The 72,089-nt window shown below is 41.4% G+C and overlaps 1 protein-coding gene and 1 long non-coding RNA gene across 3 annotated transcripts; both read right to left on the bottom strand.

The window, feature by feature from the left end:
* Positions 1-17,868: 17,868 nt before the first annotated feature.
* Positions 17,869-21,981, bottom strand: RGS1 (regulator of G protein signaling 1). Its single transcript, XM_020894178.2, has 5 exons — positions 21,794-21,981; positions 21,348-21,428; positions 20,880-20,941; positions 19,389-19,552; positions 17,869-18,699 (listed from the first exon to the last, which is right to left on the bottom strand). Exons 1-5 carry the CDS (start codon positions 21,928-21,930, stop codon positions 18,514-18,516), a joined length of 630 nt encoding a protein of 209 aa, XP_020749837.1. The 5' UTR covers positions 21,931-21,981; the 3' UTR covers positions 17,869-18,513.
* A 17,830-nt stretch (positions 21,982-39,811) lies between these two features.
* LOC139037534 (uncharacterized) lies at positions 39,812-62,035 on the bottom strand. Of its 2 annotated transcripts, none has more exons than XR_011490413.1 (5): positions 61,715-62,035; positions 56,419-56,496; positions 47,557-47,662; positions 42,296-42,450; positions 39,812-41,955 (listed from the first exon to the last, which is right to left on the bottom strand). It is a non-coding gene; the product is annotated as an uncharacterized lncRNA (long non-coding RNA). The 2 variants fall into 2 exon arrangements; XR_011490412.1 differs by lacking the exon at positions 61,715-62,035 and adding an exon at positions 56,946-57,119.
* Between the last annotated feature and the right edge of the window lie 10,054 nt (positions 62,036-72,089).

The raw sequence follows: 72,089 nt of genomic DNA, 5'->3' as shown, positions 1-72,089 counted from the left end.
GAAAGGAAGGGCCTGAGTTTTGCCCACAGGAGGAGTCACAAACCCTTCCTTTGTGGTTGCCGAGGAGCTCCTCTGAAAGGGAAATGGGTAGTGGAGGGTCTTTCAGTTTCCAATTTTAGTCAAAAGGAGAATCTGTCCTGCTGCATGTGGCTCATGCAGAAAAGAGGGAAAATGAAGGATGAGGAAGCTATTTAAAAGCAGCAAGTAGCTTTTAGCTAGTGTTTTGTCTGTTTTAATGTACAACGTCTGGCATGAGGCCACAGGCATGTCAGTGAGGAGGGTAAATGATATAAGAATATAAAGTGTAAAAATGGAAACAGTCATTTTAAAGAAGCAGCTTAAGAACTGGGGGGACATGTTTAGAAAACTAAATTAATACTTTCCTAATCTTTTCACAAAGTGGCATACCTGTTAGGAAATGATAAGATGTGTCCATACCACTGTGGTTACTGCTTGAAGACTTCAGCTGCTGAGGTGACAGACCAGCTCTGGGACTTTGTTCACTCCAGGCCCAACCTAACCAGACCCGAGGGCCAAGGAGGTGAATATCCTTGTTCAACTGAAACTGACATAGTGAATAAATATGTTAGTGTGTTAGCTAAGGTACCAGTTATAAACAGACTCCAAAGGCAATGGTGAAACTTGCAGAAAAGAAGCCAGTTCTGATTCCATGTTGGAAACTTTCTTTGATTTGATTTTCATTGCTTTTGTACACTCATGCATGATGGCCTGCTTCAGAGAACCCCGCCTCTCTCCATCTGTCTGACTGTTAAACTAAAGTGCTTTTGTTCAGAACCCTGTCCACCTGTAGATAGCAGGAAGGAAGAAATGAACACATCCCCCTGCAGGAGGCTTGGCATTCTAGAAGGTGTCTGTCAGATTCATGGCCTTTTTACTTTTGTTCCTTACCAGCCCCCCATCTCTGATCTATAAAAGAACCTGGCATCCAGACCCACATAAGATGGTTATTTCATGACATTAGTCTGCCCTCTTCTTGGTCAGCCAGCTTCCTGAATACAGTCATGTTCCTTGCCTCAACACCTCGTCTCTGGGATTCATTGGCCTGTTGTGTGGCAAGTAGAGCGAGCTTGGACCCAGTAACAAAATGTCTCCCTCAAGAATCAGGGCAGGTGAATCTCAGCTACCTCTCAGTGTCATCCAGGGACCCAGGCTGGAAGTATTGTGGCCTCCTCTGGGACATGGTCACCATCTGCAGACTGAAAGCTGGGTGGGTGCAGGTGTGGGTCCCAGCCAGCAGGAGTGGCATGACGAAGCAGGATCATCTCTGCTCTGTGGCCTGGGCATCGGGGGGCATGTCAGCTCACTCACAGCCCACTGCAGAGAGCTGAACTTCACAGCAGTACCTGCACATGAGGAAGGGAGGACAGGTTCTGCCAAACAGCCAGCGTTCTCTACCATGAACCTCATTCCATCCTGGCTTAGAGAAGTTTAGGGTCTACAGAGCACTTTTCATATAGTATTCCTTATTTTTACCCTACAAGGTTGGGTATGCTGCTGGCTGCTGCCAAGTCGCTTCAGTCGTGTCCGACTCTGTGCGACCCCATGGACTGTAGCCCACCAGGCTCCTCTGTCCATGGGATTTTCCAGGCAACAGTACTGGAGTGGGTTGCCATTGCCTTCTCCGGCCAACTTCCTGAACTTGCTCAGATTCATGTCCATTGAATTGATGATGCCATCCAATCATCTCATCTCTGTTGTCCCCTTCTCCTTCCACCTTCAATCTTTCCAGCATCACGGTCTTTTCAAATGAATCAGCTCTTCACATCAAGTGGCCAAAGTACTGGTTGGGTATACCAATCAAATTACTAGAGTTCCTCACAAAAATTTTTGAAGTATAACATATTTATAAGAAGTTAATATTGAAAACTCTATGGTACATGCGTAAAAGATTAAAAACGTAATTTAACACATGGACCCTTCTCTTTGGGACCTTCCATAGGAGATAGAAACTCAGAAAAAAAACACCGATTTAAGCTAAAATAGAAGAGACACAAAGTCCCTATTGCCTAGGGCAGGATGGAGATAGAAAGTAGTATAGAAATTCAGAATACAACAAATTGACTGAAATCATGTTCGTTTCAAGAGGGCTTGATGGAAAGAATGAAATGAACTGGATTTTGGAGGAATGGTGAGATCTTGGTGGCAAAAAAAATGTGAAATTATTCTATAAAGGGGTAAGGCTACCATCAATCCCCTTACAATATGTGGAATTTGGCTCATTAATAAAGTATATTAAAGGAATGAAAGCACTTGGTGGCTCAAAAGGTAAAGAATCTGCCTGCAGTCCTGGAGACCCAGGTTTGATCCTAGGGTTGGGAGGATCCCCTGGAGACGGAAATGGCAACTCACTCCAGTATTCTTGCCTGGAGAATTCCATGGACAGAGGAGTCTAGCGGGCTACAATCCATGGGGTTGCAGAGTTGGACACGACTGAGTGACTTAACTTTCACTTTTATTGTCAGCCTTATTGATGAGATATTTAGTTGCTTTCTTGGATTGGAATGAAATGTTTTAAATACTTAGGTGACTTGCAGATGGGGTATGTTGCAAATAGAATGGCTTTTATAAGAAAAATATTGGGTAAACTGAGTTAAACAGTTGCTGTTATTAGCAGCAGTTACTGAAAATAGTGGCATAGATATAAGTACACTTTTATTTCTTACATGGAAGGGCCTCTTGGAGACTTTGCCCATTGGTAGGATTCTGTATTGAAATGTCTGTTTATGGGTCACATGCCTCTCTATACTTTAAAATTTTTGAGACCGAAACAGTTGGCTGTCTGCTATATATTCATGTTTCACTTTTAATAGAATACATTTATCACTAGGAAATGGCTGTCCTTCCAGGGACTGTATTTCCTAACCCCGTCCTGAGGCTGTGTGATTAGTTCTAGTCAACAGATTCTGGACTAAAATTCTCATACTGCTTCTTGGCCCCACCCTAAACAAACAAAAGTGGACTTCTGATGGCTGAGAAATGAAATTCTATAATGTTAACCCCCCTGAGATCTTGTCTTTTCCCTCTGATAATGCAGGTAGAATTTACCTCACCTAAAGATATTTTTGATTCTAGAAACATTTGTCCTATGATTTTCTTTTAATATGCTTAATAAATTGCCCTGCTTATGACACATGTTTAGTAATTTCTTGTGGAAAGATTGCATTGAGGTCTTCAAAAGAAAATGTCAAGAATCCATTTTGAGGCTTTCTTATTATTTCAAGTAAAGCAAGATTTTTTGTATGTGTGTGATAAATACAAATATAGCAAGTTAACAAAAGGAAATAACAATAAAAATCAAGTTACTTTAAACACACGCCCACTTACAAGTGGTTTCTAGGTCCTGGGGCCTAGGCATTCAGAGAAATAGAAGAAAGCAGAGAAAAAGGAAAATCGTCTGCACATGCTGTTTGGTCCATGTTGGTCCACCTTTCGTCCGTTCATGATGTGGGGGGTGGGCAGAGGGAAGGTCATTGGACTTTCTCTTTTCTTGTTTTTGGTCTGCATTTTCCTGCCTTACTTGATTCCGTTACTCTGTTTCTATCCTCTTTCCTGGCTCCTAGGTCAGAACCAGAAGGTTCTCATCAGCTTTGAGATAAGGCAGTTATAGAATTCGACAAACCTGACCACAAAGCTTTGACCAGTAAGGCAAAATGATGCTCTAGGTTTTCTGTGTTTGCGGCTTTACATCTCAGGGTGGCGCCTCCGTGGAAAGTGCACTTCACAAAACTCATCGCGTGTCCTCTCTCTGGGGTTTCTCACCGTCCTGCCCAGTTCTCTGTCCTGTTCAGCAGTTGTGTTAACAGCGTCTCTCTTTTGCCTCATTGCATTGTCTCTCCTGTTCCAGATGCTTAGCTGGTTTTCCTGGTGAGCACCCTCAGTCATTCAATGCAGGAGACCCTGGTCCAATTCCTGGGTTGGGAAGATCTGCTGGAAAAGGGATAGGCTACCCACTCCGTTATTCTTGGGCTTCCCTTGTGGCTCAGGTGGTGAGGAATCCACCTGCAATGCAGGAGACCCTGGTTGAATTCCTGGGTTGGGAAGATCCCTTGGAGAAGGAAAAGGCTACCCACTCCAGTATTCTGGCCTGGAGAATTCCATGGACTGTACACTCCATGGGGTCGCAAAGAGTTGGACACGACTGAGCTACTTTCAGTCATTCAAGGGAAGGCACCTCAACTTCTGGCCAACAAAGACCCTCTGGTCAGCTCTCCCTCCATCTCTCCTTGCCTCAAGTCAGCCTCAGTTACACTTCTCCACTGCCCAGTCCAGAGGAAGCAGGCCTCTTGCTGTTCCTTTTCTTCCTTGTCCTTTTTTCCCTCCTTCCTTGTCATTTTCTACTCTATTTCCTTCTCTTACGAAGTCAGGCCAGCCTTTCCCATCTGATGATTCATCTTTCTCTGCAGGGTCCTTGGCTAAAAGCCTAACCTTAGAATCTAATCTTTTGAAAATAAAATCTGTACTCTTTATTTTACAGTTTCTATTACTATTATGCAAGCACCCTTCCGTGAAGTAGCAATTTCATAATAGTGGAAATACCTAGGGTGTGAATCAGCAGACAGCCAAGCCATCTTTCTAATCTTATGAAGCTCGAAAGATTCACTTAGCAGATAGTACCCAATGTTATGCCATTGAATATTTTTTGAAATACTTTAAAAAAGAGTGCAGGATACTAAGCAAGATGAAACAAATTCTCAAGATGGTTAAAATTGTAAAATGGATGTCTTTTTGAGGCTTTTCGATGATGACTGAGAAAATGTATTATCTTTTTGGATACTACCATCATCCACACAAACGTTTATCATAATGTGGTGAAAGGACAATTGGATTTAAAGTAAAAAGTAATTCTGTCATCTTTGGGATATCACTTCCCCTGCTAAACTTTGGTTTGCGGTCTGCAAAGTAAGAACAGTATCAGCTCTTTCTCATGGTGCTGTTCTAGAGCCAAAGAAACGGTGCATGTTAGGGCTGGGAATACTGAAAGGTCCTTATTTGCCTATCTTGCACTCTTTCATGAAGATGCCATCTCTAGATCAAGCTGTGAACATACTTGATGGCACAGCATGCTCCTGTCGGGCACAGAACCTCCCCCAGTACCTTATTTGCAGAATAGCCTTAATAAATATTTGCTATAAACGATGAAATGATATTCCTTTTAAATAGTTGGCCTTATTTCAATTTGGAGTTTCCAATTAATTTGGAATTTATATTAAATTAAATTTCCAATTTAATTTGGAATTTAATACAATTATATAACATGTGAATTGTATAACTCGATTCAGTTCCTTTTTAAAAGGAGATGGATTATAAATCTTAAATGTCTGATATAGATGCAAAAGAGGTCTCAGGTGATCCTTGCAGGAGTTTTGGAGGTAGAGTAGCTCTTCTTGTGTGACCCAGTTGAAGCAAGACATTTGGATCCTGCACTGACCAGTCCTTGACTGCAGGTTGCGTCCAAAAGTGGCCATAAATCTGGCCAGGCTGCCTCCGGTGGATGAGGGCAGTTCCTGGAGAGGAAGCATCAGTAAGCTGTCAGCCACCCTAACTCCCAGCACTAGGAGAGAGCGCCTCAGGTCTGAAGGGAGTTTGCCCTTACAGTATCCTCTACCATCCACCCCTTGCACCACCCACTTATAATTGCTTCACATGGAGTGTTCACCCACATCCAGGAATAGCTGCCCAGGTTCTGGAAGTTTTCTTGGGGAAGACTTCTCAGAGGCAAATCAGTGGAATGGATAACTTCACCGACACCATCACTGCGCTTGGTCTAGAGACCACACTTGTTCCTTTCTCTTCTATTACTCATCCTAGATTCCTCGATTCCTCTCACCTTGGGTCAGATCGTCTGCTGGTGTTGGTGGTGAGGTGTCCAGGGGTCTGATTTCCATGTCACCACACCTCTCCCAGGCCTGCCTGCTGCACTGGTAGCAAATGTGGACACTCCTATTCTGGCCCTTTGGTTCCCAGACCCATGGAATCCACAGCACCGTGTAATGGTCATGAGGAAGGGTGTAATTTTTTATTCTAGGGGATGACACACCTTCCTTGAAGGCTATCATCTCACAGTGGAGCCTCAGCTGTGCCATAGTAAGACCATTCCCTGAGACCTTCTGGCGGGAAAGGCAGGCCTGTACCCCAATATATGTTGATTCAGGTCAAGATGAGTCATACTGCTTCTTAAGGGTGGGAGGGATCCAGTGTAATCAACTTGCCATGAAGTAGTCAGTTGTTCTCTTTGAGGTTTCATTTGTTGAGCATTGATTTCTTTTCCTTTTTTGAAAAATTATTTGGGATATGCTCTCATTTAAAAAAAAAATATTTTTGGCTGTACTGGGTTTTTGTTTCTGAGCGGGCTTTCTCTAGTTGTGGCGAGAGGGGCTACTTTCCAGCTGTGGTGCCTGGGCTTCTCATTACAGTGGCGTCTCTTGTGCAGAGCATGGGCTCTGGGCCCACAGGCTTCAGTAGTTGTGGCACATGGGTTTAGCTGTCCCGTGACATGTGTCTTCTTGGAACAGGGGTTGAACCTTTTCCCTTGCATTGGCAGTTGGATTCTCAACTGCTGAGCTACCAGGGAAGTCTTGATTTATTTTTCTTGATGCTTGAACTTTGGCAAAGGCAGTAGCCAGAGTGGCTTTCAGAGCCATTCTCTTGGGCCAGACATCTCTACCACCATGGCTATTCTGCTCATGAACCCCAAAGGGCTGGCTGATGACCGAGAGACTGTCTGGGGTCAGCTGGCATGGTTATTCTGTCTACTTGGTTGTTCTAGTCTTTTGTGTGGTGGATGCTGCCGGGTAATATAAAGACTGCCCTACTTTTGAATTCTTTGATAGGTCCACCCACGTGCATCTTCTCAAGACCTTTTTATTCCCAACTATCTAATCACTCACCTTCCAGGCCCCAGTTCACCAGCCAAGCCGTTCACCCCTGCCCATGAGTCAATATTGATCCTAACCTCAGGTCACTTTTCTTTTTGTATGAAGTGGATGAGCGGGTGTGTTGTCCCTGATTCTGTGCCTGGGGAGGGTTTCCACTTGCTGCTCCCTTTTGAGTCTACCACTTAGCAGAACTATATTGCAGAATCAGTCCATTTTCGGCTAGCACCTACAAATGTAGGTTTCTCCATTGCTGCCCTGTAAATAAATTCTTCAGTACCATTTTTCTAGATTCAGTATATGTGCCTTAGAATATGGTATTTATCTTTCTCTTTCTGACTCACTTCACTCTGTATAATAGGTTCTAGTTTCATCTATCTCATCAGAACTGACTCAAATGCATTCCTTTTTATGGCTGAGTAATATTCCATTGTGGATATGTACCACTACTTCTTTATCCATTCACCTGTCAATGGGCATCTAGGTTGCTTCCATGTTCTAGCTATTGTAAGTAGTGCTGCAATGAACAATGGGTACATGTGTCTTTTTCAACCCTGGTTTCCTCAGGGTATATGCCTAGGAGTGGGATTGCTGGGTCATGTGGTGGTTTTATTTCTAGTTTCTTAAGGAATCTCCATACCATCTTCCATAGTGGCTGTATCAATTGACATTCCCACCAACAGTGCAAGAGCATTCCCTTTCTTCCATACCCTCTCCAGCATTTATTGTTTGTAGACTTTCTGATGATGGCCATTTTGACTGGTGTGAGGTGATATCTCATTGTGGTTTTGATTTGCATTTCTCTAATGGGACAGTGTCAGACTTTATTTTTTGGAGTTCCAAAAAAATACAGATGGTGATTGCAGCCCTGAAATTAAAAGAAGCTTACTCCTTGGAAGGAAAGTTATGATCAACCTAGATAGCATTTTAAAAAGCAGAGACATTACTTTGCCAACAAAGGTCCGTCTAGTCAAGGCTATGGTTTTTCCAGTGGTCATGTATGGATGTGAGAGTTGGACTGTGAAGAAAGCTGAGCGCTGAAGAATTGATGCTTTTGAACGGTGGTGTTGGAGAAGAGTCTTGAGAGTCCCTTGGACTTCAAGGGGATCCAACCAGTCCATCCTGAAGGAGATCAGTCTGGGTGTTTATTGGAAAGACTGATGCTGAAGCTGAAACTCCAATACTTTGGCCACCTCATGCGAAGAGCTGACTCACTGGAAAAGACCCTGATGCTGGGAGGGGTTGGGGCAGGAGGAGAAGGGGACGACAGAGGATGAGATGGCTGGATGGCATCATCGATTCGATGGACATGAGTTTGAGTAAACTCCGGGAGTTGTTGATGGACAGGGAGGCCTGGCATGCTGCTGTTCATGGGGTCGCAAAGAGTCGGACACGACTGAGTGACTGAACTGAACTGAACTGAACTGAATAATGAGTATTGACCATCTTTTCATGTGTTTGTTAGCCATCTGTATGTCTTCTTTGGAGAAATGTCTGCTTAGTTCTTTTCCACACTTTTTGATTGGGTTGTTTGTTTTCCTGGTATTGGGTTGTATGAGCTACTTGTATATTTTGGAAATTTATCCCTTTGTCAGTTGTTTCATTTGCTATTATTTTCTCCCATTCTGAGGGTTGTCTTTTCACCTTGCTTATAGTTTCCTTTGCTGTGCAAAAGCTTTTAAGTTTAATCAGGTTCCACTTGTTTACTTCTGTTTTTATTTCCATTACTCTAGGAGGTGAATCATAGAGGATCTTGCTTTGATTTATGTCATCAAATATTCTGCCGATGTTGTGCTCTAAGAGTTTTATAGTTTCTGGTCTTACATTTAGGTCTTTAATCCATTTTGAGTTTATCTTTGTGTGTGGTGTTAGGAAATGTTCCAATTTCATTCTTTAACATGTAGCTGTGCAGTTTTCCCAGCACCATTTGTTGAACAGGCTGTCTTTGCCCCATTCTATATTCTTGCCTCCTTTAGGTGCATGGGTTTATTTCTGGGCTTTCTATCTTGTTCTGTCCCACTGTTTTTAAGCCAGATTTGTGCATCATGAAACTCTCTCCTTTTAGGGTGAACAGCTTCATAGGTGTTTCTCTGGTCTCTCAGAGAAACTGGCCTGGTGCGTTCACTGCCCTAGTCCTCCTCGTTTCTATGGGATTCACACTTCCTACCTGATGTCCCGCTTAACTACTGCTCTGCTTTCCAGAGCCCCACACTACATTTGCTTGGAATCCTGACTTTTCCTGGTGATTGGCTCTGATTATAAACCTCAGAGGATTTACATCCATCATATGTAGCCCTAAACGGAGTCAGAGTGAGTGAACTGAAAGTACACGTGGCCTGGTCAACTTGTTTCCACTTCATGTTTTTGTCAGCTGCAGAAATTTCCATCACTAATCCTTTTCCTGCTTCTTAGTCGTCACCTCCCATTTTTTTTGTGTTGTTTTTGGCATTTTCTGTTCTCGGTTGCGTCCGAAATAAGCTTTTCACATATTGTTCTCATCCACGGCTTACATCCTCTCTTCCAGGCAGCTCTATCTTAAAGAACATCACAGGGTCAGAGAGATAATCTTTGCCTCATGTGGGAACTGAGAAACACTGCACTGTGGGGGAAGCGTCACCCTGGTTTTTCCCAGGATGGTGCCATGTAGCTTTCTAAATGGAAAAGAAATTGCTTACACTTAAACATATATCAGTGTCTTTATATTTATCAGGATAAAACTCTCTAGTTACTCTAACAAATCACTGCCAGGTCTTAAGAGGCTTTTAGTTTTCACTCACACAAATGCCAAAGCATTTTGCTTGACTGTTTCAAGTGTGACAGTTCGTCCATGTGACTTTGCAATATCAGCATTCTTCGCTTCTGGCAGTACATGTGGGGAAGAAAGAGACAACCGGCGTGTCTTCTTGACAGCTCTGGAAATGGTATCTATTCCTTCTGCTCACCCCACAAAACTCAGGTTTTTGGCCCTAATAATTCATGGTAAAATATCAAATTGCAGTTGAAGAGGAAAAAAAAGGCCAAATTCAAATAAAAGAGCTACTAAGAAGTATATATCCAAATACTGACTATATAGAGATATTCATGGTGGTAATGGTTTAGTTGCTAAGCCATGTCCAACTCTTTGTGACCTCTATGGATTTTAGCCCGTCAGGCTCCTCTGTCCATGGGATTTTCCAGGCAAAAATACTGGAGTGGGTTGTCATCTCCTTTAGGGGATCGTCCTAACCTAGGGATCACATCACACATCTCCTGTGTCTCCTGCATTGCAGGCAGATTCTTTACCACTGCACCACCTGGGAGACCTGCATAGAAGGTTCTATATTTGCCTTTCACTTTAAGGGGGCTGGGAAATATGGTTTTCCTGGCGTCCATGGAGAAAGCATCAAACTGGTGAGCATCTAAGCAGTCTCTACCATACCCTCATACAAGGAAAGAGGAAAAGAAATCGTTATTTGAGGACAATAATAATGGTGAAAGCAAAAAGATATCGATGTGACCCAAGTAATATTAGTAAGTAGCAGGACAGACTTGTTCTAGCCCTTTAATGGTATAGCTCAGTAATGCCAGAATTTTCATTTATTTGAGTTTCAGAGATTGCCGTTAATCCAATAATAGTTCAAAAAGTCACCTGGGTTATTCTGAGTTTAACCTCCACTTTGCTGTGTACCTGCCAATTCTCTGAAGCCACAGCCTTTCTCCAGGACAAAATCCCTAGTCCCTCCTCCGAGCTCACATGGCCCATTGTTCCTGTCTGCTGAGAGGAGACTGGGATAGACCCCAGAAGTCCACAGGAGCAGAAGGGCAGGATGTATGTGGTTCCTTAGCCTCCCAGAATCTGGGGAGAGGAGGTCTGGGCTGCTTTCGCCCTTTAACAGGCACTCGGGAAAGGGGCATGCACCATCCAGCCAAGCTTGTGACCATGGAGGTGGAGGACTTGCTGAAGGAGGCACACTTGATGTGACTGGATGCCCGTGGACGTTGCATATGGAGCTGACGGCACCTGGAGACCACACGGTCTCTCCCATCAGGGGGAAGAGGGAGCGCCAGTCCCGTGTGGATTTCCATCAGGGACCCAGAGTAAAGCTTAGGGGAGGGTGTCTCTTAGACAGTCTTGCTTGCCCCTCTTCCTTATCTCTCTCAAAATGTGAGTCTATCTGCCCGCCTCTCTTTCTGCTGTTTTCTTTCCAAGAGCACCAAGAGCCTCTCACTAGCTGGAGCCGTGTCTTAGTCATCTCTGTTTCCCTGACATCCAGCAAAGCTTTTGGCATGAAGCAGGTATCTTGTTCAGTTCTTAATATGGGAACATGTTCTACCCATGACTTGTTCGCAGTGGGTCATTTGTAAGCACTGAATTAACTGACAGATTTAAGGGAAAAAAAATCAATAGACTAGGACACAATCTGTTTCTATGGATAATTCAAGCTGAGGGTTTCAAGGCAGAGTGTGAAAGCTAAGACCAGTGGAAAGAATACCAATTTTACTGATTTAAACCTAGCCTGAATTAAAAAAAAAACAAAACCGAATTTTTACCTTCTGGGTTTGACTAAAATAGCAACAGGTGGTTTGGGGAGAGGATAGGATAATATCTGAAACCTGCTCCAATCCTGTCCTTTTTCCGTCTCTTTCCAGAAATGAAGGGCGAGCTCCTCACCTATTTGAGGAGTTAAGGTAAGAAGTGTGCCAGGAGAATGACTAGCTACCTTCAGGTTTCTTGTCTTCTTTCTTGTCTCTGTGGACAGGAAGTGAGCACTGGAACATTCCACTGGTCACATGGACCCACTGTCAAGCTAGGGGCCAAGCCTGCCCTCTGAGGAGACAGAATTCCCTCCGCAGAGTCACAGTCATCACGCCCCTTCATGCTGTCTGCTGCTGCTCATCATTGGGGCACTTTCTGTTTCTGTCTGACAGCCCTGTCTCTCTCATCTGGATCCTACACTCCAGCTTTGTTTTCTGTCTTTAAAAGGTGCTTTCAATCTCAGAGCAATTGCTTCCTGCAAATATGTTGAGTTACCTTTGTCCTTGGTTTTTATTCTCAGTCTGGATGAGGGCTTTCAAGACTCTGCTTTTGTCCACGAGATCTGTGAGGGGGAAAATGTGGAATGCTTCGTATGTCAGTTCGTTGTGAATAAGCTGTTATCTGTTGAAAGCTCTACATAGTTTATTTTGCATGTGGAGCCTCTTACAAGCATATGCCTTAATCTTCCTCCGGGGCTCCCCTCTTCTGTTTCTGAGTTGTCTGACACACATTTGCAGCTGAAAGACCTCAAAGGTGATCTATTTAAAAATGAGCTGGAAAGCACTTTGTTGTGATTTTAAGGGCCCCGCTAGACACCACAGAGGTATCACCCCTGTTCTCTTTTATTATTCTCACAGCAAATCACTCCCCGAATCTTGTCCTTTCTCCCTCTTCTTCCCGTTGCCTTGATTTCTGCCCTGATTCTCCCTTGCTGGGCTACAAAACTGCTTCCTATGTGGCTTTTCTTCCTGAGTTATGTCTTCCTTTGTAATTGTCTTCCACACTAAATCCGGAATTTGCTTTTAAAACACAAAGTAATCATGTCACTTGCAGGAAGGAGCATGACACGGTGCAGAGTCTTTGGAAACACGCATTTTTTGTTGTTGTTGTGTAGTTCCTAAGTCACACATACTTGGATTCAAACCCTGGGTCTGCTACTCACTGGTTCTGTGCCCTTAGATAAATTTGTTCACCTTTTTGGTTCTACATTTGTTGATCAATAAGATGAGGTTAAGAGTGGTTATCCCAGAGAGTTCTGATGTGGGCTCAGCAAGTAATTTGTAAGTCAGTGCAAACAGTTCTGTCTTTTGCTCATTTCCTCAAACTTCATTGGTGACCTATCATATAAAGGATAAAACTCACACTCTGGAATGACTGTGTTTCTTTTCAGAATATGCCCTAAACTACCTTCTCTGCTCTTCCATTTATCCTCTTGCAGCCCCCATATATTCCACCCACACTAAATAAATCACAGTTGCTGAATACAGAGTATTATTTTTTCTTATTTCCTGACCTTTTCACAGACTATTTCCTGAAATGTCCTCACCTTCTTTCTTCCCTGGATGGGGTTTATTTATTCTTCAAGATCCAACCCAATTATCCCTTTCCTCTGAAAAAGATGGAGAAATGAGCCAGCTAATATCATAACACGTAAAAGTGCATATTAAATACAGAACAAACCAAAATCTTTTCCTGGATGAACCAATCTGATGTCTATTTTAAAGTATTACTATTTGAGTAACTATTTTTTGCTAAGAAAACGTGCAGTTAAAGAACTTTTTAGAAGGCTTATGTTTTTTCACTTGAGAACTAGGAGGCTGGTTTTTCTCTGAGAGACATGGAGAGTGTATGGATGGTCCCTAAACTCTTAGAGATTGTGCATACTCAGCTACATGGATCCTGGACCTCTGACTCTGCTTGGAAATCGATAGGAGAGGGAGGAAGGATGGTAAGGACATTTAATTCTGAAGTGTAATGATACGACCAACAGTGTTCCATGTCTAAGACACGTGCTTACAGTGCACCGTGCCTTCTTATGTAAAACAAACAGCTCCCTAATCCTGGGAACTTGACTTCTTTTTCAATCATCAAGACTCCTGCCACAGATCTTCCCCAAATGGCAACATTCCAGATTAAGGCGAGATCCACATGGGTTTATAAATTTGGTTCTTTTGGGATTGGATTGGAATTCTTAACCTAATCTTTCATCAATTATGGCAGTTTTAAAATAATATAGACAATTCTAAACTGTAGCACAATCACTTTTGGCCTTAAATTTCAATTTGAGAAGATAAAATATGTGTGGCATTTCAGGGCAGTCAGGTTTTCAAATGAGATGTAAAGTAATATAAACATTTAAGACACTCAGCCAATTCATTTCCTCTCTCGATCTGTCTCTCCCTCCCTCTCTTTCATTTTCCTTTTGCACTGTTTTCAAATTTCAAGTGAAATGAACCACTGAGAGGTACATACCCAGTTAAATACTGACTATATGGAAACATCCATAGAAGGTTCTATATTTTGCCACTGACTTATTTGTAGACAAGTTTCACTTAGATTAGGGGCTGACTAAGATGCAAAATTTTGCCATTGGAATGATACATTTTTAGCTTTTGAAACTGAGCAGGACCTTTCAGGGTTTCCTGAAGTAGACCCCCCTCCCTTATGTCCCCAGTCTCTTGTTTGTAGAAAACCTTTAGCCTCCTAGGTCTTCCTTGAGTTCCAAAGAGCACATTGAATCAGAGAAGTGAGAAAATAGAGAAAGGAAAACAGTCAAGCAAGATAAAATAATGGTATTTTAGCCATAAAACAGAGTCGTGAACCTTTATTTCTCTCCTTAGGGGCTGTAGATAATATTATGAGCCGCCATGTCCTCAAGTTGTTTTGCAGATACTAAAACCCCCACCAGGTACAAGAAATTAACTGCATGCTGCTCACAAGCAGGTAGACCCCAGACTGATTGGAACCAGAAAGTTGAGACGTTGACTCCCAAACTACAACCTGTTACCTCACCACCAGCCAATCAGAAGAATGTCCATGAGCTGGTCAGACACCCTGCAATCCTCACCCTAACACTGACTTCAAGACCCTTCCCTGAAAGCCACTGCGGAATTTGAGTCTCTTCAGCCTATTCTCCTTGCTTGGTCCCATGTTGGATGCCTGGATAAAAACCACAACCTGGTGTCTGTAGATTCACCACAGCCTGGTGTCCGTAGATTCACCACAGCCTGCTGTCAGTAGATTCATTACAGCCTACGCTCAGTAGATTGGTTTTGATGTGTGTTGGGTGAATGGATCCTAGTTTGCTTCAGTAACACTTTTAAGATACTGGTCTCAACAAGACAGGTAATGGTATTTCTGCAGTTGGGCAGTATATTTTTTTGTTGTTGTTCTAAAGACTGGATTTCATAAAGTCTTGAGGAAATTCTCTAATTCTGTGTACTAACAAAATTTATTTATATCTGTGGTAGTTTAAATCAGCTTTTACTCTATTTTTCCCTTCACATATGTCAGAATTTCTTACTTTTAATGACAAATCATCAAGAGACTCCTATTAATATAGACAATCTAGCCTGTGTTTGCACACAAAGTAAAAGAAATTTGAACTTTAGTTTTATCCTATGTGCAGCCATGAAATTAAAAGACGCTTACTCCTTGGAAGGAAAGTTATGACCAACCTAGGCAGCATATTAAAAAGCAGAGACATTACTTTGCCAACAAAGGTCCATCTGGTCAAGGTTATGGTTTTTCCAGTGGTCATGTATGGATGTGAGAGTTGGACTGTGAAGAAAGCTGAGCGCCGAAAAATTGATGCTTTTGAACTGTGGTGTTGGAGAAGAGTCTTGAGAGTCCCTTGGACTGCAAGGAGATCCAACCAGTCCATCCTGAAGGAGATCAGTCCTGGGTGTTCATTGGAAGGACTGATGCTGAAGCTGAAACTCCAGTCCTTTGGCCACCTCATGCAAAGAGTTGACTCATTGGAAAAGACCCTGATGCTGGGAGGGATTGGGGGCAGGAGGAGAAGAGGATGATGGGGGATGAGATGGCTGGATGGCATCACTGACTTGATGGGCATGAGTTTGAGTAAATTCCGGGAGTTATTGATGGATAGGGAGGCCTGGCGTGCTGCGATTCATGGGGTCGCAAAGAGTCGGACACGACTGAGTGACTGAACTGAACTGAACTGATGTGAGCTAAATGTGTACTTTTTATTGCACTTCAGTGGGTCTGATTTCTACCTTCATAGATTCCTACTTTTCTAAAATATACATATTAGGATTAATGTAAAATATGTCTGAGAAAAGTATATTTGTTTTTAATTTTTAGATGAATTGATTTTCGTACATACAAATCATACATATTGTTCACTGCCACTGCTTTTCTATCACAATAGAACACAGCGTATTAGCTGAGCATCTCAGATGGAGTGAGTGGATCAGATTTCTCTAATCATATTTCTGTAAATGATTTCATAAAACATCCACATCATAGTAAGCAATGCCAATGAAAAGAAATCTTTTCAAGTTTTTTGCAGTATCTTGAATCTCTGCAGCCATGGTGACTTTTTTTGTCATTTTGAAAATGAAGAAATGTCTTACATGTTTGTTTTGATTATCTGTCCAAAAATCAGATGGCTCTTTAACCTGACATCTTATGAAGAGAAAGACCAGAACCATATATTTTATGACCAGTGTGTGTATTAGGCAGTGGCACTTCTAATTCCTCACAGTTTGAAGGGCCTGAACTATTTAACATGACAGCAGTGCTAGAAATAGGTACAGAGTGTTTCGTGTTTATATAGACTCAGGTCACCTCCAGTAGACATTGAAAATAACTATATAGTGATATAAAGTGTTAGAAAGCCTTTATGGAAGAGTAATTCTACCTGTGCCTTGAAGAATCCATTGGATTTTGAAAATTAGAAGGAGGTAGGAAAAAGCATTTGTAGAGATAGTAGACTAACCAAAGAAAGTGAAGGTGAAGGCTTCTTCAAAAAAGACAATTAATGCAGAGTGATGTCAAGTAGGAAGGATACCTAGAGGGGAGTCATGCAAATTATACCTTGAAGATCTCACTGGGAGTGTTTTTAAGTCTAGAAAGTGAAATTTATACTTTATATTGTATGTCATGGGAAATGACATGGCAAGATCTGAGTCTCAGAAAGTGATGTCTGTGGCTATTCAGAAGATGGATTGAAAAGAAGAGTCCGGAAGAAAGGAAACAAATCACATGAATGAGCAAGCAGTGAGATCCCATCTTAACACAGGGGGCACAGAAAAAGAGCAAGTGACATGCCAACTGCACACATAGATTATAGAAGGATAACTGAGGGAACTTGGTGATGGAATGAGTGAGGGAAAGAAAATACCTGATGATGGTGATGAAACTGGACTTCTCTCCTAAACCTCTTTTATGATGGTTCTAGCTTCTAAATCATGGAATTAAGTTAAGGTAGAGACAATTTGGATTGTCCCATGGAAATTCAGGAATAGTACTTTTAAAAGCCATCTACATATTGCGCCATTGCTATGTGCCTGATGACAACCTAGCATGTACTGAGAATGTCCACAGTATTACATTGTGCTGTGTGGATGGCTGATGATTCAATAATACGTGGGACACGGGTGCATGGGAAGATACAACTTTACAGGGTATGCTGGGCTATGCATCATCTTGATTATCTTTATGTAGGTGTTCCTACAGAGCAGTTTTATGTTCCTACTTAGGTAACACCTAGGACTGCTGAAGACTTGAGGATTTAGGAAATGTCTTCTGGCCAGTGGGGGGCAGTGTTGTGCAATAGAAGGAGCACAAATGGTGTGGTCAGAAGGTTTATGTATAATTCCAGGCTTTAGGACTCTCTCTTAACCCCAGGATTCCTGACCCTGGATAACCAGAGCATCTTCAGAACCACCTGGAATTTCCTCTTAAAATATAAATTCTCTACCTTGGGGATTCTGATTCAGTCAGTCAGTCTGGAGTAGGGTCCTGAAATTGGTGTTTTGTTTTTTAACATCTTAGGTAATTTTAATAGTTAAATTTGGGAAATAGCAATTTAATCTTACTAGTCGCTGCTTTCATAGGATTGCTATAAACATTAAATGAGAAAATACATCTGATTTTTATAAGCTTTAAAACATAATAAACTACTAGTTGTTAATTAGGTGACTTCTTGAAATAAAATTCCCATCCCTTTTTAAAAGACTTCAATTTCTCATCAGTTCGAAGCTTGACTGTATGAGAGCATATTATATTTGTTTGATCTTTATACATTGTGATATAAGAGAGAAGACTAATGAATTCTGTCCAATACATGCACGTAATACATATAATATAAATTAATTGGATGATAGTTTTTGATGTTGAAGAGGTGAAAGAAAGTAGAAGACTCTTAAATTTTTGTTGAATCTGAAAAATAAATGCCAGATTTTAAAGATGGCAAGGAAATATAAACAGAAATTGTTTCTGTATTTTTAATACAAAACACATTTATTATTGACACTGTGATAATTTAATTTACAAATATACCCTGACTTTCCAGCTTTAAGGCAATAGCTTAAGTTAAATATGTTGTTCTCATCTTCATTTCTTTCAAGCCCCCAAAACAATCAAACAAACAACACTGAAAAACTTTGTCTACAACAGCAATGGAGATTCTGAAACACAGACTTTTCAAATAGTCATCCAAGTAAAAGAAATTTCAGCAGCTCAATCCAGTCTTTGTATAACACTATGCAGCATAAATACCACTTGACCTTGAAGCTTACAGCATGTTTTAATCAGTTTCAAAACATTTATTCACAGTTTCTGTGTGGCGAGTGTTACCCGGCCTTCTTGGTGCTGAGGGATGTTCTAATACGCAGGTCCACTTTATTTTATGACAGTACCACAGCATCTCCTTCCTTCTACCATCACTAAATTTTCACCTCACACTTCTTCAGCCCTGAGCCTGGATAGCTTCCACGTTAATCTGTTTTGAGTCATGGGTTCTTCCCTTGGGCCTGTGAGTCATCCAAAAAGGCCAAAGTGTTCCCCCAGGGAGCCATCCTCTTGCCTTATTTCTGTACTTGATACCATCACTAATTCCCTCCAGCCAGGAACCAGTCACTTTAGACTATTAGCCTGAAGGTCATTCAGAAGATTTAAGTATATATTTGATTTGAGGAACCTGGGATACGAGTCCTTTTCCATAAGAGTATATATGATTTTTTGGGCTTCATCAAAAGACGTGGGTGTTGGTGCTTTAATCTTCTTGGCTGTAGATTCTCGAGTGCGGAAGTCAATATTGATCTAAAAAAGAAATCCCCATTAGTTCATATACACTTCTCGTTTGTTGCATATTTTATGATGTTACTGTTGCTTTCAAACTATCTGGGAACGGTGACTCTAAACTCTTATTTAAGTCAGCTCAAATATCTTTTGCATGCCTATTCTAAACATACCTTATGCTAGGTGTGGAGGAGTTAAAAAGAAATATCACAAAGAGGCAGAGATATCTTTGTTCCAAATTAACTTACGGTCTCTCTTAAATATTTATATAAGGTGAGACATGCATCAAAAAAGTGATGTGCACATTTACAGGAGCAGAGGATGCTTGAACCAGAAATATTTAGCAGGAAGTGGGCATTACTTCTAACTGGAAATACTTCTGCTGCTGTAACCCATGTATTGCACTAATCCCTTCTTTTCCTAGCCAGCTCATCCAGGACCCCCTGACACACAGTTCTGGTAAGTGTCACCAGTACTCCTTACCCTACCCTATCAAGTTAGCTTGTTTTACAAAACCAATCTTTCATTTAATCTTTTCACAGATATAGAAAATTAGATTATCATTGCACTGAACTATGGAAATACACTTAGATATACAGCAGTGAAAATCGTGATGCTCAGAAAGGATTTCATTTTGCAACTATGTTGAATGTTATCCTGTATTGAAATTCCTTTACATATAAGCTAATGGTAATAAACTAAATACTCACTTGTTTGGCAGCATCTGACTGCACAAATGCCTTATAGATTTTCTCCGCTTTGCAATGCAAAAGATCAGACTTTGTTTTTTTATAGTCTTCACAAGCCAGCCAGAACTCAATATTCTCCTCACTGAACTCAGACTTCAGGAAATTTCCAAAGACGTCTTGACCAGCTAAAAAGACAGGGTGAGGGGGTGAGATAAATTAATTGAGCCAATAAATGAATAACTTGGAGAAATTTTACAAGAAAAATACTAGCATATTCTCTGTGTACAAAGGAGAGAGTTGGTTCCTGCTGAAATTACTATTTGTAGACAGCCTTAGCGATCCCTTCATTTATAGTTTATCTGTGGTCAGATTCACTTGTCACAGTCACACAACTGCTTAGTGGTGGCTATAAAACTGTGCTTTATTTCCATCTGCTTATTAAATTAAAATTCTTCTCTGCAGATTAAAAAACAATCTCTTATGCTACCAACCCAACCAGAATGCAGAGTATTTTAGGGAATAAAATATTGACAAAAGGCATTGATTGCATGCTAATCATTAACAAATATAATTTCTCCATCCAACTCACATAAGTCAGAAGATGTGAGGCCTGTATGTTACATATGTATGCTGTACTGATCATATTGCTGAGGCCTTTCAATGGGCCATTTCTATAGCATTGTTTATTTTTCTGAATTGTAAACTAAGGCAGATAATAAGCAGATGAACCAGACTGAACTACTTGATCCCTATGTGAGAGTGTTTGGAAGAAGAGGATTAGCTCCGTGGGTAGGGACAAGCTGCCCATCTATGTCCCTGACTGAGGTCCTATTTCAACAGGATCCCGTGTCTATTATTAGGGTTAAGGCAAGCTGATTTCATTCACCTTCTTCATCAGAAACTCCCTACAAGACTGTGGTTTAAAGAGTCTTTTATTATCATATCTATGTTATAATGTGTCATGTTTTATATAATGCAATTATATGCCATGTGTCTCAACCACCTTCAAGGCAGCAAGACACTGCTTTTGCTTTTGAATCCTTGTTGCTTCTAAAAATGCCCGCACATAAAAGTGGGCTGAATGAATGATTTAATGCATGTGTGAATGGAGAATATAATTATTGGACTGAGTGAATCCTGCTCCTTATATCCCATGGTACAAAAACACATCCTTTAGGTAGCTTTGAAAATAGTGGTTGAGATGTTTAATTGACTTTTTAAAACTTTAAACTCCAGAGACCCAGCCTGATTTTAAATTTTGCTACTATAACGACCCCTGGAAGTTACTAGCTGCCTTGGCACATTTTTCTGAAGGGTGGCAGCAGCGCTGAGCACTGAGATGATGTGACCCCTCAGGGAGGCGTAGCGTGCTGAAGCTGTCAATGCTGCTCCACTGTTAGAGGACGGCGTTCCACACGCCTCCACCCACAGCACTCGATTTTAATGAGTCTGTCCAGTCTGTCTGCACACTGAGATAAAGCCAGAGATATTCGACAGTGAATCTGCACTTACTTTGGTTGGCAAGAAGTTTCTCCAGGGATTCAGACCACTGCTTCACTTCATCAGCAGAGAGCCTGTAAGGGGGGCAATATTTACATCCATTAGTATTTTTGTGTGTAAGCACAGATGAAATTAGAATGCTGCTGCATTTTGATAATTTCCCAACTAAGACTCTATGACTAATAAATTTTATTAAAATTTATCTATAAGAAAACAATAATTCACTTAGAATTACTATTGTTATGAAAGTATCTGCCAGTAAAATGTGAAAAATATCCAAATATACCCCAACAGTATAATAAATAGCAAATATATGCATGCACATTTGTATTTAATTTACATTGGTACTAATGTAGCTTAATCTTATTAGGCTTGTTACTTAAATGAAGTCCATTATATTAGTATTACTGTCATGTTAGAATATAGAGCTAATGCATAGGCTGCTTATATAGTGACAGTTCCATGTATTAGTATACTTACAGGTCCTTGGACTTGGAAGGCTTCATTCCAGATTCCAGATGTGGGATCATAGATCTCAGGTATGCTTTCACATCCATTCCACTACAAAAGACACAAAAGTAAATAGTCATGTTTCTTCAGTACAATACCTTTTATTAAAAAGAAAAGAACATGAAGTAAACTTCTCTAAGGAATCAGGTCATAATAAAAAAAGCTGATACAACATATTACTTTGTTAAAGAGTGAGCCACTTTTTATGAGCCAAAGTCTGGAAGAATTCCCATTTCATTTAACAGCCTAGCATGATTCACTTTTAAATACAACCAAATATACAACCAAATTCACAGAGGTCCTTGCTCTGATTTAGCTAAACTAAAAAGGCTCATATTTTCTTCCATTCATTTTCAATTGTTCTGCCATTAAAGATCACCTAAGTCCAAATTCATTCAAAGAGTGAAGGAACTTACAAAGTCTTGGGTCTCTTTTTCTGCGTTTTGTCGTCTAGAAGTGAATGATCAGTTCCTTTCAGTTCCTTTGGGTTGGCAGAGAGGAACATGCCTGGCATTATGTCTAACCTTGATGTGGAGATGGCTGCTGCTCGCATCGTCTCCAGAGGCAAATGTCTGTGAGTCCGCGTCTCTGCCGCTTTATATAGTGACGGCTCACAGGCCCTCGCTGTGCAGACAAGTCTGTTTATCAAGTGATGTTGCCACAGACGCTGGAAGTTCCCCCTTTCTTGGTGTGTTGTGACGTGTATCTTGAAAAAAAATGAGCATACAGTGATGTTTGCGGTTGAAACCTAACCAGATGAGACTAGGTCACTTGATTAAACAGAAAGAAAGAAAATTAGACCTGCAGAGGCACACACACATACCACATGTTAAATCACTCTTTGGTTCTGGAGGATGCTTGTTTTTTCATAAAGACTGCATGTTTCAATGAAACGTTTCATTTGGTGGATTTACTGTATCATGGAGCCTAGAGATGGGTCCCCTCCATGATTGGGATAGTCCTTAACTATAAACTCATTTGATCACAGTATTTTAAAAGACTTTTTTTTTTCTTTCAGAAAGCAGTGTATAGAAATACTTTTTAGTTTATTTGTGCAGTGCATAGATCTGGTAGGAAGGAGAGTTATGAGAAGTTATCCTAACTTTTCCCTACTTCACATCTCATTCCTTATTTCCGTGGCAAGAAATTTCCATTCTGTGTTTTCCAAGATGTGTGCTAGACATTCTACTCATGACATACAGGATGATCTTAAGGAACACATGAATTTTAATATTTAATTAAAAAATAATAATATATCAAACTGAGTTTTTTGTATACTACTGCTTTGGATAAGAATAAAGTAAAATTAAAAAAAACTGCAAACAAAAGAATCATTAACATGAAATATGACATAATATGCAAATATACTGATACAAAAGAATTGCACAGTATCAGGATAAAAGCTGCTCATGATAAAAATAAGAATATGTTCGGCTAGGTCAATAATATAATTTTTAGATGATGATCTTCTGAATTTTGACAGTATCTCTGGAGAGATATAGTCTAGCTTTAATAAAAATCAAGAATTAAAATAAAACCCCAAGAAAATGAAACTCGCTCAGTTGTGTCCAACTCTTTGTGACCCCATGGACTATACAGTCCATGGAATTCTCCAGGTCAGAATACGGGAGTGGGTAGCCTTCTCCTTCTCCAGGGGATCTTCCCAATCCAGAGATCAAACCCAGGTCTCCCACATTGTAGGCAGATTCTTTAGCAGCTGAACCACAAGGGAAGCCCCAAAATACTGGAGTGGGTAGCCTATTCCTTCTCTAGCGGATCTTCTCAACCCAGAAATTGAACTGGGGTCTCCTGAAACCAGATGACTAATGACTAATTAGGGAAGAGGGGTTGGTTCAATATAAGCTCTTACAGAGTTTGTATATATAGTGCGATTTATTTATGGAGTGTCCAGTTTATATTTTACCCCTGAAAAGACAATGAATTTTACTTAGAGAAGCTTCTGAAGGTATTAGGTATAATTGACAAAAGGGAATTGAGTGTTACTCTTACTATGTTAGTTCTGTCATTAGGATAAAAAATATTTGAAGGAATCACATTTATATTTGAAAATGTACTTAACATTTGATGTTCAAAAGATAATGTGATACATTTAGGAAGAGAACTAGTAAAATAAGGGGGCTTCTTTGGAAGTTACCCAGACAAAAATGATGAAGTTCAGAGATGGGTGACATAAAGGCATTCATTTGTGTGCTTCTTGTAGTTCAGTCCATAGTTACTTTTCAGTTAAAATCTTCAGCATTGCTCATGTTTATTTATTTAATAACCTCTCATTCCTCTAGATAATTGTGGACACGGTATGTTACAGAACAGTGATTTAAAGTTTATTTTTAAAGGCCACTATTATTGCTATCAAAATATACTAATAATTTGCAAAGCATGTTTCTGTAACAGTAATTCCTTTGGGTGTTAATAAGTATTATTAGAACTATGATACCAGCTGTCGCCATGGTTCTGGAAGCACAGAAGTTTGGGAAATGTTGAGTTACAGCTGAATAAACTTTTAAAATTGACCACCGCTGACCTTCTGAGAACCTTTAGTATGTTAATGCACATTTATCCGTCTGAATGGAGGTGGGTGGTGTGCAGCAGTGTCCTAGCATTTTTGAGAACTGAACTCTCAGTAAGTATGGAAATAGTTTGCACAAATAATGTTCTCTTGACAGCATGTTAGGAAGCTCTGGTATGAGAGAGAAAACAAATATTTGTCTCTCTTACTTACATATTAGTGATTCCTTAAAGAACCAATCTTTTGCTACCTTGATATAGACTTTCAAGCTCAAGCATTTTCATGCAGTTACAATTGTGTGCTTTGAAGCCCAAATGGAGAACTAAACTCCTGATTGGGGGGGAGGGGAGAAATCCCTCTGAAATTCACAGTGGGCTGTTGAAGCCACTTCAGTGGCACACAGATGTAGCTGTGGTTTCAAAGGCTGCTTGGCAGCACATGCAGAGCCTGTGTGTATCAGGGCTGGGCAGATCCAGAGGAACTGTTGTCAGCAGGGCTGATGGTCCATGGCATGGCACCGAAGTCTCCTGTCCGTCATACCACGTGTTGCTGTCTGGCTCCTTTTTGTGAAATCTATTAAGAAATGACAAATAGCATCTTTACTTAATCAATAACTTTGGCTGAAATTGTAGAGGATTTAACAAAAGTCAATAGGATAAACAGGGGCTCTCACAAACATGATCTTGTCTGTGTATTTCTTCTGTGAAACTGTGCTTAAGTAACCAGATTGCAGTCCTAAGAAAAGGAATACTTCATGTTATCTTTTTAAAAAAGATTAATGCTTTATTTTTGGAGCTTTACAGTAAAATAGAACTGAATGTACAGAGTTCCCACATAGTCCTTCCACCCCCACCTCCCCCGCAGTCTTCCCCGCCATCAATATCTCACATCAGAGTGGTGTATTTGTTACACAATCAATGATAAGCGTACGTTGACACATCATTGTTACCCCAAATCCTTAGTTTACGTTGTGGTTCACTTTCGGTGTTGAATATATTCTTTGTGTTTTGACAAATGTATATGATATACATCTACCATTATGGTGTCATAAGCAGAGAGACATTATGCATTAAAAATTCCAGTGTTGCATTTTAAAATGTCTAGGAGATTGGTTCAATAAAACATTTAAGATTATGGCTATCAGTTTCAATGGGGATAAATTTTCATCTTTGCTGACTTAATTTTACATTCAGTTTCTACTCCAACTGCCTGAATCCTTGTAGGGAGTGCTTTGTTGAATGACTTTTCCAATCTTGATATAGATTAAACTGATGTTGAGCACTGCTGACATTTTACTGTGGGCATTAGGAATCACGGGAGAAAATAATGAGTATAAGATTGTATTTTAAAAGAAGAAATACATCTGTGTGGTGAGATTCTGTGACATGAACAGAAATTTTGATCCATTTAAACAAAATATTTTGACTTAATAAACTTTAATGGTAGTCCTACAATGTATCAGACCAAAGTACTGCAGATACAAAGGTGAATAAATATCTGTCCAAAGAGGGGTAGAGTATAGTCGGGCAGACTGATAATTAAGCAGGTCATCAGAGTGGAAAGTGCCATCACAGAGGAATGTACTGAGAAGGGGCTAATTCTGAAATTGTGGGACAGAAGAAAAGCGCTGTTAATAGACAGCCCAGAAATAAACCCACACACCTTTGGTCAATCAATCTTCTAAAAAGGAGGCAAGATTATATAATGGAGAAAAGACAGTCTCTTCAGTAAGTGGTAGTGGGAAAGCTGGACAGCTGCATGTAAATCAATGACATTAGAACACACCCTCACACCAAACACAAAAATAAACTCAAGAATGCTTAAAGATAAGATATGACACCATGAAACACCTAGAAGAGAACCTAAACAAAACACTCTCTGCCATAAATCATAGCAGTATTTTCTCAGATCACTCCCCTAAGGCGAAAGAAATGAAAGCAAAAATAAACAAATGGGACCTAATCAAACTTGTAAGCTTTTGCACAGCAAAGGAAACCATAAACAACATGAAAAGAGAACCTATGAACTGGGAGAAAATATTTGCAAATGATGCAACTGACAGAGGTTTAATTTCCAAAATATGAAAACAAACAGCTCATCAATATAACAGAAAAACCAAACAACTCAATCAAAAAATGGGCAGAAGACTTAAACAGATATTTCTCCAAAGTAGATATACAGATGGCCAACAGGAACATAAAGAGATGCTCAATATTGTTAATTATTTTAAAAAATGCAAATCAAAACTACAATGAAGTCTCACTTCACACCAGTAAGAATGGCCAACATTAAAAAAATCTGCAGATAATAAATGTTGGAAAAGAGGCGGAGAAGAAGGAATACACCTTCACTACTGGTGGGGATGGAAACTGGTGCAGCCGCTATGGAGAGCAGTATGGAGGTTCCTTAAAAAGCTAAAAATAGAGTTACCACATGACCCAGCAATTCCATTCTTGGGTATATATCTGGAAAAGACAAAAACTCCGATTTTAAAAGCTATAGTCGTAGCCCAATGTTCATAGCAGCACTTTTTGCAGTAACCAAGACATGGAAGCAATCTATATATCCATTAACAGATGAATGGGTAAAGAAGATGTGGTACAAATACACAATGGAATACTACTCAGCCGTAAGAAAGAATGACACATTGCTGTTTGCAGCAGCATGGAGAGACTTAGAGATCGTCATACAAATGAATTGTCAGACAAGACAAATATCCCACCTGTATGTGGAATCTAAAAAATAGTATAGATAAATTTGTTAATATTCACAAAACAGAAACAGACTCACAGACATGGAAAACAAGCTTATGGTTACCAAAGAGGAAAGCAGGTGGAAGGATAAATTAGGAGTATGGGATTAACAAATAATCACTACCATACATAAAGCAGAGAAACAGGATTTACTGTAGGACACTATATTCAATATCTTATAATAATCCGTAAGAAAAGAATGGAAATAAAAGCATATATGTGTGTGTATATATACACACGTAACAGAGTCATTTTGCTGTATATACCTGAAACTCACGCAATATTGTAAATCAATTGTACTTCATTTTTCTAAAAACGTCCTATTGCCATTTACTACAAAGTCAGTGTGTGCTATTCTGCTTGTCTCTGCATGCAAGAGCATCACCCCCTGGAAAGTACAAATAACTCTAGTGAAGAAAATGGTCTTCAGCAAGTAGATACCTCTTACATACATGAAGACCATGGAAGAATGGATCTGAAGATACAAAATTTTGCAGTTTTTTTTTTTTTTGACTGTAGTTGGCTTACAATATGGTATTCACTTCACCACAACAAAGTGACTCAGCTATATGTATACATATATCCCCTCTTATTTTTTCTTTTAAGATTCTTTCTGCATGTAGGTCCATATAATTTGTGGAGTTTAAAAGAGTCTATGAAAAACTTTGTTGAATTTGCAAAAAGTCTCACTGGTTAGGGATTTAAGTTAAGGTCACTACCTGGGTCTGTTTTGTCTCCTTCACTCTCCAGGCTTGTGGGTAAGGCCACTGACCCACTACATGTCATAGAATTTATTCAGCTACATGTCATAGAATTTATTTGAAAAGCTTCAACAAAGGTAAATTTGGAAAGAGTTTTCTCTAAGTAGAACATTGATGGGGTCGTTGTTACTTACTTGATATTATTGATGAAGAAAAAGATCAAACATTTTAGACATGTTTACAGTTTTATTTTCTAAATGAAGAAATCAACTGATAGGTTTTATAAGAGAAGATCTTTGCAACTTGGGAAATTTCAGTGATCTCAGTAATAGCAGACTGAGCAAGATAAGAATCTAGTTTCTTTTTCTCACCCCGTTCTAATCTACTTATAGTAAACACCTAACACCTCCTTTCTATAATTTAAGAGATTATAAGAAAATGACCTTCAGTGAACTGGGCTCATGTGATTCACCTCACTCACCCTGGATCTCATCTTACCAATAACATTCTTATCGATAGGCCCACCTTTAATGTTATTATCTCTGATATCCTTCCTGCACATTGGATTCATTTTCATTTATTTTCACCCATGATTTGTAATCATTTCAACAAGAGAGAGTAGTCTTGTCAGACTTTATTTGATTATGCTTTGCAAATAAAATTGGGCCAGTGCTAAAGCAAGCATTATTCACAAGTTCAGCTAAATGGAAACTGCTACAAGAACACTGACACATTTGCAGTTGGACTGGAACGTTCTGTTTCATGACACAGGACATAAATGCAAAGGCAACGCTGCTCAAAGGTCAGATTGGAGAGGCCATTTGTAATGGAAAGTATATTTTAGTTATCAAAGAATAGCTTCAATAAATGACAATGTTAATTTTTCAAGTTTCTAACAACTTGATTCCAGTGATTTGCCTTTGCTTTTGCCACACATTTAAATGCTTAACAACAGCGACTTATATCCTTTGTTTTTCTCCATTAATTATGTGATTTTCCTGAAAGAGTTTATCTTGCCTGACATGTTCTATTCTTTCCACTCATTTCTTGTGATTATCCTAACTGCATTTTTTCATGTCTTTTCTAATGTTTGCTTTCATGTTTATTTACTTTTTTTTTTTTTTTTTACTAAGTAGTGATGTTGGACCCACGGGAGACTTACTTCATCATAAATGTCATACTCTTAAAATAAGTCATAATCTTCCTTCTTAGGTGAACAGCTTGAAGTCAGTGGTGACCCAGTCTACAACTCTCATGGGTCAGATGGTCTGTGGTCCTCAGTTTCCTGTGCCTATACTTTTCCAGTAGTCTTGATTCATTATCCCCTTTTTCCTTTCCTAAAAAAAAAAAAATTAAATGAAAGGTCTTGTGTCCCTTAAATCCTAGTAATGTGCTAATCTTGCTTCATTTCAAAGGGTTGTGGTTTCAGTACCAAGCTCCAACTTTGGCCTGATTTGTGAGTTTGATTGTATCAGCTAACTACTTACCAGTTTCCTCTGAGTAGAAGTCAAACGAGAGCCTTAAGCAGTTTCCCCCATGATCGTGGTAGAGGGAGAGTTTTGCTCCTTTTGAGATTCTATGGTGATCAAGACTAGACCCAGAAAAATTAGGGTTTAGATGTAATTTGTTATAGGTAATGTATGTTACGCTTCTGTTCCTAGGCAAGGGCCCTTTGCCTAGACTTCTTAAAACGCAGTAAATTTGGCATACCAACTGCTCCAAAGGCAGGTCTCCTGGCATAGCAGCTGTGCATTCACTGGGCCAGTCTTCCACACCATTCCTTTCTCTATCAATATTTATTTGTCATGGGTCTCTCTTTTGCTTTTAGCTAGTGTGTTTTGGTAAACTAATCTGCTAGAGATATGTACGTTCAGATGTTAACGATGTGGAACTATCACAGACTATTTCTGCCAGCCCCAATCTAATTTTCTCACCATCTGCTTTTTATGGATACTCATAGCTGGAAATATTGGTCACTCCCAACTGCAGACCTTTTCCAGCTCTGGATTCTGAGCCAATCTGTGATGAGGTTGGAAAGCGCTCAGTTCTTTCATTTCGAGTTAGGAGTGCTGGAAAGCTTCTGCTGTGAAGTCTGTTGTTAAGATGCAATTTTCATGGCTGCAAGTGTCAGGGACCCCGTTTTGAGGATGAAGTAGTTCAGGCAAACAGGACGATAATTGAAGTATCCTGGGAGTACCTCAAGTGATAAAAGGAAATGCTGAACAATCTCACTCTTTGAAGGCCAACGAAGCTTAAGCTAGGCCTCAGAATGTTTGTAAAGTATGAATTTGCTTTAGACCAGGGATATCTCCAAATTGAGGCAATGGCTGGCCCCGGTTGGGCAGGTTCTATTCAATAATTCCAAGTGTAGCCCCTCTTCTAGATTCTTCCTGTCTCTGTTTTCTCCTCCTATGTGTTTTGCTTTCAAATGGATTTTTAGAAGCAGAAAGCCAGGACTATATATTTGATGGGAACTCAAAATTAGATCAGGCACATAATCTTATTTTATCCTTTGTCTCAGGTGATATGGAAGATCAGGATACATGCATTTACAACCTGGTCTACACTCTTGTTATTTTCTTTATGAAAATCAGATAATTTTTACTTAGAGAAACATTTGCCTTTTTTCTTTATCACTGTCAGGTTTTAAATTCTGTCTCATCTTGATCTGGTATCTTGTTTATGACTCTCTCGCTGGTTCCTCTTGCAATTCTGTTTTGCCCAGGCTCTTGATTGAGGCAGTGAGATTTTAACACACCAAAGACAGTGCACAGAACTATTATAAGCAGCCTGGTTCGTGTGGGAGTTTGTTCCATTTTCCTAGCCCGGGGTTTCTTTTCTCACATTCTGTTTAAGCAAGGTTGAGGTATATTTGCCTCCCCCACATGAAAGAGTGAGCGGGCAATACAAAGAGTGAAGTGATTAGTAATGTACACTTCATTACAGCAAGAGAGTGGATGCATGCAAGAAGGCAGGGAAGCTGGGGCGGAGTGGGATAAGAATTCAGATGTCCCGGCAGGGCTGGAGGCATCGGTGGTGATCTCCAGACTCACCTGTCCCTCTCCTGACTGGCTTGCTCACCATGACACAACAGCTGATTCCCGAGGAAACTGAAACCTCTTCAGAGCATAGCAGCTGCATCATGAAATTACATGATCCTGTTCAATCCTGGAAGCCACAGTCTTTAATAAAACAGCAATCTTATAGGTGGTTACATGTTAGAATTCATCCTTTACATCTTTCAATGATTCGTTCTTCATCTTGTATAGACAATGAAAAATTCTGAGAAGACCTAAAAGTGAGACTTCCCCCCCTTTATACAGATTTCCCCCTGGTGTGGGAAAAACACAAGGGATTAATGCCAGGAATACCAGAGAGAAAGACTACCTTTCACTTCTCTTTTTATAAGCAGAGTTGTTTTACACAGTAGATCACTTCAGAACAGTGAAAGAGATTTGCAGTGTTGAGGGATTTTTTTATTTTTTCTTTTCCTGGCAGAAACCATAGCCAAGAATCAAGTCAAATGTGAGTCAGTCCACAGAGAGCATGTCTGGGCAACCGAGAATGTGTCTGAAACCAGAGGGGCATCTGACTGCAGAGATGCTATGGGATGAGGACAGCGATCTCACCGACAACATCAAGTGTCCATGATTACATCAAATTAAAGTCTATTTTAGCCACAGCCTAACTCTGGCAGTAATTGGTATTAGCTAATGATTAAACTGTGCCAAACATTATGTAGTAAACAGGCCATTATCCAGATTTGTTTATTCTTTCTCAGAAACCCTGTTCACTCCCCCTTTTCTACTTGTTTAGTTTGCCTTTTCCCCCTAAAAACCCTTGCATTTTTGTTCTCAAACACTCTTCTCTCCCCTCTTTTCTTCTCCCCCCTCTTCTCTTCTCCCCTCTTTATCTTCCCAAGTTCATTGGCTTCTGAATGTGCAGATGAACTATGGCTACCTGATTTCACTGTGAGACCTTTACCTTTATTCATTTTCTCTGTGAAATTAGAAGAGAAGACAAAATGTGTCATTGGTTAATTGGAAATTTAGGGCTTATTTGGGCTCGGTCTCCAAAACTCCCATAGAATCTATAGTTTTGCAGTTATAGTGTATAAACAACACAAATTTCTTCTAAGCAAACTTCTTTTTTCTTCTGTGTGTTGTGTTAGTCACTCAGTCGTGTCTGGCTCTTTGTGACCCCATAGACTGTAGCCCGTCAGGCAAGCGTACTGGAGTGGGTTGCCATTTCCTACTCCAGGGGATTGTCTGACCCAGGGATGAAATCTGGGTCTCCTGCATTGCAGGCAGATTCTTAACCATCTGAGGCACCAGGGATAACAAATAAGAATGAATCTGTTTTGCTCAAACATCCAGAACAATGCCTGGCACACATGAGGCGCGGAAAAAAGCTTGCTGATTCAGGTGTAAAGGGCTGAGATGTGCACTCATTTCTTCAACTATTCAACAAATACTTACTGAGTGCTTATTACGTGCTCTTTGCTGTGGTCAGTATTAAGGAACACAGGGGTGAATCTTATTCTGGAGAGAGACAAATAAGTGGGAAATTTCAAAACTTGTGTGCAGTGTAGGGTTAAGCACAGCCTGGGGATGCATGTAAAGTGGCACCTAACCCAGTATCAGCAGGGTCATGAAACATGTGATCAGTCAACAAATAACACTTATCATGTGCCACTTACTGTTCCAGGCACTTTTGAGAGAGGCCAGACTCTTTGTCCTTTGTCCCTGTCCTTCTGCCATCGTCAGCTGCCATCTTGCCACCAAGAGCTTTCAAAGGATGAAAGCCAGTGGTGAGGATGGTGAGGATGGCGGGGCAGAAATGCAGAGGGTCCTGGGGCGCTGATGCAGCCACAAGCTACAGTGCCAGCCTGTGTAACAGCCCTCCACGTCTCTTGTACAAGAGAAAAGGAAAATGACCAGACTTTCTTGTCTCACCACCTTATATTATGTTCTCTGTTCTTATCATTTTAAAGTATATAGTCTGTGTGATTTTTTTTTTGCTACTGTTGTTTTAGTTTGCTTTTATATTCCTCCTGATTCATTTGAAGGTTTTCTGTTTTTGATCCAACTGGTTGTCTTTATAACTATGACTTTATATTACAAACCTTAACCGTTACTGTTTGAAGTGGAGTCTGTTACTGTAAATTATCTCCCCATTAGTAAATTCTATTTGCACCACCTCTTTCCTTTCTCTCTATAATGCAGTGTTGACATATGGTATTTCCTCATATTCACTCTTAATACTTTCAAATATTTTTTACCAGTGTAACAACTTATCTTTGAGTTATCATTTGGTGCCCAGCAGTGAAAGAGAAGAAAATCAGCATGTCTCCAGTTGCCTTCACCCTTTCCAACGTTTGTTAGTTGGAGCCTCAGTCCCTGGGTGATGAAGATGTGAGAGAAGGGTGAAGTCATGTGGCTCCAGGCTTTCTGGAGGGAGTTCATGCTCCAGAGAGATGAGGCAATGAAAAGACTCCCCCATTTTTTCCTGATTGCTTTCATCAGCAATTGTGCACTGTAGGCTTCTTATCACAGAGCCATAGGGCCAGTGTCACACAGCTGAGTGCTGGAGGTTTCATTTGGCTTTTCAAGACCAGATGTCCAATCCCCTAGGCAGCAGAAGCACAAGGCAGTTGTCCTATGTGGGAGACTGGTCATATGCTTGGGCCTCTTCTAGATTCTAATCCACTATGTCAGCCCATCTGGATCCTCTGCTAAAATCTTCTCCACTCTGGGGTTTTCCTCTGCTTGGTCTAAGATCCTCCCCTCTCCCTGTAGCTGGCTGTGGCAGAGAAAATGGCCAGTCATCTCAGCCCACCTATGAAGGCACTTCTCTCTACACTTTCATTCATCCAGTCCTCTTGCTTCTACAATCATCCAGCATCTTAAAAAATATGGCAAGGAATTGCCTGGTGGTCCAGGGCTTAGGAATCCGTGCTTCCAGTGCAGGGGGGCCCGGTTTGATCTATGGTTGGGGAACTAAGATCCCACAAGCCTTGTGGTGCAGCCAAAATAAACATAAAAATATGGCATTTTTTGAAATCACTATATTGAAATGATATCTGCACCCCTGCCATGTTCATGCTGGGCTTCCCAGGTGGCACTAGTGGTAAAGAACCCACCTGCCAGTGTAGGAGACAGAAGAGACGTGGGTTCAATCCCTGGCTCCAGAAGATCCCCTGGAGGAGGGCGTGGCAACCCACTCCAGTATTCTTGCCTGGAGAATCCCATGGACAGAGGAGGCTGGCGGGCTATAGTCCATGGGGTCACAAAGAATCGGACATGATGGAAGCAACTGAGCATGCATGCAGTCTCTTATAAGTAGAATCTAAAAAAACACACTACTCATAGATAGAGGACAGATTGGTGGTTGACAGAGTTGGGGGGTGGTGTGTGTGGAGGAAATGGGTGAAGGAGGTCAAAGGTATAAACTCCCAGGTGGTAAGTCCCCAGGGATCTGAGGCTCAGCATAGTGACTGCAGTTAGCAGTACTCTATTGTATATTTGAAGTTGCTTAGAGACTAGATCTTAAAAGTTCTTATCACAAGAAAAACTTCTTTAACTGTGTGAGGTGATGGCTGTTGACTGAGCGTATTGTGGTGACCACTTGGCCATATATGCACATGTTGAATCACTATGGTGCCCACCTACAACTGGTTCAGTCTTATATGCCAATTATATTTTAGTACGCAGGGCAGGGAGAAACTAAACATTTCATTAGTAAAACTTTAAAGAAGTACTTACACAAAAATATTATGTTTGGGGTATTTTTCTGTTTGTGTTTTCCTAGTTGTTGCCTCAGGAGCTGTATCCTAGCACTCCCTGTGATACTCTGTTCCAAGGCAGTCTTCTGAGCTCTAAGGCTTTAGTGAATTTGTGGGTGTGACCGGGATTCCCAGCAGAACAGGCCTTTCCCTAGAGCCTCAGGCAGAAGCTCATGGGGTGCTGCTACTGCTTCACAGCTTTCCGAAGCCAGAGCACCTTTCCCATCAGGTTATTTTAAAAGATATTTCCAGTTGTCATATATAGATGTGAGAGTTGAACTATAAAGAAAGCTGAGCGCAGAAGAATTGATGCTTTTGGGCTGTGATGTTGGAGAAGACTCTTGAGAGTCCCTTGGACTGCAAGGAGATCCAACCAGTCCATCCTAAAGGAGATCAGTCCTGGGTGTTCATTGGAAGAACTGATGCTGAAGCTGAAACTCCAATACTTTGGCCACCTGATGCGAAGAGCTGACTCATTGGAAAAGACTGTGATGCTGAGAAAGATTGAAAGTGGGAGGAGAAGGGGAAGACAGAGGATGAGATGGTTGGATGGCATCACCAGCTCAATGTACATGAGTTTGGGTGAACTCCAGGAGTTGGTGATAGACAGGGAGTCCTGGCGTGCTGCAGTCCATGGGGTCTCAAAGAGTCTGACACGACTGAGCGACTGAACTGATACCTGCAATCATATTATTTGCAGTGTCTTTTTAAATGTGAAAAAAATAGCTTTTCGAGATTAACTGAACACATGTTAGAAAAAGAAGCAAACAAAGATTCTAGAGAGGTCAATGCAGGCATCACGCCAAGCTTACTCTTCTGTCCAGGTGCTAAGGACCCGAGTCTGTGGGTCTGGTTGCTGCAGCTCGCTTTTACTTAGACACCTCCCCGCCTGCATCCCAGCTCCCAAGAGCATAGATGCTACTGAGCACTCTGATTAGGAGGTTGTATCACTTAGTCTTTAAAGCCATTCATGGGGTCTACATAATTATTTCCATTTTAGATAAGAAGATGGGGGCTCGGGGAGATTAAATAACTCTCCCATGATCACACAGACAATCCACGTGGTTAAGACCATGAGAAAGAAGAGAATCCTTCTCCACCCACTGCACATGCCTGGCCTGTTCCTGTTCTCTGTGCCAAGGGCCAGCCGTCTTGCTGGTCTGGAGACCCATCTTGCCCCCCTTTGGTGGTGGTCTGTTCTGTGGTGTCTGCCCCTGGCCCTCTGCCTCTCACTTCATCCCTGGGATCTCTGCAAGCTGGGCCCGGCCCTCCTCTGCAGACCTGCCCTCACTGGGGAAAACCTCCTTGCTCCCTCTGCCTGGCTTTCATTTCTGTTCCTTCCCCTTCTGAAGGAAAGTCACAGACACCCACACACCCATGCACACACACCATTAATGCTTCTAAAAGGAAAAAATCAAAATCTCCCATCTAAAGTCATTTTTCCCTCTTTTTTTTTCTTCTCCTTTTTGGTCTCAGTGGGAGGGTATTTTACATCCCAGTTCAAGTTTCTCTGCTGATCTATAAAATTTTAAGCTTCTAAACCTTGAGACTCTGCCTGTAATTTTCTTCTCAGGAATTGTGATGACTGGGACTCACAGACACACATACTCTATTTTCTCCTTTGAGGTTTAGTCTTAATGGTATAATATGACATTGTCACTGTTGTGTTTTTCATTTTGGATATTGCAGTTTTCATCTTGAAAAGTTTAATTTGTGTCTTTTAAAACCTGTATCTTTCCTTAACATCTTCAGTCTTCTTCTGGACCGTATGAGATGGAGTTATGATGACCGTTGCAGTGCTCTTGTATATTGGTTGTGTTATTTGTATCATTTCTGGAGAAGTTGCAGCTGACTGAGTTTTTTCATCATGATGGATTGTGTCTTCCAGGCTTCTTGCTTACCTGGTAGTTTTTGATAGCATGCCAGAGTCATTTACCTCTTTTGATGCCACATATTTTTCATTCTTATGAATATTCTACTTATTGTTGCTGTAGTTGCTAAGTTGTGTCTGACTCTTTTGTGACCTCATGGACTGTAGCCCACCTGGCTCCTCTGTCCATAGGATTTCCCAGGCAAGAACACTGCAGAGGGTTGCCATTTCCTTCTCCAAGGGATCTTTCTGACCCAGGGATCGAGCCAGTGTTTCCTGCTTGGCAGGCAGATTTTTTATCACTGAGCCATCCGGGAAGCCCCATATTCTTAGTAACAGTTAAGTTACTTGAAAACATTTTGATTTTTCCAGGTCAGGCTTTCTTAGGTGGGGTCAAAGCAATGACTTGTCACAGGTTTATTTTTTCCTGCTTCTAAGATGAGGCCTTTTGTGGTACTCTAGCAAATATTCTTTGAGTTTTAAGACTTCTGCTCTGGCTCTTGGGACTATTTCTGTCCCCATGTGATCTCTGACTATTGTGCATGCTCAGTGGCTTGGTCATGTCTGACTCTCTGTGACGCCATGGACTGTAACCCATCAGATAATCCTCTTGTGCATGGGATTCTCCAAACAAGAGTACTGGAGTGGGTTACCATTTCCTCCTCCAGGGGATCATCCTGACCCAGGGGTTGAAGACATGTCTCCTGCAATGGCAGACAGATTTTTTTTTTTTTTTTTTTTTACCACTGCACCACCTGAGAAGTGGAGAAGGAAATGGCAACCCACTCCAGTACTCTTGCCTGGAAAATCCCATGGACGGAGGAGCCTGGTGGGCTGCAGTCCATGAGGTCAGGAAGAGCCGGACACGACTGAGCAACTTCACTTTCACTTTTCACTTTCCTGCATTGGAGAAGGAAATGGCAACGCACTCCAGTGTTCTTGCCTGGAGAATCCCAGGGACGGGGGAGCCTGGTGGGCTGCTGTCTGTGGGGTAGCACAGAGTTGGACATGACTGAAGCGACTTAGCAGCAGTAGCACCTGAGAAGCCCCCTTGAGTATTGTTAACAATACACTTATCCTTCTAAGTGGTTCTTTCCTTGGCCTCTGGTAGTTCCATCACAGATTAGCAATTATCAGTATTCAACTGACATGGAACCCTTAGCAACCTTTAGAGTCATTTTTCTGTTCGGCTCATTCTTTTCTGGCTTTTCCCTGCTGACCCCGACCTCTCTGGTCTCCCTGAGCTCCCAGCGTTGCCTCCTCCACTTGGGGAGATGGATGAGCCCTGCCCAGGCCCCTCCAGCCAAGTGGGGCACTCACCGCAGCAGCCCCTGTGCCTTCACGAGGCACCTCATCCCCTAACTCCAGGGGTCGCTGCTCTTTATAGTCTGGTGTCTTAAGAGCCCTGGAATAGTAGGTGGGCCTTTGGATAAAGAAATCCCCAGCTTGGTGACATCCTTAAACCCACTGACCATAGGTTTTGTGTCATTTTTATGTGGATATAAATGTTACCTAGTCCGAACTCCTTACTATGACGTTACATGTTGACAACAACCCATTCATATCAAAACTGTATTCTTCATAAATTCATCTGATTGCTGTTTTGACCTTCAGAGAACTACTGTGCTGATCTTAATGCATTTACTGATGCATATAATATAATGTATTATTTATAATACAGTCGAATGATTGTATTGATTATCAAGGACTGGGATTTGCACAGTTTTTAAAGTGGAAATGTTAGATTTTTTTCTTTGGCATGATGCATTTGAGGTTTAAAGGAAGCAGGGCAGATGAACAAACTGGCTCATGCAGGTCAAATGACCAGTCTGAAGTCAGCCAGCGTGTGATTGTCAGAGGATGAGGGCTCCGGGGAGCAGGACTTCCAACCACTTGTCCTAACCTCCAGACCACACTTTCCATCCTTCATAACCCCACTCACAGTTAAGGAAGAACTGCTCGTTTTGTTTGTGTACTTAGGTCAAACAGTAACTCCCAAGTCTGGATGTGTCACAGGTGGGTCTAGAAATTCATTTGTATAATAGCATATACCAGTTTCCCCTTCTTATCACTGCAGGAAGTAGCACATTATATTTGCAATACTTTGACCATAAAAGAAACCTTGCCATGATACGGGTACCTGAAAATAAATCACATTCAAGACTAATTGCAGGTTGTGGGTCCTTTGGTGTTGTGATCTGGAAAGCGATAAACTCAGGGGAGGAAAGTGACCTGGAAGAAGCTGGTTATAAGGAGATGCCCTGAGGGGCACAGCTCTCTGCGTCAATTTTTGTACATTTATGTAGACCAGTGATTTCAAAGACATATTGCCCTAAGCCACACATGCTGGCTTTTTCCCTTCAAATTCAGTATAGAAATCATCTTACACAACTCATAAAAGTAACAATGATAGCTGATAATAACATGAGATAATAGATGTAAAATTACCTCAGACATTTTAGATCCCATTTAGATCTAGTCCTTAATTATCCTTTGAGACAAATGTCATTATCCCCATTGTCTGTTTAACAAAGTAGACAACTGAGTTTCAAAGAGATTAACATTCTAACTGAATGATGTGTCAAAACTTGGAATAGGACTGAAGTTTGACTCAGAAGTTTGTGTTTGTTCCATGGTTTTCAGCTGATGCTCAAAGTCACTGCTTTGTGTGACTGAAGCTGACAGCACTCCAAGGCGCCGCTTCCCGTAGTGCCTGAGCCCAGTGGCCCTGGAGGCTCGCTCAGCACAAGACCTTTGCCACCTGGATCAAGTTTCCCTTCCTGGGGTAGCCCTGAGGACTCCCCTTGTATTTCTTTTTGCATCTCTCTCTTTTCCAAGTTGGAATCTGGTTTGGGGGATTATCTTACTTGTGTGGCACCCACAGCTCAGAATTAAAGCTCTTTCATGCAACCTGCCTTCCGTAGCTGAAAGGTGTCCCCCACCCCGCCGCCACCGCCCCATCACTTGCATCAGCTGCTTTCTTGTCCTAGGTAGTTCTCCTCAGAGAAATTCTCATCAGTGTATAAAGACTGTAGTTTTTAACACTGTGTTAGAAACTTTACCTAGTTTTCAAGTATGATTTAGAAGTCTTAGCTCTTTCAGTCCAACATTAGAATGATAATGTATCCTCCTATGCAGTTTTTTGGCTTGTGAGTTGCATGCCTCATCCCTGATCAAAACGCCCTCTTGTTTTGCATGTCAAATTCGTCAATTGCATTATAGCTTTGAGTGTATTTTGTAAATCTTAGTATAGGGGAGTTCTTTACAAAGTGTGTTGTCAGCTCAGAAAGAAGTATGAGACCGACTTTAATAATATGCTTCCAAAGTGCTTTGTGAGAACCCTGCAAACCGTGGGGGTTTCCATTAGCAAAACATTAAAATTTAGTTCTGTGAAATCTAGGGGCTTTCTGATGTTAAGCTGTAACACATTTGGACTGAAAATTTAAATCTCATTTCATAAGCATCCTGTGTCAGTTTCTCTGCAGTGCAGGAAATAGGTTTAAGAAAAGATGAGAAAGATATATAACTGCTATGCAGGATGCCCTGCATACTGGTTCATACTAATGTGGCCATTTCCAGGAATCAGTGGCTGATTATTTTTCACGTGATATACTTAAAATACAGTGATGGGAGAATATCCACATTCAGTCAGATTCTCAAATGTCTTTGCTCATGCAGTCACATGTTCTTATACTTACCACTAATGCTGACATGTAGACACATGCATCTGAATGTTATATATGATTTCTCATGTTCCTGTTTTTACATATCATTCAAGACACATTTTAAGATAATTCACTTCTGATATATTATGCTTCTAAAGAATCTCAAAAGATTTTTACTAGAAGGGCACACTGGTTTAAGAAACTACAAACATTAGCTCATAGATTTTCACAGCACAAGAACCATTTCCCCCCATATATCAGTTTGTCTTTATTATATTAGTACGTTATTCTACATTATTTATGGTGGCAAATCTAGGCTCAGAGATTTTTTTAAAACCTGCTTAAGATCACAAATAGAATAAGAAATATATATATTGACAACTTACTCTGTGCTGTGTTTTATGTGTATTCATCAATCCTCATTTGATGATGCAGCACTGTAGCTCTGAGAGGTTAATTAATGAATCTGAGTTAAAATTAGCCCAGTTTAGGACAAGAGTTCTTAGTGCTGGGTGTCTGATTTGATCCCCAGTGGCTGTCCGCTTCACATATTTTCTTTCCCTGGTCCTTGGATCAGGGCAGGGTAAGAACACACACCCAGGGCCTCCAACTTCATTGACCACAGAGTATACCCTTGAAGGAGTGTCAGTTTTATAAATACAAGAATTTGATTGATGTGGAAGTTTCAACAGATGTGATGGTTAGAGTTAGCAAGTGTCCCCACAACAGGAATTATTTTTTACATGGTGCCTTACTCATGAGAGCACAACTGTAAACACATCTGCCCGGGAGTCACCCTTGGCTGGAAGTGACAGAAGTCGCTTCAGTGGCTCAGTAGCGAATGTTCGGAATAACCTCTTATCTAAACCGATGCACTTGAGAGTGACTGGTTGCCACGATGATCACAAATACAGATAACACACAATCAAAATCAAATCTCTCCCGATACTTCCCATAACTGTTTGAAACATGTACCCTGCGTCCTTTGCAAAGCCTTGGCTTTGATTCAGCCAAGAGAACCCATCTAGAGAAGTGGCGATGGGTCATTCTGGAGTGGTATCCCTGACCTTCCCATCCTGTAAAGTGAGGTCGAATTCCCCGGCGATCAACTTCAAAGCTGCACGTAGAACATGTGTGTTAGTCACCTCCCCACCCTATCCTCAGAGGTCCAGTCTCTTTGCGGTTTCAGTCTGGCTCTTCAACTTCCCCCGTGACATCTGATGTGTGGGAAGTGTTCCAGCTGCCGCTCGGTCAGGTTCCCTTTGAGGACGGCAGCAGCAGAGGGCATTCTATATCTGACTGAACAAATGGCTCCACAACTTCAGAAAAGGCCCGTGTGAAAGCAGCTGCCACAGTTCCTCATGGGCTGCAGGGACCAAGAGAGGCCTCTGACTTCCACTTGCACACCTTCGCTCTGTGTGGGGCTCAGGGCAGGAACCCCGGGCGGGAAGCCTCACGCAGGGCACACACACAGCTCCTGAGAATGAAGATGTGGCTGCAGACACGCCTGTGAGCGAAGCCTAGGGGTTACCTCCGTAGCTAGGGAGGAAGTGTGACTGAAAACCTTGACCTTGAAGATTCTGGCTGAAAAATCCATCATGGGTCACAGATACAACTCAGAGCTGAATGGGATCCATGTGTGAGGCCCCTGCATCACTTTCTGGGGTTTTTCCAGCGCTCTTCACGGGGTGTCTTCAGGGAGCTCCAGGGAGGCTTCACCATGAAAACGTCTATTCCTGGTGTATTTTCAGCAGTTCATGTGGTAACGGAAGCAAAGGCACCGTAGCTCAGGGCTCACTTGGCTTCATTAGCCCCACATAACGCTTACTCTGAAGAGTCCTTGGACCTTCGAAGCTCATCATCTTCAAAGGTGATTGGCTTGGCTGTTCATTTTCAAAGTGAGTTCTAATTGAGTGCTTTTTAAGCAGAAGCCAAATCATCCTATGAACTGTATGTACAGGTTCAAGGCCAGCTTAGGAGGCTGGGAAAGCCCAGGGGGAAAGCAGCTTTCTGTGCCCTGAGGGTGAAACTCGGGTCTGAAAGTGGCCCAGAAGCGGGATCCGTGCCCAGAAAGCTCAAGAAGAAACCACAACTTCCTCACAGACCTTGTCCTCACAGCTGCGCCCAGCACCTCACAGGAGGCTCACAGTTTCCAAATAACTTTAAGTAGGGCAGGAGCAGGCCACAGTTAGGACCGTCTTCTTTCTTTCTTTCTTTTTTCCTTATTGGTTAAAACCTTTAATTATTAGGAGGCACTTTTGAAGACTTCTGAGGAACACTGTGGTGGAAAGACAGCATTTATGGTTAAAGATAATTTCTAGTGAAAGGAGAGTGTGTGGTACCTTCACTTCTAACTTATGTTCAGGATTGACATGCTGCTATCATCACATCCTCTGTCCTCTGTTCAAGTGAAGACATTAATTAGTGGGTATTGCACACTATTCAAAGGAATACAATACTCAAAGAGCTTTTTTTTTTTAAAATTAAACCAGTGGAGAAAGTATTCCTTGCTCGTTACCCATTGTTTAATACATGGCAGAAAAAAAATCAATGTTATTAAAGAAGTACAACAAAGTGGCATGAGATTAGAAGGTATAGAACTCATCCAGTATTCTTACCTGGATAATCCCATGAACAGAAGAGTCTGGAGGGCTACAATCCACGGGGTCATATGGGTTCCATTCCCAGGGGACTCCATGGACACCTGGTGGTCTGGCCCATGATATCTACAGACGGAGTGACCTGAGAGTGGGATCTTAAACTCTTTCATCTACTATTGGAGTTAAATTAAAAAAAAAGAAAAAAAAAACCCAACAACAACACTGTCAATTAGCATATCAAAAACTTTAGAAGGCTTAAGGGGTATACCTGGGGATCTGTAGGAAAAAATGAAATTCAAATCAATTAAGGGGTGATTTCTGTATAATTGTTTTTATTTATTTTTGGCTGTGCTGGGTCTTCATTGCAGTGCGGGCTTCTCTGTAGTTGCGGTGAGCGGAGACTCTTCCCCAGACCTGGTGCGTGGGGCCTCTCATTGCGGTGGCTTCTCTGGCTGCAGAACACAGGCTCTGGGGCGCACAGGCTCAGTAGCTGTGGATCCCGGGCTCTAGAGCAGAGGCTTCAGTAGCCGTGGATCCCGGGCTCTAGAGCACAGCCTCAGGAGCTGTGGCTCATGTTCTTAGTTGCTTTGTGGCATGTGGGGTCTTCCTGGATCAGGGATGGAACCAGTGTCTCCTGCATTGGCAGGCAGATTCTTCACCACTGAGCCAAGAAAGCCCTGAGGGATGATTTTTAAAACTTTCTATTTTGATATACTTTGAGATTTAAGGCTTAGAAACTTACTGCAGAGTTCACGTATAATTTTTACACAGTTTCCTTAGTTTTAACATCTTATGCAACCTCTTTACAGTTAGTAAAGCTAGAAAATTAACATTGGCACAGTTTGTTGTTGTTATTGTTCAGCTGCTCAGTTGTGTCTGACTCTTTGAGACCCCATGGACTGCAGCTTGCCAGGCTGCCCTGTCCTTCACCACTCCTGGAGCTTGCTCAAACTCACATCCATTGAGTTGGTGATGCCATCCAACCATCTCATCCTCTGTCATCCCCTTGTCCTCCTGCCCTTAATCTTGCTCAGCATCAGGCTCTTTTCTATGAGTCAGCTCTTCGCATCAGGTGGCCAAAATATTGGAGTTTCAGCTTCAGCATCAGTCCTTCCAATGAATATTCAGGACTGATCTCCTTTAGGATGGACTGGTTGGATCTCCTTGCAGTCCAAGGGACTCTCAAGAGTCTTCTCCAACACCACAGTTCAAAAGCATCAATTCTTCTGCGCTCAGCTTTCTTTATAGTCCAACTCTCACATCCATACATGACTACTGGAAAAACCATAGCTTTGACTAGACGGGAAATTTGTCAGCAAAGTAATGTCTCTGCCTTTTAATATGCTGCCTAGGTTGGTCATAGCTTTTCTTCCAAGGAGCAAGCATCTTTTAATTTCATGGCTGCACTCACCATATGCAGTGATTTTGGAGCCCAAGAAAATAAAGCCTCTCACTGTTTCCATTGTTTCCCCATCTGTTTGCCATGAAGTAATGGGACCAGATACCATGATCTTAGTGTTTTAAATGTTGAGTTCTAAGCCAAGTTTTTCACTCTCCTCTTTCACTTTCATCAAGAGGCTCTTCAGTTCCTCTTCACTTTCTGCCATTAAGGTAGTGTCATCTGCATATCTGAGGTTACTGATATTTCTCCATGCAATCTTGATTCCAGCTTGTGCTTTACCCAGCATTTTGCATGATATGCTCTGCATATAAGTTAAATAAGCAAGGTGAAAATATACAGCCTTGACATACTCCTTTCCCAATTTTTGAACCAGTCTGTTGTTCCAGTTCTGGTTCTAACTGTTGCTTCCTGACCTGCATACAAGTTCCTCAGGAGGCAGGTCAGATGGTCTGGTATTCCCATCTCTTTCAGAATTTTCCAGTTTGTTGTGATCCACACAGTCAAAGGCTTTGGCGTAGTCAATAAAGCAAAAATAGATGTTTTTCTGGAACTCTTGCTTTTTTGATGATCCGACAGGTGTGGCAATTTGATCTCTAGTTCCTCTGCCTTTTCTAAATCCAACTTGAACATCTGGAAGTTCTTGGTTCATGTACTGTTGAAGCCTACCTTTAGGAGAATTTTGAGCATTACTTTGCTAGCATGTGAAATGAGTGCCATTGTGTGGTAGTTCGAGCATTCTTTGGCACTGCCTTTCTTTGGGATTGGAACGAAAACTGACCCCACCTCAAGCTTCCCTGGTGGGTAAGTCAGTAAAGAATCTGTCTGCAATGCAGAAGACCCAGGTTCGATTCCCAGGTTGGGAAGATCCCCTGGAGAAGAAATGTCAACCCACTCTAGTATTCTTGCCTGGGAAATCCCGAGGACAGAGGAGCCTGGCGGGCTACAGTCCATGGGGTGACAAGGATCAGACACAAATTAGTGACTAAACCACCACCAGCTTTTCCACCCCTCAATATCCACTGCCCTTTGGACCTGTTCCCTCTCCTTATGTGTGGGCTGCACTTTCAAACCTCTCTTGACTTGAGTTTGGTCATGTGTCTAACTTTGGCTAAAGTATGTGGTTCACGTGATGGTATGACAGTTTCAAGGTTAGGCTGCAAGGGGTGTGGCATTTTCTTTGCTTTCTTGTGCCCCTGAGTTTCTAGGAAAAGAGCACTTTGAGGCGAGCTGCCAGTCCCGGGGGCAGACACAGGGAGGAGAGGCAGGCCTCCTGACTGTCCCCAGGCTAGCGCTCACGGGTGTGGATGGCCTCATGCGAGCTCCGCCCAGCCGGCCACCAGAGCCCAGATCCTCAACTCTTCCTTGGACCCATGAGAATAAAAGATTACAGTTTTAAGCCACTGAGTTTGGGAGTAGATTTTCATTGCAATAGCTAACTGATAAAGCACACAGCAATTATTTCTATCAGAGCTAGAGGAAAGTAAATGTTTAGTATCCAAATTTTTTTCTTTAATTTTTTTTCTGCTATAAATGGGGAAAAAAATTAACATTGAGTATGTTGGGATGGTAAATATATGGCTGTTTGTTGTAATTCAAATTTTTCTATATGTTTGAAATACCTTAGTATCTCTTAAAAATAAAATGTTTTAAAAAGTAGACATGAGCTGTGGTTCATCTAGGCATGGGATATTATTCAGCACCAAAAAGAAATGAGCTGTCAACAACAAGGTCCTACTGTATAGCACAAGGAACTATCTCCAATATCCTGGGATCAATCATAGTTGAAAAGAACATTAGAAAGAATGTATATATGTGTGTATGATGGAGTCATTCTGCTGTACAGTGCAGATTGGCACAGCCTTGTAAGTCAACTATACTTCAGTTTAAAAAAAAAGAAATGAGCTATCAAGCCATGAACAGAAATGGAGGAAACTTGAATGCATCTTACTACGCGGAAGAAGCCAATCTGAGCAGAAAGAAGCCAGTCTAACATACTGTATGATTACAACTACATGACATTTTGGAAAAAAGCAGAACTATGGAGGCGGTGTAAAGATCAGTGGTGCTGGATGTTAGTGGGGAGTGAAGCGTGAATAGCTGGAACACAGAGGATTTTTAGGGCAGTGAACTATTTTGTATGATACTATAGTGGTCGATATATGTCATTACAGGTTTGTCCAAACCCATAGAAGGTTTAACACCAAGAACCATAAACTATGGACTCCAGGTGATTATGGTGTGTCAATGTAGATTCATCATTTGTAGCAGATGAACCATCCGGTGCGGAATGTTGATAATGGAGGACGGGGAGGGTGTGAGTGGGAAATCCCTTTTCCTTCCCCTCAGTGTTGCTGTGAACCTAAAACTGCTCTAAGAAATAAAGTATATTTTGACGAAAAAGTAAAATTAGAGTATTAATTGCCTGATTTTATATTACTTCATTTGTGATTTTATGCCTATATCAATTCTCTGATTTTTTTTCCACATTCATTACTGATTTCCTTAAATGGTTTATTGTTCATATTTATGTTTATATCCAAATATATCCCAGATTTTTCATGTTTTAATGAAATACTCTTATAAATTGCTGTATAAAAATAGAATAAAATAAAACAGGGGCCTCCCTGGTGGCTCAGTAGTAAAGAATCTGCCTGCCAGTGTAGGAGACTTGGATTCCATCCCTGATCTGAGAAGATCTCATATGCCATGGAGCAACTGAGTTCATGCACCACAGCCTGTGCCCTAGAGCCTGTGCCCCACAACAAGAGAAACCACCGCAATGAGAAGGCACCGCTTGCCGCAACTAGAGAAAAGCTCACGCAGCAATGAAGACCCAGCATAGGCAAAAATAAATAAATAAATTTTAAAAAATAAAATAGATTTTGTGATCTTTTAGTTCTATTTCCAGCTTGGTCATGATCTTATCTAATAATTTGTGAATCATTTCAACACATGGTTAAAATCTGAAAAGTAGTGAGTGCTAACCCATCTCTCATTTTCCTGCAACTTTTCAGAAGGAATGAGACAACCACAACAGCTAGAGAGAGCTAAGTTCCTCTGGTTTTGGATTGTGATAGAAGCATTTGAAGCTGAAATTCCATCACTTCCACTAGCTTTGTTCATAGTGATGCTTCCTAAGGCCCACTTGATTTCACACTCTAAGATACCTGACTCTAGGTGAGTGATCACACCATCGTGGTTATCTGGGTCATTAAGATCTTTTTTTTTTTTTTTGTATAGTTCTTCTGTGTATTCTTGCCACCTCTTCTTAATATCTTATGCTTCTGTTAGGTCCATACTGTTTCTGTCCTTTATTGTGCCCATCTTTGCATGAAATGTTCCCTTGGTATCTCTAATTTTCTTGAAGAGATCTCTAGTCTTTCCCATTCTATTGTTTTCCTCTATTTCTTTGCATTGTTCATTTATGAAGGCTTTCTTATCTCTCCTTGCTATTTTCTGGAACTCTGCATTCAAATGGGCTTATCTTTCCTTTTCTCCTTTGCCTTTCACATCCCTTTTTTTCTCAGCTACTTGTAAGGCCTCCTCAGACAACTATTTTGCCTTTTTGCATTTCTTTTTTTAGGGATGGCTTTGAGCATGGCTTCCCATACAATGTTACAAACGTCTCAATTTATTTGTCACTTCCACTGTATAATCATAAGGGATTTGATTTAGGTCATATCTGAATGGCCTAGTGGTTTTCCCTACTTTCTTCAATTGAAGTCTGAATCTGGCAATAAGAAATTCATGATCTGAGCCATAGTCAGCTCCAGAGTGACATTAGTGATCGTTGTTAAATGGGTCCTGGCAACCCTAAACCAGGAGCCACCTTGCAGTATTACTGGAGGGTGGTTCAAAGTTCCTCTCATGGACTTACTCAGTAAGCCTGGCACTCTGAGCTCTTCAAGCCGTCCTCAGATACAGGTCCTTCCTCGGTCTGCCATCTGCCTCTGTTATGTTCACAGTGTTGCCTTGGCTGCCATCTCAGGTTGGGATTTTGATGGAAACATAAAATAATGTTTTAGATTAGAATTATATCCAGGAAGGCTCATCCCACCTTCTGTGCCTTCCTGCTTTTGACAGTCATGTAGTTTTTGTATATGCGTGTTTTCTCCAACTGCTATTAATTTATAACAAAGAAGTGATAGGATGAAATAGAGTTAGTATTCTTAGTAACATATTCTTAAAAAGTGGGCACATTCCATCTGTCATTTTAACTAAATCTCTTGATTACAGAAAATTTCCTAGGCAACGGACATTCTACTGACAAAGATTCTCTGCTTGACCAAACTTCAGTGCTTCTGCACCTTCTTTTAGGCCCATCTATGCACTTTCTTAAAAAAATCCAATTTTAGCAAGACTCCTGCTAAGTCAGTTCAGCGAGACTCCCCCATCATCTTTATCCAATTGCTGTGAGTATCTGATTGGTTCCCACATCCCCCAGCACCCCCAGGTGATATCTGATCATCTGGCCTGTCTTCAGCAAGACTCCTATTATGTCACTGCAGCCAGAATACTCCCTTACCCCTGATATTTCCTATTAGTAATTTTCTATCCACTGTTCCCTACACTGCTCCTTGACTATAAATTCCCAAGTCTCCCATGCTGTATTCAGAATTGAGTCCAGATCTATCCTGAGATCTCTTTTCTCCTCTTACAATGCTCTGATTGAAATGTTTTTACTGCTTTAACTACTGCCTGGTTCTTTTTTTTAAAAAAAAAAAACCCACTAACTTGGTATTGCATAGCAATGCAAGAATGTTTATGTCAAGAAAAAGTTGTGCAATTGGAAATAATATTTATATGAATAGTTTCAAGAGGTGACCTTCCTCTATTATGAAGATTATAAAGTTTTTATTATATTATTATTCCTAGTAATTGCTGTTATCATCCCAATATTGAGGCCACAAATATTCATCTCTCTTAAAGATTTCACATAGTTTGGTACAGGTTCTCTTACTTTTCTCTCTCTTTTTTCATCTTTTTGGAATTCTTATGAGGTTAGATGTGGGAAAAAGTAATTTTCTTTTGGAAATGGAAAGATTTTTCAGACTTCATTGGAAGTTAATGAGGTGGGGGATTAATTGAGACCTGCTGATTCTCAGGCCATAGCTCACAAGTTGTTCACATTTTTCATGGGTTCCTCATTATAAATGACTAGGAATTATGAGAAAATTATAATAAGGTTATTACTACTGGAAATTTTCAAGTTGTCCATAGAGGTGCTTTCTTTTTAGGAAAGAATATTCAGTGAATCATGGTTCCTTGCGTGAACCCCTATTAAGGAAAAAAAGTTCAAAGGGGATGTCCAGAGACTAACTCTCTGGGACTACAGTGAATTCTTAGTCAACGGGGGAATTTCTCAAGCATTCTAAAAACCTAACCAGAACTGTACCTGTCAGCAGTGTTTGTCTTCCAGGTCAGAAACATTTAGTGAGTATAACTTAAAATGCTAAGAATCTACAGCTCCCTCTTAAACAATTGTCTTCATCCTCTCAAGAGAACTGAACATAATGGGACTCTGCATGTTTAAATAATTACTCATTTCCTGCAAATGCAAAACCTAACAGTTACATGAAATGAGGATCACAACTAGTTGTGTCTTATAAATGTGTATTAGAAATTTCAAAGAATTCAGGGCCAGAGAAAGAGTGGACCTCTGCCTCTAATCTGGAAAGTTTCCTTTTAAAATCACCAATAGGAATTTCTTTTTGCTGCCAGTTGGCAAAAATGACTCTATTAGTATGAGTTTATTTCATAATTCATAGTTCCTATACTAAATCAAAGTTGTGCAGGTGAAATTTGAAGGGCCATTGATCATTAGTATTTGACCTGAAATTCTAAGTAGGCTAGAAATTTCTAATATTTATTGGGTACTTGAGGTATTTACCTTGTCTGTCAGACTTCAGATAAAAAATCACAGGAAAAAACTATTCTGGAGAGAATCTCTGGAATTCATCTGGAATTCTGGAAAACATCTCCCTTGTTAAAATATATAGAGAAAATGTGCTTTTATAGCCACCCTTAGCAAATCATTGTGGCCTTTCATAATCTTTATAAAGTAAACCAATATAACATTTTTAGAGAAAAAATAAATTATGTTCTTAATTCATTGGATAAAAAGTGGATGTAACAAGAGTAGAAGAAAAAGAACGGTTAAGACTTTCTCTTGTCAGACACAGCTGGACATTAGTGAAAGTGGTGAAAACAGATTTAATTCAGTAACTACTGACTGTGCAAAAAAATGCTGAACTCCATCCAGATTTGCACAGCGATGTGGGGCATGTTAAAGGCAGAACGGAGGAGTGGGGGGGGTGACTGGGTCTCCAGTGGAGTCAGGGAAGTGAAACTATAAGGGGTGGGTCAGTGCAGAAGGCTCCACTACTGTGTCTGCCAGTAGCAGGCGTGGAAGTTAGCCTCTATCCTCAACAGAGCCTGGGAGGCAGGCCCATCCTTCCTCAAGGTCACCTTTCAAAGGAACAGCTTGTGGGTCCTTGAGAAAGGCAGTCCTGAGTTGTAGGAAGTACAAATACCTCTGAAAGAGACAGAGGAAGGATTCTCAGTTCGAAACACTTTTTAGTAAATACTCTAAGAAAGGGAGGTCAGAGGACTCTCATCAGGTGTTGCCTAGAACAAATGGTAAATTCTTGCGACAGTTCTGAGCTTTTCCAGGCAGGAACACCCCTCTCCCTCTGCTTTCCCTCTGCCTTACCCCCACACCCCCCTCCTCTTATTCCCTCTTCCTGGATCTGATAAGATGAACTCCAAGAGAGAAATTATCACTCTAAGTATTTTAAACATGAAGAGTTTTAATTCAGAAAATTATGTGCTTATACACATATTAGAAGTGACGGGAGAGGAGTCTGGGCTGGGCGCCCAGGACTGATCCCAGAATGACCCTCCTGGGAGGCTGCTACATCTGAGGCCTTTACTAGAGTTGTAGGTTGTAGAACAATTCCCAGAGCCCTAATGCAGGCATTGTGTGTGTGTGTGTTAGTCCCTCAGTCATGTCCAACTCTTTGCGACCCCATAGACTGTAGCCCGCCAGGCTCCTCAGTCCATGGGATTCTCCAGACAAGAATACTGGAGTGGGTTGCCATTTCCTTCTCCAAATGCAGGTGCTAATCCCTGGGAATTAAGTAGCTATCGCTGCGGCCGCTGTGGCTGACTTCCAACACTCGGGGCGCTGGAAAGTGGACTCCCATAGCTACAAGCTAGGCACTGACTCTTGTCACCCAGGGAGCAGGAGAACAGGGCCTGGAAATTTGCTGCGGGAACACCTCCGGTTTCCACAGCCTTGCTCACTAGCAGAAGGAAGATCAGTTTGAGTCTGCTGTACTTCCAAATTTTTAAGTCAACGGAAGCCAGTTTGCATCCAGAACACTGGCCACAAAAGTGTCTTGGTGTCTTTCTACTTTCCTCCTGCTTTTCTCCCCTCCCCCATCTTATAAGTGGATTAGTATATCCTTGAAAAGGGCTGAACATTGATGAGCTTTGAAAACTAAACATGAAATAGGTGAATCCCATGCTTTTGTGTAGTTCACGGTCTAACAGACAGGTAGACACAGAGTGCTTGAATAGCTTTATGCCTGCGGGGTTTTAGAAACAAAGGAAGTTAACTCTATATGAAAGCAGAGCCGTTGTCACAAAAAATAAGCTAACTGCTGTTTATGGAAAGGTCAACTACAAGGTTGTCCACTGGGGAGTAGGTAGAGGGTCTTCTTAGAACAAAAAGTCTAAAAATGTAGATTTCAGAACGCCTAGGGAGCTAAAGAATAGCAGGTCAGTGCAGTTGTGATGCAAGGTTAGTGGCTGTAACTCTAGAAGAGTGTCTTTGGAGGTGAGAGCTCATCTGTAAGAAGGAGCTCCGACTCCTGAAAGAGGAGGAGTATCTCAGCAAGATGCTTCTTGGTCTTCCTTTAGCCTGGCTTTGTAGTTGCTGGAGGAATTAGGCCCAGGCCTGTGATACCCAGGGCCTGCTTCCCGATGAGTATTTCCCCTGTAAACTTCTAACTGTATTTACTTCTCAGGGCTTCCCTGGTGGCTCAGATGGTAAAGGCTCCACCTGCAATGCCGGAGCCCTGGGTTCGATCCCTGGGCTGGGAAGATCCCCTGGAGGAGGGCATGGCAACCCACTCTAGTATTCTTGCCTGGAGAATCCCGTGGACAGAGGAGCCTGGAGGGCTACAGTCCACAGGGGTCACAAAGAGTCAGACATGACTGAGCGACAAAGCACTTTTACTTCTTAAGCTTAACAGAACACAGAATGTCTTCATTTTTATGGGCACGTGCATTTCGTTTTTTGATTCATTTATCACATCTTAAGCTCTGGTTGTGCTGGGCCACGTACTCAGTGCAGAGGAGAAGCAGATGACTGTGTCCGTGATGAGGAACCTTCGGTGGGGAAACAGACATGCAGACACTAGCAGTGTGATCACACAGTTGATCCAAGGGGACATCATCCACAATGCGCTCAGAACCCTGAAGAGGTCTCTCCTATGTCACCTGGAAACATCAGCAGGGACTTCACAAGAGAAGCAGTGTCTTAACTGACAAGTAAAGGCTAAACGGGAATTTTCGAGATGGTTTAATATGTGGGAGGATGTTCCAGGGAGAAGAAGTGGCCTTTCATGGATCAGTAGTCCTTGGCGAGGAGAACCCTGAATGTTAGGGGAAAGGGTGACATGACTGGGATGTCACTGTGAGGACATACAGGACCCAGGATGGGTCCTTGAGAAGGCGCCAAGTCCAAGACTGGCTAGCAGAAACTGCAGGTGTCTGAGGACTAGAGAGGAAAGGGCCTGGGGCATCAGAGAGGGCTTGTGGGTGGGCCGGAGAACCTGATTAAGGCTTGGATTGGGAAAGAATGCAGGGGCATGGCTGCAGGTTCTGAGAGCAGTGGGGGTTCCATCCAGAGGTGATACAAGTGCTGTAGCGAAGCGGGAGACAAAACCCACCCATGGCAGAGGCACGTCTCTGAGACTGGCAGAAACTAACTTTGGATGGGGTATCCGCACATGTCACGGAAAGCTCACAGCGCCAGGGGCCTTTAAGGGAGTGAGGTGGAAAAGCATAGCAGAAGAAGTCAGTAGATTCGAGCCTATTGTTAGTTGTATAGATAACTATAGATGACGATTGTAACTGTAGATTTGAATCTATAGGTAGTTCTGTGATGTTGGACACCTTCCAGAGTCGGTGAGTTCCTGGAGCTACCAGGTATAGAGTTAAGGCTGTTACATTTCATAATCTGTACCCCATTTCCAGTTCTCAATTGTCTTCAAGATGTGGTGAAATCTTTAGTGGGTTTTGTTGTGGTGATACTGTTACATAACCTTAAGAAGGCAGATTCAGCTGCGGTAAGGAACCACCTGCTAATGCAGGAGACATAAGAAATGCACATTTGATCCCTGGATCAGGAAGGTCTCCTGGAGGAGGGCATGGCAACCCATTCTAGCATTCTTGCCTGGAGAATCCCATGGGCAGAGGAGCCTGGCGGCTACAGTCCATGGGATAGCAAAGAGTCAGACACCACGGAAGTGACTTCGCACGTAGCGCATGCATAGTTATCTGGCTTTAAGAAGGCAGATTGAATTTGGGGAACTGGGACTTAGACCTAAAGTTTCAGCTCGGCAACTTGGTAGCTTCGTGAGCTTGAGAAAGTAGTTTACTCTTCCTGAGCCTGTTTCCTTATTTCCAAGCTGGATAATGCTTGCCTGGCCTACCACATGAGTTGTTTTGAGGGTCAGATGTGATGAATGTGTAAAATACTGTGTTCTGTAATATACTACAGGAAATGTTTGAAACTAAGTGAGGTAATAGGCTACTTTGCTAACCCTGTGAGAAGAAACATAATCTGAGTGTAAGCAGTGCCTTTGCAAACAGAGAATAGCATTGAGGAAGATATTTTGAACAAAATGCAGATAGGAAATAGTGACCTGCCCCACAAGGTTGATGGAGAAGAGGCAGAGGAGAGGGGAGTGCTCACAGGGACAGGGGTGACAGGGGAGGTAGTTAATGGTATTTGCTTAGAATCTCTGTGCTGGATGCAGGAGCTAAGGTTCATCCCAGAACCAGGGGATTCGAACCTGCATCGTAACAAGAGGCCGAGTGATTCGTGTGCACTTTTGTGTCCCCTCTCCTAGAAAATATCAGAACTGAGTGCCGTGTTCCATCAAAGCTGGGTCTGCCCAGCTGACACTGCGAGCAGCCTGGGGCCTTTGAGTGACCCCTGGGCCCTAGCCTGACAACCGGACCTCGCTCAGGGCTCTTTCCTGATCAAGACACTACGGGAATTATTTCAACTAGTGGTCTTGCTTTCCAAGGAAATCAGGTGAAGGCAAAACACTCCAGTCAGAGGAATGTTGATGATGCGTTAATGACAAAGGGTACAGAGAATTTAAACCTAAAAAGAGAGGAGAGAGAGAATCTGTTGAACATTATATAACAAAGCCAAGAATATGAAAACCAATGAGTGCTGCCCCGGCAAACAGCTTGACCACAAACAATCTCATGAGAGACCCTGGGCCAGAACCACCAGCTGAGCTACTTCTGGAGAAACTCTGAGAAAAGAAATGTTTCTCATTTTATGCTGCTGAAAAGAAAACAAAAGAAAACCTCTGTGCTGACACTATGGAAAACTTATTTTGATGTGAAGTAAATTTTTGTTTTCTGGGTGAAAAGCAAGCCAAAATGAGAAATTGACTTCCAAATTTCAAGAAGCATATGGAAAGAGAACCAGGTCTTAGATATTTGCATCTCTGTCATCTCCACCAATATGTGTGTGTTAAGTCACCCAGTCAAGTCTGACTCTTTGTGACCCCTTTACTAGCCCCCTGGCAGTAGCCTGCCAGGCTCCTCTGTTCATCGAATTTCCCAGGCAATAATACTGGGGTGGGTTGCCATTTCCTACTCCTGGGGATCTTCCCCACCCAGGGATCGAAGCTGTGTCTCGTGCGTCTCCTACATTGGCAGGTGGGTTCTTCACCACTGAGCTACCTGGGAAGCCCACCTCCACTAATACTTTTATACGAAATGCTTAGATAATAAAAGATGATAGTCTATTTTTTCTTCTGTGGAAAGAGAGAGAAGGTTAACTATGAAGTGGTAAGGTTTTAGTAGCTCTTTATAGAATTAAATAAGAGGATTTCTTGATGCCTTATAAATAAAACCAGAAAACTTCGAGTACATGGGGACATTTCTAGAACCGAATATAGAATCCTCCGATGTGTTTCTGCTCCAGGTTTCTGCTGTTGCTACCATAAAGGGAGCAGTTCGGATGCTCTGTAGTATGGCTCCCTTCCTCAGGAATTTCTCTAATACTTGACACAGAGCTGGAGGAATGCAGACCTCTGGAGGTCGTATTTTATGTGTTGCTATGGCACTGTCTAAATATTATGAACAGAGCAGTGGTATATGACATACAGCAGCCTGGTGCCACAAAACCATGGCAGCTGGAAACCATAGTTCTGAGATGTAGGCTTCTAGCGTGAAAGATGGGCATGAATGTCTTTAATAAGTGAATGATTCTTCACTGCACTAAATTAGATCCAATGTGGAGATATGAGGTGTCAATTCAAAGCAGCTTTGGTCCAGGGAGGGTCTTGCAGACCCAACAGAGAAACAGGACAGGGCCTAGTGAGGGGCCGGCCTGAGGACAGGACTTGTAGCCTGGGGACCTCAACTGTGGCACTGATGCTCCAAACAGAGTTGCTTTAAAGTGCAGCCCAGAACTGTGGTTGGAGGAAACCAGATAACTTAATTCTGGGCCCTGCAAAGTCTCCAAAGAAAGGCATTCCTTCCTCTTCCAACTCCCCTGTTTTGAGCAGTTGAGACCCCAAACTCTCAGCTACCCAAACTGCAAGGTCTGATTCTTTCTCAGATTCCAATAATTATTTATGAAACTTTGTTCAAATTTTCATGTCAGAAGTGGTTGTTGTTCAGTCACTCGAAATGTGTGTGTCTCTTTGTGACCCCATGGACTGCACCAGACTTCCTGTCCTCCACCATCTCCCAGAACTTGCTCAAACTCATGTCCATTGAGTTGGTGATGCCATTCAACCATCTCGTCCTCTGTCGTCCCCTTCTCCTCCTGCCTTCAATCTTTCCCAGCAGCAGGGTCAGAAGTTACCCACCATAAAGTACACCTGTTTTTCCTCGCTGATATAGCTAAGCCAAGGTAAGTTTCATTAGAACAAGAAGTACAGCTCTGTGCTTCTTTTTGAATAACAGTTCTATGAATGCTATTTTCTTCTGTTCATTATGCCAAAGCCAGTTTCCTCTCTGAATGAATGTTTCTAATATGTGAATTCAAAATACAGCAAACCTACGTCACGAGCCAGCCTGAGTGAACAGGAACTAACAGCAGCTGGGGCTTTGTGGCTTCTCTTGTTTTCTTTCCTTTTTTTCTCCCCTTCTTCAGATAATTGCTATTGAATATTATTATTTCTTTTTAATTAAAGAGGGAAAAACAATTCTCAAGAATCTTTTTACCTACACCAAGAAATTCAAATTAAAAAACTGGAAACTTTCAAAAGAATGAAATTTACTTTGCAAAATGCAGAGAAATGCGTCCATGTCATTATCTGGATCAGTTTCCTGAACAGCAGAAAGTTTCCACTTCACTCTGGTTTTTTGGTTTCTCATCTGCCGTGCCAAGGATGAGATGAAGAGCCTGTTGTTCCCTCTTTTCTTGTTGGTTCCTCACTAAAAGCACGGGAATAAATTTTAACAAAGATTTTACCTCTTTTCAGCAGTGTCTTTAGACATGGCACCACCTGGATATCCTTGTCTGGAAAACTCCTTTTAAAGTGTGGGAGGTCTAGAAAAAAGTATAATAAGTAGAGGAAGTTCAAAAATATCTGTTGAATGAAACCATGTCTCAGAATTTTTTTCAAACATCAAACTACTCAGTTTTTCTTTCTCCTTCTTGAGGCCTTTGATACACAGTGGAAGAAAGTCAGCAAAACAGGATCAAAGTTCAATCACAATCAAGCGTAAACATTATAAATTAAGAACTTATCAAATTCAGTGACATTGTTGGTACAATCTTGAACCAAATACTGCTTGAAATAAGTGGCTCGTTCACCCAGTCTCGAAGATAGGCTTTGCTGCAAAGATTCTCGTTATGTTCCTCATTAGAAACGGTATACACCAGAGCTCTGGACAACTTTAGCTTTTCATCAAAGAGCAAACAAGAAAGTAATAGATAAATATGAAAAAAAAATTGCGTGGGCTTATTTATCATCCAGTCATTTCAAAGTGTCTTACCAGTCTCTCCCCTGTGCAGTGGAAATCTAAGCAGTTATCGTAAAGCTTCTTAAAAAACTAATGTTTAAAAGATATCCCTGACAAAGTGTGCTCAAAGTCAAGCCTTTATCAGTAAGCAGATGAAAAACCAACAGGCTTTTGCGACGCAACTCTGTGGTCTTCCTGCCTGTTGCCCAGCTTAGTGAGACATAAATCCTACTGAGTGGACAAAAATCGCCTGACACTTGCTGTTTCTAGGCTGTTGCATTTCTGAAGAAGGAAGTAGATTAGTCAACTGTGGCATCTGTGAGGAGCAGGACTGACACAGAGATAACGGATCATTGGTGTGCTTCATCAAATGACAGTGTACAGGGTGTCATTTGATGGCTTTGGAAGAGATGGTGTCTTTATCCTTTTGGCAAAGCTTGCCTGTGTTTTCTTGGTTGATGACTTCAAAATGGTTGTTCAGAATGAAAGAATTACAAATATATTAAAAAAATTAATTTCAGTCTCTATTCTAGTCATAAAGCAGTAGATTCTGTGTGAGTGGTTCTCAGCCAGGGGTGATTTTGCCACCCAGGGGACCTTTAGCAACCTCAAGACACACTTTTCATTGTCATGGCTCTGGGCTGGGAGCTAAAGGCCTGTCATGGTTGGTCAGAGGCCAGAGGTGGTGGTCCATGTGGTCCAGCCCGTAGGACGGCCTCCCTCTGTGAAGCAACTTCCAGCCCCAGGTTTGAAAAACTGTTTTATGTGACTTACCAGGATGAAAAAATTACTTAACATACATGACATAATCCTAAAATTGTTCTGGTCTTTTCGGGTTACAAAGCTAAACATATTTTTTTCATATATATTTTTAGAGGTTCATTGTCAAATAAAACAACTAGTTACGTTATATCCTGTTTGAAACTGCAAGACATAATTATATTTTTTAAGACATGAAAAGGAGACATATTTCCTCCTTTTATGTGTGTTTTAGGATCCATTCACCATCTCCTACCTATTCATGCACCCCCACATAGAAGCCATTTTCAAACCTGAAAATAAACTGAATGTAAACTGCGGGAGGGAAATGTTCTATTTCATATTGAATTTATAAGCACTAAAAACATTATTATAACCCATATTATACTGAGCTATTCAGTAGTAACATCTTTAGGCTTACCTCATCTCATTGAAGTATAAGAACAGAATGAGGATATAGTATCACTACACAGTGAAGTGAAAGTGAAAGTGTTAGTCGCTCAGCCATGTCCGACTCTTGGCAACCCCACCAGGCTCCTCTGGTCATGGAATTCTCCAGGCAAGAATACTGAAGTGGGTTGCCATGCCCACTTTTTCCAGGGGATCTTCCCAAACCAGGGATCAAACCTGGTCTCCTGCATGGCAGGAAGATTCTTTACCATCTAAGCCACTGAGGAAGACTTATTCATTGCACAGGAAGGATCAGTGCAATTCTAATTATAAAAAGCACTGGGAATCTGAATTCAGCTTTTTAAAATTTAATTTGACTTTTATTTTATAATGGAGTACAGTTGATTTACAATGCTGTGTTAGTTTCAAGTATACAGCAAAGTGATTCAGTTGTGCCTATAAAATATCTATTCTTTCTCAGATTCTTTTCCTATAAAGGTTATTACAGAATATTGAATGGAGTTCCCTATGCTATAAAATAGGTCCTTGTTAGTTGTCTATTTTCTGTATACAGTAATGTGTATGTGTTAATCCCAAACTCCTAACTCAGGATTCCACTTCCCACTCATCTCTCCCACTGAGAGGGAATAGGAAGTCAGGGATAGCCTGGAAAGAACATGAATATACCTCACTCAGCTTAGAGAAAAATGCCATGGTTCTACCTGACTTTGCTGTGGCTCGCAGATCATATTAGAGGAAAGCTCATTTCAAAGAAGTCAGTACCTCAGGCCCTGTTTGGAGTTAGGATGTGTATCTGTATGCATCTTTTACCAAGCTGGGCATAAAGATGGTGTGGATAAACAGTGAGCTCGCTTACAGAGACCCTGACTGTCTTCTGCTGTAATTACTGAATATCACTCCGCTTCTGTTAGACATTTTCAAATTATTTCTGAACTCCTGGAAGGGCCGTCTCACATATGGTCACCACGTGCCCCCAGCCCCATCCTGCCCTGCCCACCTGCCGGTCTTTCCTGAAATTATACTCCCCAGCTCTCCAGAGGTGACAGGGGTTCCTAATTGAGCTGTCTCCAGTTTCTCTTAAAACTGCTGCTCTCTGTCTTCCTGGGGAGATGCCGGAGTTGTGGATTTGGTTCTGAAGAGATTTAGGGAAAATACCCCTCTTTCCAATTTCTTGCTTCCTTCTGGGCCCCTCTCCTCCCACAGTACTGATTGATTAATGATTCATAGGGTCTGTGTAAAGGCAGTCCCTTCTGTCCCACAAGCAACTCCTAAAACTAACAGGAAAAACCCTTACCAGCTACAAGCAAAAGTCCAGACATGTCCACTACCGGTCTTTCCCATCGCTGTACAGTTCTTTTTTCCAGTGACAGACATAAGTAACATAACAACCTCTGCTCAATCTACTGGTTAAGTTTCCCAAATATTTATTTTATTTATTCCAGAAAATTACCAGGCTTCCTGGATAGCTCAAATGATAAAGAAACTGCCTGCATTGCAGGAGACCCAGGTTCAATCTCTGGGTCAGGAAGATCCCTTGGAGAAGGGAATGGCAACCTACTCCAGTATTCTTGCCTGGAGAATTCCATGGACAGAGGAGCCAGGTAGGCTACAGTCCATGGGGTTGCAAAGAACTGGACACAACTGAACAACTAACACACACACATTCCAAAAAATTTATTATCTACATTTAGCTTAAGATGGCAGCACAGATGTAATAGATGAATATTTCTTTACATTTATGTAACAGAACGATCATTTTGGAGATTAGAAAATAAACAATCTGTTCCAAAATGAAAGTCTGCTGCTGGTACAGAAAACTGATTGTGATATTTAGAAACAATTTCCCCCAATTTCTTCTTAGTCACATTTTAAATTCCTTGGTATTCAGTTTCAGCTGTCAAGTGAAAGGAAAAAAAAAAGGCTTTAATCAAAGGGAAATGAAGTAAAAAAGTAAATATTACAATACAGATGTCATTAGTCAAAATGCTTGTGACACAGGAAGAATTTTGATTAGCCTAGAACTTTTGAGAACCTAGATACCTTGAGAACTTTACATTTAGATGCACTACAGAATTACAGCTTTTCTGATTATTTCCACATTTGTATCTCCAGCCCAACCACCCTCCGGGACACCACCCTCATGAATCCTACTGCCAACCCCCTGTCTTCACTGCCCAAATGTCTAAGAGGCATTTCAGACGTCTGGGTATGAACCAAACTTCTCATCATTCCCCTCCACCACCTCCACGTCTGTCTAGACTTCCTTTTCTAAGCTCAGGGCACCTCCCATTTTTCTGTTCCTCAGGCCAAAAACCTTGGGGGTCATTCTTTATTCTTCTTGAAATTTTTCTTCCTCCCTACACAAAACCCATCTCTAATCTGTGAGTTTCATCTTCAAGATGTATGCAGAGTCTGAAACTTCTCACTACCTCTGCCAATACTATCTTTATACCAAGCCGCTGTCATCTCTCACCTGGATTATTGCAACAGTCTCTTGCCTAGTCTCTCATTTCTTCTTTGGGCCCCTTAGACTTATTTCAGCAAAGATGCTGCAAGTTAGATTGGTTAAAACTCTCCAATGATGTGTCATTTTGCTCAGAGAATAAGTCAAAATTCTAACAAGGGGCCTAGAAAGCCCTTCAAACGTGTCCCCTCACTTTCATATCTGTTTGATCTGACCTCAACTCCTGCCAAAGCTGGCTTCTAGGTCCTGGCAGATGGTTAAAGGATCTGCCAGAGCTACCTTGACATTTTTAATAATTTTGAGCAAGGGACCCCACATTTTCAGGTTACGCTGAGCCCCACAATTTACGAAGCCAGTTCCGTCTCTACTGTTCCTCTCGTCACCCACCAACCTCACGCTGACCCTTCATACTTGTGTAAACACTCCTGCAACCCCTTCCCTCCAGGTCTTTGTACTTGCTGTTGCCTCTGTAGGCCTCTCTTTTCCCCAGGGAGCTGGCCTGACTCACAGCTCCTCTCCTTCAAATATGTCCTGATGTTAACTTTCAGCAAGACTTGCTTTGACTGCACCATTTATGTTGCAAACTGGTTACCTGATCTTTTGGCTCTGCTGTATTTTTTTTCATTGTCCTTATGACCTTCTTACATAATAATGTCTTCTTATTTATTAATAGTCCATTATCTATATATCTCCTGTTTGAACATAATATGATTCATGAAGGCAAGGATCTTGATCTGTTGTATTGTTTTTTAATTGCTGTATACTGTGTGCCTGGTACATAGTAGGTACTTACAAAGTGGTTGTTGAGGGAATGAATAAGCATTGGCAACCGAGAACAGAGTCCCAGGTATAACCTCTGTGGTTAACTATATTTAACATGGAATGAAAAGCTATATATAGTTTTCACTGAATCTTGACTCAGAGCAAGTCTTTGTGTTGTTTTCATACATTACTTGTTTCACTCTAATTCAAAAAAATAATGTATTGAGTCTTAAATTGCACTGAAATATGAGAGAATTCCAGCCTATATAAAAGTAGTCAACTTTAGGCCAATTTTGAAATAGAAGCTATTTTGTGGAAAGGGGCATTGATGACTTTGCAACAGAACTATGAAAACCTAGTAAATTGGGATTTCTCCCAATTTAAGACAAACAAACAAAATACATACCTCTCTGTTCCCCACATCGTCTCCTCCCCCACCAGAACACAACCAAGTTAAAGTACATAAAGTACTTCTTGGCTTGTAAAACTGAAACTGATCAGCGGTGATGGCCGAGTCTGGACAGGAGTAGAGGCGGAAGTAACAGGCAGATCTGACTTGACTGTGCTGAGTTTCACTTCCTTTAAGCACTTCTCTGAGCGCGTGGCTCTTCTCGCCCTGCACGGCGTGTGCCGGGCCAAGACGCAGTGTGTGCCAGCACGTCTTGTCCTGTCCTGAACCCTCATGAAGGTGTTTATCTGTGAAGAGATGGCAGGGTACCAGTGCATCTCAGCCTATCTCTCGGGACAGTGTTTCTGTTTTCCCACTGAAATTGTGTTGTTAGCTTTGTTCTTTGAACCTTTACTATCTGGTGATCTTGTTTCTCCTTTTACGGAGAAGACAGAGGTGATTAGAGGAGAATTTCTACCTGACTTCTGGCCTCTGTGCCTGCAATTTTGTTTTCTCTCCTATTACCCAGGAGGAGACTGGAGTCGGCTCCTCCCCTCCAAAAAGATACTGCTCCAGCCATTCTCCTCTCTTTGGAATTTCCCCCTGGCTAGCATAATCTTTTCCATCAGCACATAGATGGGATCAAGTCCTCACTGTCCCTTTCCTAGTTAAGAAAAACATAAGATTTCTTGATCAACTACTGCCCCATTCTCCCTCTTTTTTAAGTGGCAAATCTCCATGGAAGAGGCAACTATGCCCACTCTCTTAAGTTCCCCATTTCATCCTGCATCAAGCTTGTACTTTCAGTATTTCACAGAGACTGCTCTTATCTACATCACTAAGATCTGGTGTCATTAAAGATCTGTGCCCAGATCACCTCTTACCCAAAGTATGAGTAAAACCAGACACAGCTGATTACTTCTTGACATATTTTTCACTTGCCTTCCCGGATAAGCCAGATTTTCCTTTTACTTCACTGGCCATTTCTTTTTATTTTCCATTGTTATTCCTCTTCATCGCCTGACTTCTCAATTTTGAAGTGACCCAAGGCCCGGTCCTCAAACCTCTCTTCCGTTCTCACTGTACTTCCTTTGAAATCTCATTCATTCTTGTGATTTTAATACTATCCATATGATTGAAAAGCCCCTGAATTTATATAACTCTCTGGATCTCTCCTTTAAACTTGAAATTGAAGTATCTCACCTTGAATGCTTACTTGTTCTCTCAAAATTAGGATGTCTATATTTCCCATCATGCTTAACTTGCTCTTGCCAATTTTATTTCTGATCCTCATGCATGGACATGTATTGTAGAAACTTCATTTTTCTATGTGCTCAGGCCATAGTCTTTAGAGTCAATCTCAATGCCTCTCACATCTTGTCTGTGGTACATCCTGTTGGCTTTGTCTTCAAAATATTCAGAATCTGTTTCCTTCTTATCACTGCCACTGCCACTACCCTGGTATGAGACATCGTTATCCTTTGCTAAGATCATAGTAATAACCTCTTGTCTAGTCTTCCTTTTTATCTTCCATTCCATCTCTCACCTTTAGTCTGTTCTTAAAATAGCAACCAGAGTGATCTGTTTTAAAAAAAGTTGATTATTCACTCCTCTGCTCAGAATCCTCTGTTGACTTTCCATTTTGCTCAGAACAAAAATCAAAGTCACTAGCAGACTCTCAGGAGTCTGATCTTCTCTAATCTAACTCCATCTCCGTTTTGGTGCTTCACTGCACCCACACACCTTGCTTGACTATGCCAGGCACCTTCCCTTTGCACCGATTGTCACTCCCACTGATAAGGATATTCCTCTATATCTGGATGACTTGCTCCATTAATTCTTTCAGATTTCACTTTAGTCTTCACTTCTCAGTAAATTCTTCCTCGACTACCACATTTACATCACAGCAAATCAGAGCACTTTATCCTTCCTCCCTGATTGATTCTCATCCATAGCAGTTATAACCATCTAACATTCTACATATTTACTTGTTACTTTTTTTATCATCTGTCTCCTTACACTATAATATAATTCACACAAGAGCAGGTATTTTTGTCTTTTCATCCACTGTTATTTCCCTGGTGTCTGAGCAGCATTTGTCACAGAGTAAGTGCTCTGGACATATTTGTTTAATAAGTAAATGAATATATTTTGTGCCTATTTGATTCTATACATATACACACGCACACACACATATATATATATATTTGATTGTGTACATATACAATATTTGATGAGTAAAGGAAAAAGTTACAAATTTTATTTTGGGCCACTTAGAGTCACCAGATCAGAACAAAGTGAGATAAAAATTATTCTTAGTTTTTTTTTGTTGCTATGAGGTACTATTTTAGAATATGTAAAACATGTATCCAGTCCTGTCTAGCGTTTACCTATTGCTTTCCTATCTAACTCCGTTCTTGTCATTTCCTAGTTTCTCCTTGGGATGAGAAGGCGTGCTCTGCAACCATATCAAGCGTCATCTTCAATACTTACTTCGTAATAGTTATTTTCATCTCAAGAGTGGGCTGCTGCTCTTCGATACTGGCCACTCCTGAGACCCACGCTGAAAAGGAGGCCATTCTGACTCTGCACTCACTCATCATGTGGACTATGAATGAAAGATTAGACAGGAGATAGAAATGCTTGATGTTACTTAACAACCTGCTTTTCCATGATTGAATCTTCCCCGAATGTGCAAATACCCTAATTCTCAGATATATTAGTCTAATTATCCTTTACAAAACATGAAAATGATAAAATAGTTAAAAGAAAAAGAAAAAAAGCTAAAAGGAACATATAAATGCTCCATATCTCTCCTGTAATCTCTTATGATATATCCCAGGTAATGTGTGTGTGTGTGTGTGTGTGTGTGTGTGTGTGTGTGTATGCATATCTCTGTGCACGTGCCTGGTTTTTGGATGCATTTGAGGCTGCTCAAGAGAAGGGGACTGTCCTTGAGAAATCCCCAGTATTTTGTCATGAAAGCTGAGCATATGGTTTCCCTCGTGACTCTCCTGATCCTTGGCCAGAAATAAATGGCATAGAGCCCTTGTCAAAATGACTAATGGTGAAAGTCTTTTAGTTCCTGGAATCTCCAAGAAGGTTTAACTTGATATTCATGAATAAGTACATTAGGATACCCGTACTCCATTAAGGTGTGTGTGAAAGCCTGGGTTCATTATATCATTATTCAGTGAGTCCCCCAAGATGTTTCTTCTTGGACCTATTCAAAGAACGTTTCTGTGGGTAGACTTCATACTCTGTTCTAAAAACTCCAGAGGACAGCCAATAATAAATAGCCCAGAAGGTTTTCTGTGGAAACTGTGTAGGTTGATAGTGTTGGAGGTGAATCAAATGATTTGGCCTTGATCTTCTCCTCCCATGGTTTTGTGATCACAGTTTGATTACCACATGTGTGACTACTAATCATTTGCTTTTTCTTTGTGTGGTTTCTTTGTATATATGTGGTGTCTTAAGCTTCTTGACTCTACATGCCTTCAGATTTATTGCTAATATTTTATTATTTTTCTAGTTCACAAGGAACTAGGTAGTGTCCAGGTTTGGTTGTTGTTGATGCAAGTAAGACTTGCATGTGTATATAAATGACACGTTGCACATACAGATAGAAATGGATGGCAGAACCGTGTATGTTATCACCAGCCACCCCACAGGGATTCAACTAAAACCATGGGAATTCATTGCCCCTACCTATAACATGAGCCTCTTGTAGCTTACTAAATAAATAACTTACATATGTTCAATTAATATTTAATTGTATTTAAAAACAATTTATTAGTTCTCATGATGTTTGGGGAATTGTTCTAGACAGTGGAAGTAGAGTAGAGAACAAAAGAGATATAGCCCTGCGCCTCTGGGGCTTATCTTCTAAGGTAGCGATGGGGTGGACAGTAAGTGAATAGCTGATAAATGATGCCAGGCCTGGAAGGGATTTGTGAGCCAGGAGACAAAGAGAAGTAGAGGATGATGGTGGGGAGTAAGGAACAGGTGTCACAGAGAGTCTTCAGAGGGATGTTGTGGTTGAACAGAGACCTTAAAGAAGTCGTTACAAGTCATGGGGCTGCCTCCGGGACGTGCAGCTGGACAGAAAGCAACAGGAGGTCTGGGTTCTGTGGTGGGAGATGATGAAGTCATGGGTGGTGACCAGAGCGATGGCAGGGTTAAACTGTCACTGTTAGTAGATAATGGGGACCTTATAGACCAACCCAGAGTTTGGGTTTTATTCTCAGTGATGTAGGAAATTACTCGGTGTGCTTGGTCTACGACTAGACGATGGGGAGGTCCTAGGAAGCATCCAGATTTATAATAAAATCTGGACAAAGAGTGGCCAGGACCACTCGAAGTACTTGATGTAGAGTAGGAGAGAAAGATGAGTCGAGGAAACCTTCAGGCTTGGGGGCTCAGCAACAGGTGAATAGTAACAGCACCAGGTGATGTGGGGGAGACTTGGGAAGAGGGCTAGGGTGGGATGGTGGGTAGGGAGCAAGAGATCAGTTTGGTTAGTTATATTCGCAAAGCCCCTTAGGAGATGTTGAACACAGCTGATCACAGGGGTCTGGCTTTTAGGAGAGAGGTGAGGCCTGGAGATAGAAAGTTGGAGGACCCCAGCGCACAGATGGGCCATGGTGAGAACACCTGTGCAAAGAGAAAAGAACCACAGCGTCGAGAAGTTGAGAGGAAGGAACAGAGGGTGGTCCGGCCAAGAAGCAGGGAACAGGAGTGGGCTTTGTGAATATAACTCACCAAACGCGGATACCTCTTTGAACAAAGTGAAGAAAGACGATACTTTTAAAATATAGAGTCTGTTTGTGTTAAATGCAGCTGATAGAACAAGTGAAAGAAGAATGATAATTAACCCCTGGAATTTTAAATATGAAGGTGCTTAGAAGATATTTATTCAATAATTCAAGATGCTATTAATCATTAATAAGGTGTGGTAAATGATATGTTTAAGTTTCTAAAAGATCCTTTTCTTTTCTCATCCCAATAGTCCACTGTTTGCTAATATTTCCCTGTCTTACTCAGTAGTCAAAATCCTACGGTCACCTAAGCGGCGATGATTAATTCTTCAGAGAAAGACTTTCATTTTTTGCTTTTTAAACTAAATGTGAGGGCTTCTTGCTCTCGTGCTGGTGCTCAGAGTTTGGATTTTAGACTTATTTATCTACAGTCACATATTCAAACATAATTTACTGCCCACCCTCTGGGGTCTCCGTGTTAGAAATTGTAAGGTCATGTTTGAAAACCAAATTCAATTCATCTTTCCCTACTAATGTCCAAATAGTGTTCTATTTCAAATTTTCTATTATGATTACTTGCCAGTGTTAATCCAATTACACACTTATACTTGGTATCTTAATGTTTGAGAAGCACCAATTTCCCCAGTAGGCGTAGGTTTGTCTCTAAGCGTATCTGAAGTGTCCCAGGTAAGTTGGTGATGTAAATAGTAGTTCCCAGGGAAGGTTCACTTACGCTCAGCTTCTTCCCCAGTGTGTCAGTCAACAGCTTGCTTTTGTGGTCACTGGTTATTCAGTGGGAAAAATGAAACATTACAGTTCTTCAGATGCTGAAGAGGGAAACACCTTAGAAAGGGCAAAAGGTCAATATGTTTGTTTTAGGGGAAACCACTGTTTTTACCAGCACCTTCTCATTAGCTGCCTGGCACACCAAATGAGGAAGAATTGGGAAAATTCTCTATTTTAGTTGGTAGCTGGTAGAACTTTGTGGATTTGGGGGTTTATAGCTCATGTTATCTTTCTATCTGGGAACTTTCAGGGCAATGAAGGCAGAACAAAACTGCTTGCATTTTTCTGGACTAGAATTTTTGAGAAATGAAAACTCTTTTCAGTATATGATAAAAAAAAAAAAAAAAAAAAGCAGCCACCTCTGTGGCACCAGCACACTGGTCATTCCGATTTAATCAACTCAGCTGACACTTTGAACATGTAACGTGTAATAGTACTGTAAGACCCTCTTTATTAATTTCCTCACTTAGTTTTCCCAACCAAACTATTACATAGATATTACTAATGATATTATATAGAAAAAAAGATTCTAATACCAAGCATGTTTAAGTTATTGTATTAAAAGCACACAGAAGTACACGACAGAGCCCTGACTTTCAGAATTCAAAGCCCACATCTAACATGTTGACCAGCTAGGTGCTGGATAGACCGGATACAGCCAGTCAGCATAGTCCTATAAGCATGGTTCTGAACACGCTGTTGAGAGTCAGTGGCAGAAGCAGGTCATGATCTTTGGAAAAAGCCACAAAGGTAGGTTATCTGTGGGGCCTTAACAGATTAGGATGGAGAATCTTGACATTCCTGACTTTTGAAGAGGGATAAGCAGAGGCATAAATCACAGAAGTGATATCTTTTATGACTACATGCAATACACCTCCGGGGACTAATAAACCCATTGTTGCAAACCTTTCCAGGGTGGAATGTCAAGTTTCTCTGTATTCAGTTATCCATCCATGCTCTTCAGGATTGGCCGTGTACTGCTAGTAATGGGAGTTGCTAGTGGTACACATATCCAGAAGCTTGCTTAACCGACCACCATCACAGGGATACATGGAGACATGCCCTAGGAAAGTGCCTCAGAATCCCAGGTCGTCAAGATTCTTGGAGGACGGAGAGGAGAGATATACAGAAAAGGTGAAGCTGTGGGACAGGTTGCTCCCCCGTCATTTCTGCACCGGCTTGGAAACATCTCTTTTGCCAGGATTGCTCGTCCTGATGGTATGACATCAGAAGATGATATTATTTGAAAGCCTGAAGTCAAGTCCAGTGAGATTAATTAATGTAGGAAAGAGTAAAGGCCGTTTCTGGTCTAGGTGATCAGAATGTCCAGTCCAAACCAAGTCCACACTGACCTTGGAGTTTAACACAAGAAAGAAAGATGCAGCACCCAGATAAACAATCTTCTCAGTAGAGTATCTCAATCTAGGCATCAGTTCTGGAAAGGGATGGGCAACTGGAGTTACATATGGGTGTAGTTTGAGCCTAAGTCAAAACCTTTCTGGTGCAGGATGTAGCAAGAAGCATCTTTGGAATGAAGCTTCTTTCCAAGGCTAGAACTACCTCCAGGCTCGGCAGTTCTGATTTTATAAGTGAAGAAGAACAAGACCTGAAGAGATGGGTGGAGTTCCTAGTGACTCAGATCACTTTTCCTGGAATGGTTTTTCTAATGGGGCTTGGGGTCTAGTCCCAGAACCCATGTGCTCTGTTCATTTGCATTTTGCTCTGCTTCTACATTTCCCAGGTTTTCTGTTGCTAAAGATGTTAGGCAGGACTCTACTGCACAGATGTTCCCCTGATACTGATTACATCTGTAATGTCGCCTGGTCTGAGCTAAGTGTCCTGACTGATGTTCCTTCGTGAAGCCCATATAACCCATAGGCTACCAGCCTCACTTCCACTCCACAGGGTGTAATATGGACAGGCGTCTAGTTCCTGCAACTGAGAAACTGGTATTTCCCTGACCTCTAACCCCGGTACTTCTTCCCCAGCAATTTATGGGTTATGCCTGTGTCCTCACAAGATGTGTTACTTATATTTTCAGGTACATGTGTCTTATCACCTAGACTATTGTGGGGTCCTTGTGATCAGGGAACGCATGTGTCTGCTTTGATATTGTGTGCAACACCTCATTTAGTGCTCCATCCACTGAAGTTGCCTAACATGGTTGTTACAGAGGGATTCCAGATCCTTCCTTTAGACACTTTGATGACTTAGTCATTCTAGGGTGGAGGCCCAGAACATACTTTTTCTAGGCCAGTTATCTCTGGGGGTCATGATTGTACTTTGAAAAATACTTGAGTCAGTAGTAAGAGTTCAAATAACATATATAGACTGAGTATTGATGCATAGGGAATAAGTGGTGGAAAAAATGAAGAAAATCGAGAGGAGTGATTTGATGTTGTTTTCTGTAATAAGCACTGGTTCTGTTGGTTGGTGTGCCACCGAGTGTTGCCCCATTGGTGGCAAAGTTCAAGATGTTCCTTCATGCAAAGTCACCCTTTCACAGTCAATGATCTCCCTACTGCCACCTCCACTGGCTTGATTCATTCTTTCCTGTCTTTCAAATGGTGACTTAAGTGTCACTTCCTCAGAAACGCTCCCTAACTTCTTCAAGCTCTTTGTACACACCTTTCCCCTACACAGACCTTATTCTGTTGTAACATCTATTTCAGTTGTCATTTTTTATAAATACTCATCCACAAGTTACCCTTGATGTGCAGATGGAAAAACTGAGATCTAGACAACTGTCTGTTTCAAGAGGCCCTGGGTAGTCAGGTGGCAGTATCTGCCCACCTTCAAGTTACCCTTGATGTGCAGATGGAAAAACTGAGATCTAGACAACTGTCTGTTTCAAGAGGCCCTGGGTAGTCAGGTGGCAGTGTCTGCCCACCTTCAAGTTACCCTTGATGTGCAGATAGAAAAACTGAGATCTAGACAATTCTGTTTCAAGAGGCCCTGGGTAGTCAGGTGGCAGTGTCTGCCCATCTTCTCACCCGGGTCTAGTCTGTGTTCTCCTGTAGGATGCTGTATACATGGGGTGATCAGCCTGCCATCACAGCTTTGTCTGTGTCTCTAGAATTAAGGAGAGGTTCTCATGGTTAGGAAGTCACAGACTCCACATTTTCAGAACTATGTCTTGGAAATAGTTCGTCATGGGTATATTTTTCTTGTTTTTTTTAAGACTATATTTTGGTTCTGCTGCTGATGAGCTTTGCTTGTGGTATTCTGTTGATCCTCACATAGCCCCTGTTGAGGAAAGTTCTTTATAGGGAGAAATGGCTTCCCTTCTCTTATATCCTCAGGATTATGTGGACAGAATTCAAGGTGTGGATTGAAAAATATTGCAGGATGACAGGGCATGTTCAGAGAGAATTAATATTTCTCTCGGCTAGGTCTACACTTTCAGTAATGGTGTGGGTTTTCTTATAGTCATCTTTGGTGTGTGTGTGTGAACAGAACTGCCAATTCATTTTCCACAACTGATACAACCTCACTGAGACAAAATGGTTAACTGTTGACTTGTTTATCACAATATACTACTCATATAGTAGAATCAATTTTGAAACAGAGTAATTTTGTCTATCATTTATAAAGATCTCTTAGAGATCTATAGTTTCTAATTACGATAATTTCTGTATATTTTTGGCCTCACGTAATGATTGAAATAGTTAATAAAATGCAATGTTATTAAAGTCTGTGTTAATCTTTCTGTGTAGAGTTTTGTTCCATAAATTTTGTTTCTGGGGTGGAATATTTTATTTGGCATGGGTATGAGGAAGTGAGTAGGGTCTTTGATCTACTAAAGTCATCTACATTTAAAAAGATTGCAAATCAATACTAAAAAAATATGGTGCCTCATCACCTATGGATTTCATTTTCCTTCAGATGGTTCAATGTTAAAGCATTTTACAGTCTAGTAAGGTTATATGATAGATAAAGTCATGTGATTTAATACTGAATCCAAGAAAGACTATTCTGCTGCCTACTGCTTTCTTAGCAGATATGAGTAAGAACTGAAGAGGTAACCCCAGGGCCAATGTGACAAGTTCAGGACCAGATCAGAGAATATGAAACATAGTCAAATTTAACTTTACCTTTGGGTGACCTAGGATCTGTGATCATGCACATCTGCACCTTAGTGCGTGGCCTCACCTGGTTTCTGACTAGGTCGGTGGCAGCCATCCTAGAGTTATCAACTGCCTTTATCAAACTGGGTAGTTAAGAGGGAAGGCTTGATTGGTCCTAATCATGTGCAGGGAATGAGGTGCACTAGCCAGGAGGCTATCTGGGTGACCTGTCTGAGTGATGTTATAATATCTATATGCTGGTTCTCAGTCGCTTAGTCACGCATGACTCTCTGTGACCCCATGGTTTGTAGCCTGCCCATCTCCTCTGTTCATGGGATTTCCCAGGCAAGAACCCTGGAGAGGGTTGCCATTTCCTCCTAGGGGATCTTCCCGACCTAGGGATGGAACCCCTGTCTCCTGCAGCTCCTGCACTGGCAGGCAGATTCTTTACCACTGAGCCATCTGTTAAGCCCTGTCTGAGTGATGTTATAATATCTACACGCTACATTCCTTGTAGCTCAGTGGACTTCCTTGGTGGCTTAGTCAGTAAAGAATCTGCCTGCAATGCAGGAGACCCAGATTCAATTCCTGGGTCAGGAAGATCTCCTGGAGAAGAACATGGTAACCCACTCCAGTATTCTTACCTGGAGAATCCAATGGAGAGAGGAGCCTGGCAGGCTACAGTCCATGTGGTCGCAAGAGCCAGACACGAATTAGCTACTAAACCACCACCATGTTACATCAAAATGAAGTGCATTGTCACTCAGTTCTCCAGTTATGTCT

Source organism: Odocoileus virginianus, chromosome 11 (assembly GCF_023699985.2).
Source record: "Odocoileus virginianus isolate 20LAN1187 ecotype Illinois chromosome 11, Ovbor_1.2, whole genome shotgun sequence".
In the NCBI taxonomy this organism is placed as follows: Eukaryota; Metazoa; Chordata; class Mammalia; order Artiodactyla; family Cervidae; genus Odocoileus; species Odocoileus virginianus.
This window is presented reverse-complemented; position numbering and strand designations above follow the sequence as displayed.

Excerpts from the sequence above, each read along its gene's own strand:
- RGS1 (XM_020894178.2), bottom strand. The coding sequence starts at position 21,930 with ATGCGAGCAGCAGCCATCTCCACATCAAGGTTAGACATAATGCCAGGC. Across the intron at positions 21,429-21,793 it reads AAAAAGAGACCCAAGACTTT|TGGAATGGATGTGAAAGCAT; the intron begins GTAAGTTCCTTC and ends TGTCTTTTGTAG. Across the intron at positions 18,700-19,388 it reads AGTCAGATGCTGCCAAACAA|ATCAATATTGACTTCCGCAC; the intron begins GTGAGTATTTAG and ends TTTCTTTTTTAG.